The sequence below is a fragment of the Ptychodera flava genome, chromosome 4, assembly GCF_041260155.1.
Source record: "Ptychodera flava strain L36383 chromosome 4, AS_Pfla_20210202, whole genome shotgun sequence".
NCBI classification, from domain to species: Eukaryota; Metazoa; Hemichordata; class Enteropneusta; family Ptychoderidae; genus Ptychodera; species Ptychodera flava.
Genome location: NC_091931.1, coordinates 16,444,896 through 16,516,984, shown reverse-complemented (window position 1 = coordinate 16,516,984; position 72,089 = coordinate 16,444,896). Strand labels below are relative to the sequence as shown.

The following is a 72,089-nucleotide window of genomic DNA, read 5'->3' as shown; positions in this document are numbered from 1 at the left end:
TTTTTCCAGTAAAACACATCATACAACAATCATTATGTACAAACTTTTGGGAAATTTATAGCTTACACACAGTCTATTAAAATGACAATTACACAGTGAATTTCTGTGCAATTTCCATTGCTAAGTTACACTGGCATATATAGTGCTTTGTTGAAAATATCCAATACTGTGTAAGATGTTGACACATGTACACATGTGAAAAGTTGAAATAGTGATATGTGAAAAGTGTTTCTCGACGGCAGTAATCTTTGTTGCTATTGTTGAAAAGTGAATTCTGGTCTGGAGTAGAATTCGAATGTAGACAATAGGAGTGCATTCACATATAGATGCTAATGGTATGTTTATAAGTTAAATAGTGGGTGTTTCAACAATCTCTTGGGAGTCGAATAAGAACTTGCAATAGACATACAATATAAAAATAATGAAAAATTACCAAAAGTAGCATTATTTGCCCTTTAGCATTCACAATGAACCCATCAGTGATATGCAATGTACGTATCAGTGTGTGCATATTATTAGTAAATATTTTTTCAAATTACACTGTTAGATGCTATGATAAAACTTCTACAATATTTGGAAAAGGCAAGCAATAAGACTGACTACAGCAGAATGCTGATGCCATGATGGCAACTGACATACTCCACTCCGTTTATGCTTTCTGTGGGATGGCCACTTGCTCGCCATGGGCGCTGTAACCCACGCCTTGTCCGGCTGGGGTATATCCCTGAGGAGGATAAGCTGGCGGCTGCTGTTGGACGGGATAAGCTGGGGGTGCCTGGGATGGGTATGCTCCTTGCACCGGTGGGTAAGCCCCCTGAGGTGGTGGAGGTTGGTAGCCGCCCATGGGTTGCTGGTATTGACCTGCCGGTGGAGGGGCGTACATTTGAGCCGGAGCCATACCAGTGTTAGTCACGGTCGTTGTGGTGCGCGTGGTTGATCTGCGCGACCCGTAGTAGCAACAGCAGATGCAAGCGATGACACCAATGATGATGATGACGATAACCACCACGACAATAATAATGATGATTGTGATGCTGAACTTGAAAGCATCTTCAATAAAATCCAGCACATCTGTGGGGGAAAAAAACCAAGACAAACATCAGTGTCTGTACAAAAAAGTAACATTTAGCACACTTCAGTATACCTCCTCTTTACCAATGTACACTACGGACCTAGATCTCAAGGTCAAATATATTATTCAAATTATTCAATTTTACACACATACATCATGCCAAGATTCCCCGGCACAAACGCTGTACGTTCGAAATCATTTCCATATGAAAAGATACCTTACTTGAGGTGTGAACTGACTGTCAATAGGTGATTGCTCTACAAATATCAAGGGCGATGTCATATTCATAAACATCGTGATCTTTTGTTCTACTTGATCGGTAGTTTATTTACTCTCTGGGGAGTCATAAGCCGTTAATTCAGTAATGCGGAATTTTTCCGCTCTCAGGGGATTAGTCTACCTACATGGTATGTGTTGGCTAATCCCCTCATGCATGGTGAAATATCGCTACAAGAATGTTTCATAGAAATCAGAAACCACTGGATTGCTCAAAAATTATAAAGCACGACCAAGTCACATCACAAACCCTTTGGTACCGTTGACAACATTTTATCATTCTCTTGTGTTTTCAAAATCACGAAACACATAAACAACATGGCAATAAGTAAAGATCTGTTTTTCATTCAAATTAATGATAAAATTTGAAATGTACAAAATTGACAGAAAGTTATGATGGACAAAATAGTTAACCAAAAAACTGTGTAGCTGAGATCTTACAGATATGTAGTTCAGGAAGTAGATGTTGTATCATATCTACGGAATCTCTATTCAGTGAATACTCTGTGAAAATATCATTTGAGAAAGACTGCCAAGGACACTGACATTTGGTCATTTAAAATATTTCCTACTGATTTTTCAGATCTTTGATAATATCTTCCAATTCTTTGCAAAGGGACCGTTCAGTTTTTACGGCCCGGGGGGGGGGGGGTCATCTTAATTTTGGATCCGCGAAGGGGGGGTCATCGCTTTTTCACTGGTAGGAAAGGGGCGTCACCACATTTTCAAAAACATAATACCTACAATAAAGTTCACTTTATGCCATGGCCATGATCGACCCTCTTTACCGGTGGGCCGCCTTTGGCGGCCCACAACAATAAATTGATTTATGTATTACCCATGACCCTCTTAACGGGCAGAGGCCTTTGGCAGCCCACTCCAATTAGTTTTACTTTGTGCAATGGCCATGATCGACCCTCTTTACCGGCGGGCCGCCTTCGGCGGCCAACTACAATAAAATTGACTATATGTAATAGCCCATGACCATCTTAACGGCCAGACGCCTTCAGCGGCCCTGTCCAGTACAGTTTACTTTATGCAATGGCCATGATCGACCCTCTTTACCGGTGGGCCACCTTTGGTTGCCCACTAGAATAAAGTTGACTTTGCGTAATGGCGGGCCATGACCCTCTTAACTGGATGGCTGCCTTTGGCAAACCACTCCAATAAAGTTTACTTCATACAATGTCCATGGATATAATTTGTCTATGGAAATGAAGTTAAATATTGTCTTACAGTCGTCCCAATTAACAGACGTTTGCATGGATGTGGCTGAGAAGTTTGTGCACTAGCATCTCTGCTACACGAATAAAGTGCGCCGCGTACCGGAGTTCAAATCCAAACCGTGCGGGTAAATTTGACATTATGGGTTTTAGGTTATTTTTCGGGGGGGGGGGGGGGGGGGGGGGGGGGTTATCAATTTTTTCCATCTGACAAAGGGGGGGGGCATCTTTTTTTCACAAAAAATGCAGGGGGGGGGTCTATATTTTTTTTGAACACCGGCGACAAGATTTTGCCGGCCCCCCCCCCCCCCCCCCCCCCCCCCAGGCCGTAAAAAGTGAACGGTCCCTAATTTACACAGTTTGCAGTGATTCATGTTGAAAACTGTTACTAAATTAAGATATCATTGTGTTATATGTTTGCGGGAACTGAAAATTTCCAGTGGCTCTGGATGAAGTTAACATAGAAAATGCTGGTACTTTGGAATTTAGCCAATTGGCAAATGTAGGTAATTTTTCTTCTCCTTGCTAAAAATTTGCAGCGGTTCTTTGATTTTTCATTTTCCGTTATGAAAGACAGCAGCCTGAAACTTCCTTCAGCAAAGTACCAGACAGCGTGTGGGACTTTCATTTCTGGGTTACACACTACATTTACCAGTTCACCCAAAACTTCCTGCAAAAAGATATTACCATCACCATTACCAGTAATTGCTACCACCTTACACTGATGTGGTTGGGTGTAATGCTAAGAGAACATTGTGCACTTCACCTGTAATAGGTTAAACCCAGAATTCAAACGGACCACAGTGCAAACAAAACCACCTGAACAAACGCACACAGAAATATGTGTATTTCTATATGCTTTTGTACATGTACACTCAGGTTTGTTTTGTATCATTATCACATGATCATTTGTGGAACACAACACTTTTTATTGCGGAGTGGAACCGTTTACAAATAGCATTTTTTGCACCCACTATATCAGATCATAACACTGACATAATAATAATAATAAAATTTATTTCTTATAGAGCGCATTACATTTTTAAAATCTCAATGCGCTTTACACAACACTAAAAAAGAGGTTAATTATAAATAACAAGCGACCTAGCTGCCGATATAGCTCCGCTGTGTTATGTAGAGAATAACTATTTTTGACACATGTTGATGAAGAAGGGTGGAAATCTTTGATAGCTCGATGCAGTGGCCAGAAAAAAGTGGCTAAAATAAGCTGCAAAAATACGCAATTGAAGATTTCATCATACTTTGAATGTATCACATAGGATCATCCCTAAGAACATGTCAACCAAAGCTATCTGATGAGTAGTTTTTGAGAATAAATTTTTTGACCAAAAATGGCAACAATTGCCCCCAAAAGTAAAAATTGCAGATTTCATCATAATTTCAAAAGATCAAATTTAGTTCATCTATAGAAACCTGTATACCAAATTTCAAAGCAGTTGAAAGTGTTAGACAAGTACTTTTTGAGAAACGCATTTTTTGACCAAAAACAGGAAAAATTGCCCCAAAAATTCAAAATTGCAGATTTCATCATTATTTCAATAAATATCATTTAGTTCATCTATGGAAACCTGTATACCAAATTTCAAAGCTATCAGATGAGTAGTTTTGAATATACACATTTTTTGACCAAAAATGGCAAAAATTGCCCCAAAAATACAAAATTACAGATTTCATCAGAAATTCAATATATATTACTTAGCTCATCTGTAGAAACCTGTATACCAAATTTCAAAGCTATCAGACCTGTACTTTTTGAGAAACACATGTTTTGACCAAAAATGGCAAAAATTGCCCCAAAATTACAAAATTGCAGATTTCATCATAATTTCAATAATTATCATTTAGTTCATCTGTAGGAACCTGTACACCAAATTTCAAAGCTATCGGATGAGTAGTTTTGGAAATACACATTTTTTGACCAAAAATGGCAAAAATTACCCCAAAATTACAAAATTGTAGATTTCATCATAATTTCAATAACTATCATTTAGTTAATCTGTAGGAACCTGTATACCAAATTTCAAAGCTATCGGATGAGTAGTTTTGGAAATACACATTTTTTGACCAAAAATGGCAAAAATTGCCCCAAAATACAAAATTACAGATTTCATCAAAAATTCAACACATATTACTAAATCATCGATAGAAACCTGTATTCCAAATTTCAAAACTGTCAGACCAGTACTTTTTGAGAAATAAATTTTTTGACCAAAAATGGCAAAAATTGCCTTAAAAATGCAAATTTGCATATTTCTGCACAATTTGTACAAATCTGAAATAGATCATCCCTAGGGACCTATGTACCAAATATCAAAGCTATCTGACTGGCAGTTATGAAGAAGAAGATTTTTAAAGATTTTTTTACCAGAAATGACAAAAATTGCCTTAAAAATACAAATATGCAAATTTCGCCACGATTTGAACAAATCTGACTGAAGTCACCCTAAGCAAACTGCATATCAAATTTCAAAGCAATCGGACAAGCGTTTTCAGAGAAGAAGATTTTTTTACCAAAAACACCAAAAAATGCCCCAAAAATACAAATATGCAAATTTCACCACGATTTGAACAAACTGAAGTGAGGTCACCCCAAGTGAACTGCATATAAAATTTCAAAGCAATTGGACTTGCGGTTTCAGAGGAGAAGGCAATTGTTGACGGACGACGACGGACGACGGCGGAAAATCAACCAATTTGATAAGCTCCGCGTCGCTGACAGCGGAGCTAAAAATGGCGAGAATACACCAAAAAAACGCAAAGAGATAAAATTAAAAAATGTCTAGGAATAAAATGATCTAAAAAGATAAGTTTTTAACTGACTTCTAAAATTGTTATAAGAATTAGCAAGCCCTATCTCAAATGGTAAAGCATTCCACAAATGGGGAGCACATACAGAAAAGGCTCTGTTGCCATAAAAAGCCGTGTTGCAAACAGGCTGATGCAAAATGATCGCACCACTAGACTGGGACCTAAGTGTACGACCAGTATGACGTACTGTAAGCATTTCTGCTAGATAGTCGGGGGCTTGGCCTGTAATGATTTTGTATGTGAAACAAAGAATTTTAAAATCAATTCGTTTCTGGACTGGAAGCCAATGTAAATTTTGTAGTACTGGTGTTATGTGGTCCCTTTTCTTCTATCTGCTAACAAGCCGAGCGGCTGAATTTTGAATAGCCTGGAGTTTACGTATTTCAAAGTTCGGAAGACCAAAAAGAAGACTGTTGCAATAATCTAAACGCGATGTAATGAAGGCATGAACAAGTTTCTCCGTGGCAGTACATTGGACAAGAAGATCACGAATCTTTCCTAATCTCCAAATCGCATGTGATGCTGATCTACAAATATTTGTAACATGGTCTTACAAGGTGCAAAACATGACCTCGTTTTCCCCATTTCTCTGAGTTGACATCCAAATTTACCATAGAAAACAATGGAATTGGGTTGAACCAAGTGGGTGAAAAGGGTAAATAAGTGTCTACCTGCACATCCACCTCTATCTTCTCCTGATTCATCAAATCCATTGGGACATTCCTCATAGAAGTTGCACTTCACGTCACTGACAGCGCACAAAGCGGTGCCATTAGGGTTACAGTCAAAGCAGGTATCATCTATTAAAAAACAACAACAACAGTGTTTAAAGGTAGTCTGTCACCTGTTCCAATTTTGCCACAGTTGCCATGGAAAGAGAAAATCTAACCAATCACAGATTTTAAGCGGGTGGCCCCTTTTTAAAAACAGTGCCCTCACATTAGCATTTTGAATACCAAGGAACGCCCCTTTGACCATATATGGGCATATTTAGATTACAGGTGACTGTATACCTTTAATTTGCACATGTCTAAGTACAGATCTCTAATCTCACTTTAATAAGGGGTCATTTAAATACGGGAAAACATAATTTGATGTCTTGCAGAAGTCCTTCCCAAAATTCTGGATTTGACAGTGTCTAGAAATTTACAATTCACACACACACCATTGAAATTGTGTGCTTATCACCGCAGGGACTAGTTTGTTTGCCTTGACATTCTGAGATCTTTTTTTTACCACTGAAATTAACGCTTCAATGAATGAATTGAAATCAAACATTTGAAGTTGCTAAAGTATGTGAAGTAAACTCATTCTGATCAGTGTGGTACAGAGCCACATGCACAATTTTGCTGCCATCTCCAGGCAGCCCACTGCGTGTGAGCTATAAAATAAATTATCAAATCCTTACGGATAGAATCAGAACTATATAGTGTCCTACCATCATCACTGAGTGCTACGAATCTCATCCTGAAGTTCGTTGTCACTGATGGACTCTTCCGGTACAAGCTCACAGTGAAGCTTGTGCCGGTGGTGTAGATTGGTGCCGGCTTTGACACGTCTCCATTCACCTGGCAGAAGCGTCCAAGTCGGGGAAATATCGTGGATATTCCATCATAGATTTCCAGTTTGTGGTCTGAGCAGTCGGAGTTGTTGGCCGGCAGTTCAAACGAATCAAAGAAGATGTAGTATCGCTCACTTTTGTAGGTGTACGTAGTCACTTCAATCTCACAGGAGAACTCCTCTGTTGTTTGGTAGGTTGTTGCATATGACTTGAAGGCACCACTTTCATCGTAAATTGTATCAGAGCAGTCATTAAATATACTCTCAATCATCGATGCTGAGATTAAAAAAGAAAGCAAGATATCATCATTCAGGAATCATGTAGGCAAATTTGGTTACAGGTTGCAAAAATAAATGTATAGGCAGTTACAAGTACATGTAGTGTGTGAGCACATAAGTTTCCGCAAAACGTCCTGATTTTATACTTTGCAAAAATAATTTTCATAGCCAGCATATTTTTAGCTAGCAGTTGGTTTCTGGCTATTTTCTACATCCCTGATCATGTCCCTTAAATCTTAAAGTTTGAACAGCTGTATGGAATCTGTGATTAAAAAGTGAAATTTTTCAACATGAGTGCCTCAATTTCAGGGGGAGGGGGCATAATTCTTGCTTTTGATCTGGGAGTGCTTCGATCGCTCTGTTTGCCTTTTTTGCAAGCTGACTGAAGAATGCAGACCTTCAGATCATTAATGGGTATGGCAGCTTATTCTCCAAATGCCTATGTGCAGTATATGCAGGATTATCACATACATAATGCGGCTATCAAAGACAGGTTACTGTCTGACTTTGGGTAGAAGACCAGACACCATGACAGTAGCTTTGCCTGGGTAATTTCTCCAGGAATTTAAGCTTATCAATTAACCTGTGCAATGCTTATAAAGACATGATCCCCAAGAATGTGTTAATCTTCAATTGACACTAATAAAATTAATCTTCCTACCAACGTTGTGTTAATTCCTACAGTACTATTGATACAAAAATTGAGGTTTTGTACCCAAACTATGTATTCCCTTCATCCTTCGAGTAAGCTATTGCTATCACACAAAACTTCAGATTCTCTGCTTTTTGAAAGTATATGGTACAAGCATAGACAGTACCTCTAATGTCTACGGTACAAGGGGGGTTTTCATGTCATCTTTGATAAGAAATTTTGCTTTGATAAGAAATGTGTTGGTTAGTTTAACGCAATCTTAAGTGAACACAGTGTACCACAAGGAATTGATAAGAAACATGGTGTATAAGCAAAAAATAATCAAAATACAGTTGTTCATAAAAATTTGTATCAACTATACACCAGGTTGATGCTCATCTTATATGCTCACAATGTTTAAAATGAACACAGGTGATCATGGATGTTGCATGCATCTGTTCAAATTCAGTGGCTTCATCGACTGTGATATTTGGCCTTATTCAAGAAAGTCATTCATAAATATGTAAATGAGCTAATTATGATATGTCACACTCATTAAATTTCCAGCATCACTAAAGGTAAGTACAACCAATGTTAAAGATCTGATACCTGTATCTTTTAGCATTATTTTTTGTGATTTTACTTCCAAACTAAAACAAGTTCATGGGAATGTACTCATTGAGGGGTGTTTATACAGGTAGAATAAACTGTCCACTGGGACTACATGCAATTTTGAGCAAGACAAATAATAAATATTTGCCCAAAAATAAAATGGCGCCCTCATGCAGATAAATCAAAAACACAGTACGCAGTGCATATAAGCATTGGATTCTTCACAGAAACAACCGAGTAGTCCAATATAGTGCTGAATGTTTTCCACTGGAACACCATATGCTATGTTTTCTTTGTAATATTACCAGATTGTAAAAATAGTGACAATATCACTGTTCGCTCCCATATAGTTATCAAAACAAGTCAACAATTGTATGAAACATGGACATACATATACAGACAGACTGACATACACAGACTGGCACAGAGTGATGACATTGACCCCAAGTGTGCCTTGGCCCATGGAGAGTGATAAAGATATAACAAACAGCTGAATGCAATGATAAAATAGTTAAGTATAGGCCTACAGGCACTGAGAGTGAATATGTTACAGCAATTTGATTAGTTTCTTTTCCTTTTCTACTTCTGTGATAATATTTAAGACAATCAATCTGCAAGGCAGTTTATGTATTGACAAATATGTTATCTTTTACAAGCACACAGTAAACTGTTCTTGATTTTTCATTTACAATATTTGACATAGACTGAAATACATAACATGCAACCAATGTTTACACTTTGCCCATACACCAGATACATGGAGAAATTTCAACATACAATCATCAACTCAGAAACCCTACAGGAAAAAGTAAACATTGTTTTCTCCAGAACAGCTGGTATATCCACATCTGGAGCAACTTACAAACTTAACCAATTACACAAGGATGATGACACAAGAGATAAAGTTAACCTGTGGTGAACTTGACTATTCCTTTCAAATCCCTACCTAACTTGACATTTTAAACTAAAATACACTGCATGGTTAATTGCAATTGCAACAAAAATACATCGGGGTGGACCATTGATAAGGGATGGTGTCTGGAAGATCGATGAGGTACATTATCTTTTTTATCCGATCCATTGTACATTCTTTTTTCCCCACTCTCCCACCTTTTCTTTTTGTCAAACCTTCTCTGGCTGAATTTTTTATTGGCATTTGTTTGGAATTTTTTCAAAATCTGCCAGGATTTTTTTACCGCATTTCAACACCAAATACAGTTTACCATATCAAATGCTTACTAAATCACCACATTATATACTCTTAGTTCCAGTAGGTATAAAATTACCAAAACAATCTTAAAAGTACAAAATGAAAGATATCCCAGTAAAACTGAAAGTTTCGCAAAGTTGCCCCAAAAATTCAAAATTCTGGATTTCAACTTAATTTCAATATATCTTATTAACAAAAACCCTAAGGACCGGTTTACTAAATATCAAAGCAATCAGACTGGTAAATTTTGAGAAACAAATTTTTGACCAAAAATGAGAAAAATTGCCCCCCAAAATACAAAATTGCAGATTTCATCCTAATTTTAAATATATCTAATTAACATAAACCCTAGGAACCTGTACACTAGATATCAAAGCTACCAGATCAGAAGTTTTAGGAGAAAAAATTTTTGACCAAAAAAGGCAAAAATTGCCCCCAAAATAAAAAAAAAATGCCAGTTTCAACATACCTGCAATACATTATATTGAGATTAATCTTAGATACCTGTATACCAAATACATGTATCAAAGCTATCAAATCAGCAGTTTTTGGATTAAAAAATTTTTTATCAAAATTTGGGAAAATTGCCCCAAAATTACAAATATGACAATATCAATACAATTTGTACAAGCATGACTGAGGTCATTCTGAGGAACATGAATATTAAGTTCATAGCAATCAGACGAGCTATTTCAGAGAACAAGATTTTTTGACTAAAAACGGAAAAAATACCCTAAAAATACAAACATGCAAATTTCATCCCAATTTTTGCACACATAATTTAGAATACCTAAAGAAATCTGCATACCAAGTTTCAACCAAATCTGACCAATGCTTACTGAGTATTAGCCATTTGCAGGATTTTTCCTTTTTCCCCTCATTTGCATATTTTTGGCACTGACAAGTTCATTTGAACAAATTCACATCTCCACCCCTAGGTGCACCTGTACACCAAATACTAAGACAGTAGGTGCTACGGTTTAGGAGTTTTTGATGTGGACGGACTAACAGACATACATACATACATACATACACACAGACGCCATTTTGCCACCTTATACGAATACCTCCCATTTGCATATATACATATGCATATATGGGAGCGTAAAAATGGCGGGAAATCAAAAATAACAGTTAAAATTTAAATTTACTTGTCCAATTTTTCAGTGGTAAAAGACTATACCCTTTAAATATGTTGAAAGAAAACCAGAGACAATTGAAAGCCTTGTTCAAGAGTTTCAGCTGCAGGGGCTTTAAGATTATGGGAAGTCTCATCAAATTCAGGTGCATTAATAGGGCCGTTCACAGTTTACGTCACTGTTCTCTCATTAATATGCAAAAATAAATATTTGTCCGCATTTTTAGATTACACTTTTGAAAATTACGCATGCAAGAACGACGAAAATACATCTCAGTGGGCGACTGCTAGTGTAACAATGAATACTAAAAAACATACTCACGACTCAGAGTACAAGCTGCAAAAACAGCCACGCATGCAACATTGATAAAATTTGTCCGCATTTCAAACTGCGTGCCCGATGTCGCGCGCGTACAGCTATATTTAGTAACAAACCTGTAACCGTGAACAGCGCTATTCACTTTTGACATATGGCTGAATCACAGAATTGCATTAACCCTTTATAGTGCTGTAATTTTTCCCATCAAAATTTTAGTGCAACATTTTACCATATTTTATGAATTTTCCCGTAATTTTTTTGATAATTTTGAACAAAATGGACATCACATTTCATTGGCTACAGCTTTTTTATCAAAATTTTGACAAAAATCTAAAAAAAATTGACAGGGGTATATTTTGTAAAGGTGACAAAAATTGACTTTGGTGTTTAAAGGGTTAATAATAATTATTAAGATTGGTTTCCCACACTGAAACAATACATATCACTACACTAGTTATGAATTAAATACTGACATTGCTACGGAAACCAGAATTCAGAATTACAACTACAGTGGCATGGTAATACTGTAGAAGCAATATGTGACAGCCTGCTTTTTTCCCCCACCATTGTCATTTTGTTGACTCTTACTCAGATCAGATGGTTAAATCACAAAGGTTGTACAAAATTCAACAATTACGAAGCGACCACATGGTATGTTACATACGCAATACCACATATACCAGCAATTTCACAACAGCAGGTGATACTGATACCTGACTGGTAATGCCTTTGATGTAATCAGGCCAAAGTAATTAACTTTTTCTGTTGCGTAACCTGTGCATAGGTTTTTGCAGGTTTTCAATGTCATAAAAAACAATCTCTTTTCCGCCTAGTTTTTCTGCCTACAAATATAACCTTTGTTTAAAAAATTTGCAAGATGTATGTAAAACGTCTGTATGCTTGCAGAATGTCACATTATGGTATAAATTATAGAGATGACACACATGTAGAAGCTGCTGTTTTAATTCTTAAATGGACGTTCATGTTGCAAGGAAACTAATAAGCAAAATTCAAAACTTGTATAAAATTTTCTATGTTTGTCTTTGAATTGCTATTCGCTTTGAATGGAAACAAAGCAAAGAATTGAATTACTCTGGCCTACTACCAAAACAATAAATAAATCTTTTAGTGCATTTGCTACTGCCATAGAGGTAAACATGATCCTTGCTACTGTTGAGCCACATAGGGGCTGCTGATGCAGCACAACTGCACCAACTCTTATGTTTGGTCTCACAGTATGGAATGTGCCACTCTGAAACTTTAAATCCCCTAGATGCTTGACTTGAATTCTCAGTATTTTTCGATTTTTTTCCCAGAAAGTCATGGTTATGGTAAACATAACAACAGGAAATGAATGCTGTTATCACTAGATTTGCAGGACAACCACTTAGTGATCATTTACATGTACAACATACATAAATCATGATGTATTTTTATTATTTTTGATGATATTAATGTAGTGAGTTTACATTCACAAGGGCATGGACAGTTTCCTCTTCCCCTAACCGGATACAGAAGTTGAGTTGAAAAACAAATTCTATCCTGCCAAGCATGATGTATGGTGAACTATTTGTAATGTCATCATGGACGAATGAATTGAGGTGTGGACTAAAGTTAATTCTTAATAACAAATTAAAACATACATGTAGGACATAAAGCATACAGGCTATGTTGAATCACGAATGCACCTAAAAATTTAAATACTTAAACTTTCGCTCACACTTTCCATCATGAAACTCTCAACCATTCTCTGATTAAACCATGAGTAAAAATCAGGGATCACTGTGCCACAAAGTGTAGTACATGTATTAGAAAAACAAATTACCTAACAATTACCGATATTTGAAATTCAAAATGGCCATCATTCCTCTGGTAACCCCAAGGGGAAAAATAAAAATTTTTGATTTCGAAAAACTGAGATGATATAAAAATTTCTTACTTCATGAGCTGTAATCAAAATGAGCCCCTACAAGTGTTAGATCTAAAAAGAATTGTACAAATTTGTCTGAGGTGTATTCTGAGGCTGCTACATGTATGGGTATCACATTGCAACATGATTTGAGAAGCAGAACAAGAATTGTGGTTAACCCTTTGAGTGCTGTAATTTTTCCCACCATTATTTTAATATAACATTTTATCAATTTTTATGAATTTTTCTGTAATTTTTGCGATAATTTTGGACCAAATGGACATCACACTTCATAGTCTACAGTTTCTTATCAAAATTTTGGCAAAAATCTGAAAAGAATTCACTGGGGTACATTTCATATAGGCAGCAAAAATTGACTTTGGCGCTCAGACGGTTACCAGGGACTGTGTACAAATATAGCTAAAAGCAGGAAAACACATAAACCGTGTACAGCTTTTTTGAACTTTAAGCAGTACAATGCTGGTATGGAAGCTGTCTTTCCCTGTTTTATTCAATTCAAGCAGGCCTTTCCTACACAGAGTGACACTGTAGACCAACAACTGTATAATTTACAGGTATTTCAGATCCGTGCGGTCATTGCATTTTGGTACATGTAAATTATTGCTACTATGCAAAATGTCCTCTTAATATTGAACAGATGGTTGAAGAATGATTCAAAAGCGCTCGTCAGTGCAAGCCTTTGGGTAGAAAATGATGAGTACAAATCCTGTTCTCGCTTGAGCCAGATCATCATATAAACCTTGCTGTCTTGAGACACGCTAGAATATATATTGAATTCACGGTCAAATTAACAGCATGACACAAAGTAACTTTCAAACTTGGCACAAGGATAATAATCCACAACATATGCACATATAGGCACCTAATACACCCTCTGACAGCCAGTCATTTCTTGGTTTCTTTTGGTGATAATTGTGAATTCATATATGATTCTGAATCCGAAGTGATGCAAGTCATATGCCTGCACCATTGCTTAACATAAATGCAGTCTATGTTTCCTGTTACCGTGTTCAATAAATTATTTCAACTTGTTGGCTGACCAAAGTCCCACAAAACTCAAGAAAAAATAGAAAACTGCCCTCATCTTCAGAAACGCATAAAAAAGAAAAGGGTCAACGACATTCCCATGTTGAATCAGCCCATTGGAAACATATTTTATATTTGGCCCCAGCAAACCATACTGGAATTTTGAAAACAGCATGTGCTTTATACTTTTTCAAAATGTCCTAATGTCTTAATTCTCTTTAGAGAGCATATCTTTGCAAAACAACATTTTTCAAACCAATAGTTTTACCACATTGACACAATACCACTATTATCTTCCTGCATGGGGACTATGTCATCAACAATGATTTGTTATGAGCAGGGTGTGGTATGTCAACCTGTTTGCACCCCTTCACGTTCCTCCTAAATGGTTTATAGTTAAAATGGGAGCATTAGTATGAGGAACTGAATCACAATGTGATCAGTTGAGCTTTCAACGCAAGAGTGAACAGCTAACAATATGAGAGCTGTCACGAACTGATTAATCATGCAGGTAGATGGAAGTACCTTCATGCATGGACTGTCATGCTATTAAGTATCATTCTAGTCCTGCAGTGCGAAGCAAGGCACAAAGTATAGTGTGTATTATTAGGCTCCTAATAGCTAGCTGTAATAATTGTTGCCCTTGCAGCCAGTTACAGGTCTACTGCTCACAAACAAAAATATCCTGGCAAGCCTAAGAAATCATAATTTGGTGACACTTTGTTGAATTAGGCTGTAAGCTTACAACCTCCTAATTTGTGGTTAAATGTTCAAACTCCCCCCTCCCCCCCCCCCTCATTAGTATAATAGTATAGTAGTTAGATCATAAGGGGTGGATCATTTGATATTTTGGGGGCTTAGAAGATTGACTTTGGAGTACTGTATTTCTCTTTAATTAAACTGTTACTTTGAGATGGTTAGGAGGGGTGTCCCCCTCCTGATACAGAGAATTTTGATTTTTATGTATTAAAATGGAGTTACAGGTGGCCATTTTAAATGTTTTTAACAGTGTTTATGACTCGAAATATATTAGATACAAAATAAATTTCCATTATTACCTGTCAACAGAGACAAGTGAACATCCTCATACTGAAAATTCTATGTTTGTCACTGTCATGACAAAGCCTGGGTACTAAAAAATTAAAGATTTTATGAAATGGGGCACCAAATGCTGAAAGTGTTTCGTATTTAGACTAAGTTATAGTAACTGTTCATGCATTATTTTTAATTCATATCTGCTGGCAATTTTTTTGTTTATTTTTTTCTCTCATCCTTGGCTGGATTTTGCCCCCGAAATCTTCCAACACCCCCCCCCCCTTCCCCGGATATAAAATTGTCAACCCATTAATTAAACAGGAAATCCGGGACCCGATTACATTGATTGATCCACGATGTGAAATCAAGGAGTTTCCAGGCTTGCACCCCCATGCCAGGTTTCGTCTAGGTCAGCATGACAAACCAGACTAGAGCATAAACGCGATGTAGAAGCATCGTTCCATAACTTTGCTTTAGCTTGTTCGAATCTACTCTCTCTTTTTATCTCGGACATCGCACGAATCGATGGTTGTCTCAGAGCTCAAGAGCTATGTTGCGAAACGACAAATTTTACATCTTGCTGTCTGATAATCGCATAGGCGTGCTGTTTTGTGGGTAGTTTGTAAAAGTGTAGTTTCTGCTACGTTCCGACGTTCTCTTCCGTAGGTGATAAGGCTACGGAAGAGAACGTCGGAACGTAGCAGAAACTACACTTTCACAAACTACCCACAAAACAGAACGCCTGTGGATAAGCTTATTATAATTTATAATCGCGCAAGTGTGACGAAATGGCGAAAGTGAAAACTAAGGGCAAATTAGTCTAAACCGAGAGTCATTAGTGGTACAAAAACATGATGTAACGGCCGTCACCACTTACCTTCAGTGTACGCTGCTGTTAAATCGGCCTGAAGGAGAAGAAGGACCGCAACACTGACAACCATAGGAAACACCCAAGTTGCTTTCATTTTCGACGCCATGTTTATTTTGCGGCGCTGTAATCAATACTGCGCAAAGCACATGCGTACAACACCAGACCAAATGATCGAGAACCCCAACCCCACCCCCACCCCCCGTCTCTCTCTCTCTCTGCCCATATGTTGCAAGAGTAACAAAATAGAAGGTGAAATACACTTTTTACTCTTATGCCCATTATATAACAAAGAAAGAATACAAATCCTGCGTTTAAAAGACAAGAAACAAAGTTTAAGGATGTACGATCGGAAAAAGTAAAAGTAATGTCAATTTTTTAAATGGGGATTTTTGAATACCTACATATGTGAATAGTCCAAAACTGGGAAAAAAACATGGGGTCACCGCGCTTGTTTTTTTACAAAATGACATTAAAAATTCACGGTTTTTCACAAAATCACTAAATATCAATAAAACAGGTCATCATTTTCATATTTATATCATGATTGCATTTCCACGTTTACACTGTAAAAGAATAAATAAATTATAAACCTAAGCTACTTTGAAGATTTTACTTACATTAAAATTGAGTTAAAAAGTCATCATATTTATTTTTTAACCAAAATTGCAACAAATATGCTCCAAATTTTAGGAATGGGAGAGGGTAATTTATTAATTATTGAAAGTTTCTACTAATGTCAATTTTCTCAAACTTTGCCAAATAATAGCACTTTTTGTGAATTTTCCAAAAACCACATTTTGTTTAGCAGGTCACCGAGCTCAATTTTTCACAATTTTGCAAAAACTAACTAGGATTTACAGGTTCCTGCGATAAACAATGCTCTCCCGGGTTCGTCGCACGAGGGCGCTCTTCAAATGCCGCTGACCTGCCGTGGCTACCTGCAGTGGCCCTGTCCAGGCATGGTCATGATTTAAGCCTACCATTAAACTTTAATGAGAGGGAAATGACAGAACAAAGCAAAGACTTTTAGGTTCTTCTACTTTTAGAGTCTATATATTAATACAGCATACAAAAAATCACGTAATATTTATTGCCGTAACGCTTATCGGTGGGGATTAGGTTGACTTCGCTGCAGGCTAAGTAAGTTGTCACACACTACGTGGCCGTGGAGCCAGGAGCCGAGGCCGTGAACTGGCGTTCCTAACACGTGACTATTCGTCAATGCAACCCACGATGAATCGAAACGTAAAGGCAAGCCCGCAACTGACACAAGTGTCAAGATTTTCGGCTAGTTCACTCAAATCGACTATGCGACGGCCATTCTTCCATTCTCCGGTAGGTCTACTAGCGACACTATCATTGGAATTAGTCACACTTCTGATTTACGCTGTACAGGCTACGGTCATGTTGCATTTTTTTTATCTCTTTGCTGAATTCTCGTACCTTCCAGCGTGTTTTGAGGGCACGCTGAACATTTTCTCGGCGCGATTTTCCTTTACCTGCAGACGACATTTTGTACAACGCAAAAACGTTCGGCACGTCACTATGCGCGCGTGGTTACTATGGATACATTTCTGCGCGGAAATCGGCGCAGTACGCTTATATTTTTCCGATCGTACATCCTTAACTGAAACATTTATTGACATAATGACAAACAATCACACAGCTGTTTCTTTGGCAAAATTTAATTATTGTTGTTTTGAAAAGAGAAAATTTTATATTATTTCTGAGTGAATTTGGAAGTGTTTCTCTTTCTTTCTGACTTGTTCAACTTGAAGTTGAATATCTTTATTGTATGTGCTAATATATGCCAGAGTGGCATACAGTTCAATAAAGATCAATTCTATTCTATTCTATTCTATTCTCTCTCTCTCTCTCTCTCTCTCTCTCTCTCTCTCTCTCTCTCTCTCTCTCTCTCTCTCTCTCTCTTTTAGAATAGAAGGGAAGAGAAGATAAAAATTTGCCTATTAGCTGATGTAATAAAGACATTTCAGAACTAAAAATTCTGGAAACTACAAAGGAGACTTGGAAGTATTCTCCTTAATAAGCTTATTGTTATGCAACATATTCTTTTCTATAAGCAGTATACTAATAAAATGCACTTAAAAAAGAAGTAAATATGTTATTGCTTTTTTCTTTATTTCACAAGGTGTTTCTATCAAATAACATTATTTATGTAAGACAAAAAACTTGTTATCTTTCTGACGACATGCTGTACCTTTGAGTATAAAATGCACTTCATCTTCTATTTCATTATTCAGGTAACATTTACAAACACGTTTTTCCGTTCCTAGTTTACAATGTCTTCCAATTTCTATGGTAAGCTGATGTGCTCTAAGATGGAACTATGTTACAGAAGTCATTATGTATGTAATTTTTGACAATATCTTAGAAGAATCCGTAATTTTTTTAGATGTTTAAGCTTAAGTTTATTTTTTATGTTGCCCGATCGATCATCATTTAACGCCTAAACCGATCTTCTACTTTGAGACAGCTTTTTCCATTTCGTGATTCTCCCAGATTTCTTCATAACCAACATTTAATAGTATTTTACGCATATTCTCGACGATAGGCCATGCGGATACTTTCGGGTTTTTACGTCATTTTGAATCACAGCGCGATGAAAACAAATAATTGAAGTTCGAATTTTTCAACCACTCAACCAATGCAAAATAAATATACATCTATGACCAAGCTTTTAGTTCTGCTTTTTTCACACAATTGTCTGTATCATTCGCTCTGCTGTGTCATCTGATCTCTCATTCACCTCGCTCACGACTGAATTGCAGTCAGGATCAGAACTTATTCGTCATGAACATTAACGCTATAAACTGTAAAGTACACCTTTTGTGTTGTGTTGTGTTGTGGTGTGTTGTGTTGTGCTGAGCCATATTGTCTTGTCTTGTCTTGTCTTGTCTTGTCTTGTCTTGTCTTGTCTTGTCTTGTCGTGTGTTGTGGTGTGGTGTGTTGTGGTGTGGTGTGTTGTGTTGACAAAGGCAATAATTTGCGTGAATAAAATGTAGGAAGATAAATAAAAACAAAGCAGTTTTACGGGTACGAAAATGATTGAAACATTTCTGCCTGTAACAGCTGTAGTCTTTTTGACATATTAAGTAAAACATGCCAGCAGACTGGCGGTTCTCGCCAAATTTCATACTCATGCAAAGTGAAAATTTATTCCTTTCACCTGAATTTCCGCAGAGGCACCTGTCAAAATTTACAGTTTCCAGAGTTGCCAGAAGTGGGAGTAGCCAAAGTCAGTCTCTTCAATCGGAAAATAAGGGAAAAATGGTCGAGGTGCATACCACCTCAATTTAAAATAGCACCATATCTCGGAAAGTCCACGTACGGGATGCGTTCTTCCACATATTGATTTCTGCTGATGTATCCGTTCTCCGCAGACGGCAGGTATGAAAAAATATCACACATTCGAAACGGACGCCGGACACGGGTCGTTTTTTGTTCATATGAGGGCCAGCAGTTGTAGATTTTGATTGTATTTTAGTTATTTTTGTTCCAGAAAAGAGAAAATGTTCTTCCTCCCTATGATGGGAGGGAATGTGAAGTACCAGCCTTTCAAGCACCACGTACTGTGTATAACCATAATGTCATATTATTATTGAAATTCAAATTTCAGTCTCAAAAATGACATGAAAGCCAAATTGGGTGCATCTTTTTGCATACAAAAGATACCATCCAATCTTTGGAGACATGTTATTAATTCCTATTATGACGTCACATTGTCTTGCAAATGTCACTCTTCCAATCCTTGATGATGGATTTGTTCGATTGCAATTCAGGAGCTTGCACGTACCACATTTGCAGCGTTTGTCTCGATGTTTGAGTCGCCACTCGATTTTTTTTGGGGGGTGTCAAAATTTAAGTCGTGCGTTTGGCGACAATGTTTGAAATTAATTTCTATGGTCACTCTTCCTTACGCGTTTTCACATAAGTTGCATTTAATTTCAAACCATCTTATGGAGAGGAAATATGCATAAAAGATACAGCTATTGGCTGCACACATACTGCAGGTTTTGATAAGAGGCTGCAGATTGGGCGTATCGATAAGATTTTGAGAGTAATTGAAAAAGTAAATCGCAAACAAAAAGAAATATTTTGAAAACCCACCTCACCCGTTTTGAAAATCCATGAAAAAGATTACAGCTTGTCGTCTCATGTTTTAATTTTCTTAACAGCGGGGAAAAACGTAAAGTATGAAGCGTTGCTACATGGGAATCCATAAAAGCCTGTGTAGATGCAATAGAAAAGAAAATAGCATCGAAAAACAGGAAGAGGCGGCTTTTCCACGGAAAGAAATCCAAAGCCAATAGGAAACCCTCGACGCCCTGTCCGAGACACCAGAGAGATGCAGTGGGCAGCGATATGAAGAAGAACCGCTTGGTGGCGTATTACAGAAAACAAAACCAGGAGAAGAGGGAGCAGATAGAACGCGAAAGAAAACTATAAGCATGATAAGATGACGCACAAGAAAGTCTGAAGGAGAAAATTGAGAAAATTAAAAAGAGAGAAGCGGCTGAGAAATGCAAGGAATGGATAATGGAAAGAAAGGCTTGCCAGGGCGAGGATGAGGTCATCGAACGTGAGATGACCGCTCGGAGGGAGAAGATCACTCAGATTAGGATGCGCAGTGCACAGAAAAGAGAAGGCAGAGCTGCCCTCCAAAAGGATCAATCATTTGGAGATAGTTTCGCTAAAAATGAAAACCATGGCCAAGATCGTGTAAGGGGAGTCCTTGTAGCAGGTCTTGAACCGGATCTTGCACTTCCTCTCCCCAGCCCTCCTCTTCAAAACTCACCTCCGTCGAGTCTTGGTGTTACGACCCCCATGTGTGGTATCTCCAGCAATAGCTATACCTAACTCTGATTTCCTAAATAGGCATGGAAACTGACAAAAAACAACTGTCTCCTTGTGATACGCATATTTGGTAGTGCAGTACCTAACGCTTTGTTAATACCTGTCGAGGAAGTTGCCGAAACTTTTGGAAAAGACCGCCATACCTAGTTTTCATCTCAGGAGACAAAATTGGAAAATTTTGGAAATGGACGAAAAAAAGAAGTGAATTTGTCATTGTACAATAAAATAATCACACCACTTTAAGATGCAAAGGTAATTAATGTTGGAAAATTACAAGTCTATACCTAAAAAGTCTTTAGCTAAACGACAAAACATACAAGACAAGAAAATATCTTATTCAGATATGATCATTTCCCGCTCATTTTTGTAGTCAATTTTTAGAGTAAGACGATGTTTATTTCTTGTAATAATATTTGTTTGTTTGTTTGTTTGTTTGTTTGTTTGTTTGTTTGAATAATGTTTTATGCTTCATTTCCTATATGGTCACAAAGATCATAAATGTACGTGTGTTTTTAGAGCGTCTTTGAGGTGGAGCTCATGTTCGGAATCTCATTTTCACAGTACTTTTTTGGTGTAGTGCTTGTGTGCACTCATTTAAAGTTGATGGAATAAATGGAGTTTTCATTTTCTTGTTTTTTCCCCCAAAAATTGAAAATTTCGTACTCTAACTGGTAGTTGATTTTTTCTTGTACCAAATACAGAGCAAATGATGGTTTCCTATTATTAATTTTCATTGCATAAATAAATCACAATTTACTGTACGACGAAACTCCATAGGTTACAGACTCAGGTGTATAATAACATATGTTAATTAATTGTACTTGACGATATATATATATTATATATATATATATATATATATATATATATATATAGTATATATATATTATATATATATCTAATATATAAACATATATATAAACACACACACACACATACAGACACACGCACACGTACATACATACATACATACATACATACATACATACATACATACATACATACATACATACATACATACTAATGGAAACAGATATACGTAAATATACTGTTCATTGATTTAATCATTTTATTACGTCAAGAAATAAGTATAACCACGTTAACGTGTAATAGAAGTAATGTCAACTTGTTTCTGTCTTGTTCTAAAAAATCTTTTAGATAATTTACAAAAAACTGTAAACGTTTCAATGGTAACAAAATAAATACAGTGATCGGAGATATTATTTCTTACTTTAGAAAAGGAATGAGAGGATGACTAGTGTGAGTCAGACTTCTAAACGGCTGTACATTGTGGAAAATGAAGTCATGAAATATTTCTGGAATTGAGCGAATTTTCTTTTGTTACATTAAATATCCAACTAATGAAAGACTCGGAGTTCTGCGCTTCCCACAATCCGTAGCAAACTTATTTTGCACTTTAAAAAAATCAATGTGTATGCGGCTATTGTACAGGATTTAAAGCGTTCAGCGTCTGTGATCTTACTGGTTTGCTCCAATAGCTTACGTATAAGCTTATTGTATTCATTTTAGGAAAGTAGGTTAATGAGCACTGAGTATGCATATTAACCGATAATACGTCATTATAAATGGTGTATATTCATTGGTCTAAAATCGTGCATTATGTAAATGAAAACACCTCCTGACAGTGGTATGACAAGGGAACCAACATGGAACTACGATCACCGAACATGAAGTTTTTCATTCATCGGGCTAGGGGTAGGGCTAGGGTCTAGGGTTAGGGCAATAGGGTTAGGGCTTGGGATAGGGCCAGCGCAAGTGTCCAATGAGTAAATGTTCAGAGAGTGTGTGGTGCAGACACCTGACATTCTACGGTATGGAGATGAGAGTAATTCACATTGCATGCTCGTCGTTAGCTAAACGAAAATCATGGAGGTACCACAGGAAAATCGACTGAGGAAATTTGGAACCTCGCTACACCATGCCAATGTTGGAAAAGAATGATGTGCACGCAGCTAAAAAGAGCTTGAAAATTCAATCAAACAATCAGATATTAAAAAAATGTCCGTGTTTAAAATTTCAAAAAGAAAAAAATCGCAGCCAACATAAGACTGTCGTTGTACATATGTCTATGTCAGTTTCACAGTTCTGTATCACTGAAAGGATTTCCTAGACGTAAAAAAAGCAACCGTTGTGAAATGTTTTAGTCGCACGTCACTTGGTCTCTTTGGACTTCAAAAAGTTGTCTCCCCGAAAAAAAAAACTAACCAAAAAAACCGCTTGTTTGCCCTCTCTAAAGGAAAATCGGACAGGTTTGTAGATAACCTGAGGGAAAATGCTCAATAATTTGTGACACTACGCTTGGTAAATTCACGCTTTCCACGAAACGCGAACATTGAGACACTGAATAAAAGATAAGGCTACACTGGTGCTCAGTTCGCTTTTTGGGGAACGACGACTTCCTGCTGCCCTGCGTCGTACCCAACTTTTGAGTTGTCGTCTGGTCCGGACTGTAAGTTTCCTGGCTGGGCGGGTGGCGGCGAGTAGGCGGCGTTATCTGCAGTGGACTTGTAGCCCGTGGCGGTGGCTGCCTTCGGCCTCGTTCTCCGGCGACACAGGACCCAGAGGAAACAGATGCAACCGATGATGACCACCAAAACTATGACACCGATGACGACACCGAAGACGATGAGCCAGACAGTGAGAAACCCTAGGCTGGTATCTGTGAACACAGGTGACAAATTCATGTATCACACATAAACATACAGAGATGTGATGTTGCGGTTTGCCATGTATAACACGTAAACACTCTGTCGAACATAAACGGTATGGTATACAGTTTAGTGAGTATGCGCCTCGAAAGTGAAAGACTTAAACTTTTGCTCAAACTTTCCTAAGTGAATCTTTCGACCATCCTCTTTAAAAATCAAGAATACAAATCGGGGGTCACTTTGCAAATTTTGGTAGAGAAACAAGTTACTCAAGATTTACCGATATTTGAAATTCAAATAATGACCGCCATCCCGGGAGAAAAATAAACTTTTCGATTTTCCAAAACAAACTAAGACAATTAAAGTTTTCCTTTCTCAAAGGGCTTCAAAATGAGCCCCACAAGTGGTAGATCAGAAAAGAATTGGACAAGTTTGTGAGTCCAACTATCTGTCCCCAAGGAGCATCCTACCGTTAAGTGTTAATGTGGGGCGCAAATGCGATTAACGTGTAATTTTAGTGGATTATGGCATATATGTTTTGCTGTAACCCATCCACAGTCGCTTGTGATTCGATACACGGCGAGGGCCTTTGTAAGGCATTAGCTTTCTAATGCGGCGACTGTGTACCCATCGATACGTCCCGTATCAATGACTGTGACCTCTGATGACACTACCATAACTGTTTCTATACGTAGAGAAAGTACTTGAAATGAAACGGGATATGTCTCAAGTCAGAGTAGAAGTGTATTTGCGAATTCAGACAATGTCTATGCTGATATGAGCACCAAGCAATACCCATGGTAAGTCAAACTCAAATTCAAAGTCAATGATGCGGATGTCCATTGAGTTATTCACGGGGCTTTGACCCACCTTCGCATCCCCCTCCTTTCGACAAGGATTCGTCTGACGACAAGGGGCAGTTACCGAGGCCATCGCACTTGAGACTTGCGTCTATGCAAAGGTCTGTGGCATTCCGGCATTCGAAACACTCTCCATCTGTGTGTGGAGAGAGAGAGAGAGAGAGAGAGAGAGAGAGAGAGAGAGAGAGAGAGAGAGAGAGAGAGAGAGAGAGAGAGAGAGAGAGAATTTTATTCTATACTTTTCTACAGACCGGTGCTTTCCCCGTAAAAATTAGGCTAGATGTTGACAGAAACAAATCACATCACATGTATATTGTTTCGAAGAGATGTATTCTCCACATACTGAGAACAATACGTGTCAGAACACTCTCTAGTCTGTGCAGAGAATACTGATGGTGAAGTATCTGTCGATGATTTCGTGACATCTAATAACAAATCACTCCTACATCACGTTATGAGAGAAACTACTTCCTCAATTTCTTCTACTTGGCCTTTGTCAAAGATTTTTGTCACGAGATAGTTTTCCCTAATCGTATTTAGCAAACCTTACACTCAAACTTCCGTATTCTTTCATTCTTTCGATAATTGTGTGAAACCAGTGGGGGAAATGCTGTGAGTCTCGGATATTTTTTAACCATCACAATGCAGTCAGTACGGATCACGCTGAAGGATGCTTATATGCCATTCACTTTGACATTTCAAAAATATACTTAAACTTAAAACAACTGAGCATCATGTAGTAATTTTGGGCACTTTCTCGAAATAACGCTTTGGGTAGGTTAAAACATCGAACGTCCAAAAAATACTATACTGGTTTTAGCGTGGCATGTAGCTCCCAGTTATGTTCATTTCTTTCGCTGTCTGTCTGTCTGTCTGTATGTCTGTCTGTCTGTATGTCTGTCCGTCCGTCCGGTTGTTTGGTTGCTCATTCGAAATATCAGAATATTTACCGCTGCTACTTTTATATGCCGCATAAATTATCCGAAAGTCAGCTGGATCTGGGGCATTATCGTCGAATAAGTAGAAAGTGATGCTGTTGCCGCTCGATCGTATGGGCTCAGGTAGCGGTGGATCGTCCGCTCCTGCCTGCTGGCACAAGCCGTCTTCTCCGGTGAGCTTCGCAGCGCTCATGCTGTCTCCGTCGTACACCTCGAACTTGTGGTTGCTGCAGTCGGCCGAACTGGCCTCCAATTCAAAGTATTCGAATCGCACGTAGAAGCGTTGGTCCGCCTTTGACGATGTGATCGTGAGCTCACACTGAAAAGGCGCCATCGTGCCTCCGTGATCGTACGCACTGATACGCCCGCCCTCAGAGGTGAAATTCTTAGAACAGGCCGAGATCTTGCTATCAGCCATTTTGTCTGGAAAAGAAATTGAAGAAGATAAGCAGAGAATATGATACTGATAGTTTATCGTTTGTTGAAGCTCGTTCGTTGCCATTTTACCAAGGTCCGGTGTGCGCGGCTGGGCTAGGTCGGACGGTCTCCTTGAAAGTTGTTGAGTGAGGGTCACTGTACGCCGGTAAGTCATATATATATATATATATATATATATATATATATATATATATATATATATATAATATATATATATATATATATATATATCTATATATATATATCTATCTTCAAATACAAAGTAATTACACGACATCTGCACATTCTCGCAATCTTCATACATCCATCCAAACATCCATACAAACATACATATACACATACACACACTCACACACATATACACACATACATACACAAACACACACACGTGAGAAGATGGCAACAACATGCAAAGCCGGCTGAGAAGGCTAAACGTCAGTGTACATCTATAGGTACAAGCTTGGTACATGTATCTCGTTGAAGCATATTCTCACAGGATATCCTCACTCATACACATCGACAAGTACCAGTTAAACTTGTAAACGAAAACTGAGAGCAAATTCATTGCCGTCAACTTTTTTTACAAAAACAATCAATCATGTGATCATCACGTTACCAAGTGAATATGATGCAATCATGGGCCAGGCAATATAGTGAGCTTCATGATCTCTGACTAATTGCGCGGCCGCGATGAGACAAACTTATTATCATCGATTGCGATAAAGTGGTTTCTGTATATTTGATCGAGGGACATGGCAGGTGAAATGGATGCATTTTAAATTTTCCGAAACATCGATTCATCACGCTCTCCCACAGAATATTAAGAATATAGAGACCAAAGTTGATGAATGGAACAACTTTAACGCTGAAAATGTCAGTTGTTCCTTACAAATAATTTCATGGACACCCTATTATACAGAAGCTTATGCATATAGTAGGAAGATCAAATGCAGTACGGAAGTAAACGTATTTCTGATGATGCAAACATCATCATTACTTGCAAAATGTCTCATCGATCAGACCAATTTGCAATTTTTGTTGTTATCCGTTTTTGTCGTCGTGATTGTTATCGTGCCTACAGGATTACATCGACATTTCAAACACATCATCGAAATTAAGTTAAAAAAAACGAAGAACTAATACATTTAATATGTCCCTCAAGTGTTTTCAGAGAACCGATATTGGAAGCCGGTATATTTAAACCAAACACAACGGACATTTATGTAACAGTGCGGAATATTCAATTCATTCATTCATTCATTGCTTCTTTGTTTGATTGTTTGTTTGTTTATTGAGAAGATATGAATAGAAGATTTGTTAAGTTAGGGAAGTAAAACATCTTCAAGGCCGGCGTTGAAAACATTAATGAAAATATAATTTTTATCCGGGATATCTTACAGGAGGTCGCTGCGAACAAGACCTCCACACGGGCGCAGCTTTTCTTACACATTCGACCTATTTAAAAGTAGGTGACCATAAATGTATTTGAGAATTATCATTCGTCGGTATCTGCATAGGCTTCACAATAGATATTAACGCATAACACGGTATTGTTTGCTGAGTTTATTTTTATCAGTGCAGACTGACTCTTGTTATTCTCGATATTTATTGACATGTAACCAGAAAATAACACGCCGTCCTGTAGGTTTAAGATTAATTTTGCAACACTCATGCTTCTGTTCAGTTTTTCCCCAGACCAGACAAAATTGTACAAACTCATTGCACTTGGACTGAAATTGACATTGGGTTTCCTTGCCTCGCGTCATCAACATAATTATTATTATTATAATTTCTTTATTTCAGGCCATATGCCCATACCATAAAATATACATACACACACACAAAACGTTCAATGCAAAAAAATACGATAAAATATAATAAGCTTTGCCTCAGCAATATTAGCGTTCTCGGCATAGTCACAAACGCCAAGATCTTTTTTTGCCTATGTTTTCTACAAGGTAGAAAGTTTCACTGTTTTCCCCCTCAATAAGTAGTCGAAACCCAAGACGTCTTGCCTGTAAAATTCCGACTTCACGATATACTGTATGCTTCATGATATATTCATGATCTGTGTGTTATTACTCGCCCGTGACATTTATTCCTGCAATTTACGAGTCCTCGTGGGTGGTAGAAAAGTGTCACAAAGAGAAATGATATGACGCGACGATGACGAATGACAAAAATATTAATACATGTATAACACAAACATGGCTGACAGGGCTCATCGATCACGATCCATGGTCGCTTAATTATCGCCGAACACGAACCGAGGGAGGAACGGCAATACAAGCCATAGGGCAGATAATAGGCGTCCTACAGTCCGTCTCGCTCCAGGGTCTTCGGTTACTACAAAGTTCAGGGACAATAGGGGTAATACGGAAGGACAAGCTGTCAGACGTCATTCATAGAAGAAAGTAAAAAGCCCCGAAAACAGTTAACAAACATAAAACGGTTACTATGTAACAGTTTTGCCTCCACTATCAGTTTCAGTGATCACATACGCTCCCTATTAAAAATTGTATCTTGACTGCGCGCGGTATATAGGTCTAGGCAATATATCTACCTTTAGGCTAATGCGCACATAGGGCCTGTATGAATAGGCCTCTCCAAAAATATGCTTTGAAAAGCAAGTGCGGAATCCATGCAGCAGACGCTACTGATCTCAGTAACTATATACAGTAAAACCTACTCATGTGTCTTATCATTGCAATAGCTATCATCGAAGATCGAACTTGCAGAAGTCAATGACTCTCTATCCGTACTGCATGCCCAACGTCAAGGCCGCAGGCCTCAGCAGGCTGAGGCCAACATCACACAGAGCCGGGGCTCACTGTACGGGAGAACAGCCATATAGCCACATCAAGCAGAACGTTCGATATTCAATTGTTTGTGATATTAATAAGCGACAACTTTTCTTGAAAAACGTGAGTGTAAATAACAAAGTTATCAAAACGATAACCTAAAATTGGAAGAAAAAAAACAATCTTAGAGAGTGGTAGCCACAGCCGATCACGTAGTCTAGCACACTCGGTATATAACCTTGTGAGTTTGTACTGGGCGTTGTCTCTCAGTGTTATTTGAACTGTTCAACAGTGTTCAATGCACTAGCTTGCACTGCTCATAGACATATCAAACGAAAACGAAGATATCGACAACAAGAAATACTGAGCTTGCAACTTACAATCATCGTAGGACATCCCGACATTACACATCGCAAGCAAAAGAACTGTAAATAACAGCAGCTCCTTAGCGAGCGTATCAGCGACAGTTCTCGCGTCCGACGCCATCTTGGTGTGTGTTGATGTATACAAGGTCACACGCAGTGCGTACGGGGTCACCAGCCATTGTGTTGCTTTGTTCACCTTCGTTCATTCGCTTTTATGTGCCTCCTGGGTAGGGTGCATCAACATGAGACGAATTCTATTATAATTTTTATAAACAATATGCTCTCCTGATTATATTAATCGAAGTCTTATAATTGTCCACAATTTAGGCTGGACAAAGTTGTGCCATACTTTGTATGAAGTTCCCTCATGTGTTTCAACAATTTTGTTCTGGTGTGGTACTAAAAATATTGCTAAATGTCTAGAGTTCAACTTATCGACAGAGCCCCATGTGTAACGTCTATTGTTATCACTGACGGCTGATCATCTGTCCAGACTAGATTTTCCTTGAGACAATTCACATAACATTGTGCAAAATGCGTTGTGGTGTAATCGGCAATCCAGAACACTTTCATTTCAACACTTTGAGGAGAAGAATGAGAAAAATGTATCGGGTTATAGATTGAACAAAATTAATTAAGGCAGAATGCGCCTCGAGTAAGAAATATAGACTCTCAAACTTTTACAATATTCTTTTAGCCTACTACTTGTGGGGCTCATTTTGAAGCTTTGGAGTAAATAAAGTTTTCATCGGTTCCGTTTTGTTATGATAAGGAATTTATTCCCCCTCCCTTCCATAGGCTTAACACAGGGATGGCGGCCATTTTGAATTTCAAATATCAATAAATATGGCTTATCTGTTTCTTTAGTACGGGGACCCCTGATTTTTCAAATATTGACTTCGAAATAGTAAAGTTAAAAGTTTACTGTAGGAAAGTTTGAGCAAAATTTATAATCTTTCATTTTCGAGGAGCGAAAATTACTACAAAAATGTTCTTGTCAACAGAAGGGGCTATGAACTGGAAATTTTGCCTAACGTTGTTGGGGATGCGAAAAAAATGACAAAATATTTCCCTTCAGCCCCTACCGTTAACTGTGCTCGTTCCCAAATACATATAAGGCCTGCCGCAGACGACAGAGATAAATTAGCTTTGCAAAATTTCATTTAATGCTTTTTTTCTCGGCCATTTTACTCTCATGTACGTTTGCAGCCGATTTTTCCTTCTCTGTCTGTCTATTCTACATGTTTGATATTTTTCCCCTCGAGGAAGATTCCTCACCGTGTGCGCCGGAAAAAGTTATGTTCCTCATGACTGTTTTACTCAAGCACGTGCGTGGATATCAAAGGATCGGACATGATGACCACCCATAGCATCAAAACGATGATTTCAGCGTCGATCTTCATGCGCGTGTGTTCACAAGCAAACCAGTTGTATCAAGATACATGGCAGACAAGATAACCGGCATTAAACACCATGGGTTTTTGACGGACTTCGATGTTCACTTATTTTTCCAAGTTCAGTCTAGTCCCGATTTCTCTACGTGCATAATCTTTTTTGTCCCCGTTTGGAAACCTTTAAATCTCAGATAGCAGGATACCTGGGCGAAATTTCAGAAATTTTGATTTATCCACAAAGAGTACATCATTTATATACCAACTGTGATTGTCATGAGCGTGTTCTAGTATAAAAACACGAGGAAAATCACTTTCTATGGCGTTACGATATCTTCTATTGTAAGCTGACGTAGTGAGTGCACTTTTTCTTTTTGCGTGACCAGGTGAACATAGTTTTGTACAATTTATGCGTGACCAGGTATGTTCATGAATAATTTATTTTGTGGTTCTATAAAAGCATACGTGTCGCCATGTCGCTTGTCTTCTGTGAGCAGCGTGATGTCCAGAAGTTCCATGGTTCGATTGCTTCCCAGTTGCTATCTTTGCCGGCGAAATTTGGACTGTTTGGTGACGAAGTAATTACGTCAAGTTGTTTGCTAGCCGGACTGTTCTTCTCGAAAAAAAAACGCTCAAGATTCTGGGTGTGTGTGTGTGTGTGTGTGTGTGTGTGTGTGTGGTGCGTGTGTGTGTGTGTGTGTGTGTCAGAGACTTCGAAAACGTCCTAGTCGTAAGAGTTGCACGCTGCACGCTGTGATATCTACATGTACGTCTGTGAAGACCTCAAAGTGGTCCCCGTAAAATTGGGATGATTATACGCTCTCTCTCTACTGTTTTCAACATCGTTTATGTTATAGAAAGAATGTCTTGACTTGAAAAATGTAACAAGCGACCTGTGAAGTATCAGGTAGTAATGGGACTATAGTACACTTCCTTGGATTTTTGGCAACTTTTAGTATTGAATAAAGAAAATCAGTTTGACTCCAAAAGTGTCCTTTTGACCTCAAAGTGGTCCCCGGGAAATTCGAATTATTTACACTCTGTCTGCTTTATTCAACATCATTTATGTTATAGAAAGAATGTGTTGATTTTAAAATTGAATGTTCGACTGGTGAAGTATCAGGTATTAATAAGACAAGAAAATTTGGATAATTTTACGCTCCGTCTGCTGTATTCAACTTCTTTTAGGTAATGTATTACTTCAATCGCGTCACTTTCTATGGTAGGTATCGGATTTTTTTGTAAGAAAATATAAAGAAAATTTGCCTCGAGCCCTATTCATGTGTATTTCATATCTTCATTCGTAGCACAATGCTGAGGCGTATAGATCGCATTCGTGTCAAGGGATATCGCTTTAGAACCGCTTTAATCTGTCCATGGACCTTTTTCGTAGTTTACTACGTATACGACACCAATCAGTTTTTTTTAATTAACCTCGCAAAAATAATGAAATAGCTTAGTCTTTGAATAAATGAACATGTACCTACTTTATCTCTGACTATCTATGACTCATCTCCTACTTCCGTTAATTATGTCGAATGTGGTAAGCATCTAATTTCAAGCGTTTTTTAAGAGCTGTCTACTGTTTCTGCTCGGTTCTGAACTTTTGACAGATCCAACGTATTCAATACATTTTACGCGAGAGGGCAAACGTTGCAGAGTTCGTGGACGTCGGCTCACGGGAAAATGGTTGAAAATACATTTTTATATTATCGAGGTAGCTAGCAGAAGTAGACAATGGGTCGTGAACCGACCAGTGTTATAGTCCCGGTCGAAGTAAACTACCAAAAATGTCTATGGGCTGGCTTGTGGCGATGAATTTTGGCCCGCAAGCGCGATTGATACGCCACAGCACTGCTGCAAATTGTATTTCATATCCGTTTATGTATTTAAGAGCAGCGATTAGAATGACTTCCAAATGTCGATATGACTTCAAATGAGTCATTTTATAGATAAGTCATGATTGATATAGACACTAGCCCTCCCCATTGTTAATTCTGTGCTCAGCCCTTATTTTGTACATTTTTCCCAACTTTAGGTATTAAATAGCAGCTGATATTACATCAGAAACGTCCATGTGACAACAAAAGCGTCCATTATGCGGTAGGTGTCGTCAGACTTGAGTTTAACCCCCTATTTATTTATTTATTTATTTATTTATTTATTTATTTATTTATTTATTTATTTATTTATTTATTTATTAAACCTTGTTTAACGAGGGTAGCCTGGTAAGCTTCAGTAAAGATGCTTATCTTCCCCAGGGCCCTCAGATGAACATACAAACTGATACAAAGCAGAACAACATGAAACATGACTAACAAAGCTAGAACAATACAATGCACAGAAAAAAGTGGCCAGGAGTGAACCTGCACACAGGGAAAAAAATGCACAATCACACTAGATAACAAAAACAAATTTGACAAGAAAACTAAAACTCACAAACACAAAAACTATACCCAATAAGCTTTCAGGTAATTTTAAAACTGCTCAATGAGTTACTAGATCTTATACTTAAATCGACATTATTCCACTGATTGGCACTATTACAGTAAACCCTTTTCGATAAAAATCCTTATTTGTTGCAGGAACCACTAACAATTTTTGCATCTTAGATCTTGTAACTCTTTTATGATCAATTTCGGTAAAAAGACTTGTGATATTGCGGTGCAAGATTATTTAAACATTTAAAAACCATACAAACATTCTTATAAACTATTCTATCTGGTAATGGCATTATATGCATTGTTTTAATAAATGCTCGTCGAAGCATTATACCTTGCATCACATATCACTCTAATAGCACGTTTCTGAATCTTATGCAACCTTTTCATAAACGGTGATGCTCCCCATAAATGACAAGAGTAATCCAAGTGTGGTAAAATATAGCTATTATAAAAAAGTTTTCTTATATTCATAGGTAAAAACTGTCTTATTCTCTTGAGCAAAGCAATATTACTATTTACTTTTTGAAAAATCTTGTCACAGTGCTGCTTCCATGACAGATTTTCATTGACAAGCGTATCAAGAATTTTTTCACAGTGTACTGCTTGCAATTCCGTTTCACCAAGATTAAAGTCATTAAAGTCTAAAGTTTGTTTATTCAAATGTCTACGTTTTTGTTGCGTTGTTACAATCATTGTCTTTGTCTTGTCACAATTAATGGCCATTCTATTATTCTTACACCAATTATGAACATTATTTAAGTCAGAGTTCAAAGTTGTCTCAATTTCTTGATTACATTTTGCACTGGTAGTTATGGTTGAATCATCTGCGTACATGTCAATGTTATTATCAATATAAAGTGGCAAATCATTTATGTAAATGATGAAAAATAAAGGCCCAAGTATACTACCTTGGGGAACGCCAGTCAAAATATGTTGCTTTGTAGAGTAAAAATTTCTAAATTGAACCAATTGCATGCGATTTTGCAGGTAAGATTTAAACCACCGAAGAGATGTACCATCGCACCTGTAAATTGATAATTTTTCTAACAATACACGATGATCAACCAGATCAAAAGCCTTCTTAAGATCCAAAACACTACTCCATTAATATTTCCATTATCCATAGCTTTTAGCCACAAGTTGCTAAGTTTAATCAAGGCTGTTTCGCACGAATGATGCTCTCTAAATCCAGATTGAGAATTGTTCAATAGCGGCTTGATATGCTTGTACAACTGAATGTGCACATGCTTTTCAATAATTTTGGAGACAATTGGTAGTATCGAAACTGGTCTGTAATTACAAAGGTCTTGTTTTGAACCAGCCTTGAACAAGGGAACAACTCGGGCTACTTTCCATTGATCAGGAAATATACCAGATTTTATACTAAGATTGAAAATTTTGCATAGTGAGGGGGCAATGATAGTAGCAGATAATTTAAGCATTTTAGCACTCAGATTGTCTAATCCAGTCGCCTTGTTATTGCACAATTCCTTCAAACACCTAGTTACAAATTCTGGTTTCATATATGTTATTTCAAAATTATTTACTTGATGAAAGTGTTGATGTACATGATGTTTTAACTTCATATGTTTATCATCCATACTTTGATTATTTATATTATCAGAAGAGACATTCTCTTTGAAATATTTACAAAAAAGTCATTAAATGCATTTGCAATGGCCTCAGGGTCAGTAAGTTCTGTGTTGTTTACTTTTAATATAGTTGACTGCGAAGAACTTTTTACACCTGTTAACTCTCTTAAATACTATCTTACCGGACATTTAGGGTGGGGACCACTTTGAAGTCAGGGACAACTTTGAGGTCTTCACATACGTCGGTCGACTCAAGAACTGTGTTGCCGCTGTCAGAGACGTCGCAGTCCTTCCTCAAGTGTCGCACAAGAAATATTTACTGTGTACAGACATTCGTTACTGTGTCGAATCTGTTCGACTTGTAAATAACGGACTCTGTTGCTAGATAGCAGAATTTCGACGCCGTTCAAGACCGGAGCAAACATCTGACTGGTCTGTACTCTATTTGTATAGAAACAATAATTATCGTTTTTGTTCTTTTACTTACCTGGTCACGCTTAGTTTTAAAGTCATTGCGGTAACTTGCTTTTAATTTTTAATGCATTAGTTAATTTTTATTAAATACATGTTTTGCATAACATTTAGTGTTTGGAGTGATCTTTGTTTGACCGACATCAGAAATTTTGGTTTACTTGGGTGGTAACAAAGGCGCACACGCGAGGAATTTTTCTCGCGAGGGAAAAATATCAAACATGTTGAACATTTTGCTTCAACGGCAAAAATGGGAAAACAGTCACAAAAAGTCGCCTGCACAGAAATAAAATGGCTGAGTAAAAAGCATCGAATGAACTTTTGCTCAGCTAAATTCTCTAGTGTGCGACAGGCTAACTGCAGTGTAACTGCGCCAGATCACAGGACTTTAGCCAGACGAACAATTTGAATAGGACGCACACTGCCACTGGCAGCTTTCGAACACTACACTTTTTTCACAATGCTGGGGAGCCTTTCTTTGCTCGAACGTGTATCAACAGGCTAGAACCGGTGTGCAGGTATGGCAAGCAAGGAAGAGTCAGTTTTCCTCGAAAACATCAACGATAATTTTCTGAGTTGCAGCGTCTGTTCAGAGCGATACAAAACGCTAAAATTCTACCGTGCGTACACACGTTCTGTGAGGAATGCCTGATAAAGATCGTGGAGAAGAGAGGCGAACTGACGTGTCCAATATGTCGTCGTTCGCACGAACTTCCTGCTGGAGGTGTGGCTGAGTTGTCTGCCAATGTGTTTGTCGATCAACTGGTTGAGGAGTTCAACAAGCAAGATGAAAAGAAAGCAGCATTGAGGAAATGTGAAGCTTGCCAGAAGGGTGAAATTAAAGAAAGGTGCGTAGCTTGTGCAGTAAACATCTGTGGCAATTGTTCAGAGGCCCATGGGATCTTTCCCACCACACGATCTCATCGCATCGTTGCTATCGATGAATACGAAAGGGCAAAGTTTAAAGATCCTGCCTCGGTACGACCCCCGGCCTACTGTAGTAAACACCATGATAACCAGGTCAAATTCTACTGCGATACGTGCGAGGTGACAATCTGTCTCGAATGCACAGCTATAGATCACCCTCGTCCAGAACACAAATTCAGATATCTGGACGATGCAGCGGCCGAGTACAATCAGCAGCTCACAAAGATGACACAGGAACTGCAAATCAAGGAAAACGAAGCTGGTGAAAGCAAGGCAGCCGTACAAGAGATGACAGAGTCAGTGGACAGTCGTTTCCAGGAAGAGATAATGAAAGTGAAAGTTCATATTGAGAAGACAATTGAAGAAATCACTCACAAAATACGAAAGAATGGCGATAGCCTACTTCAACAACTGAAAAATGAGCACGAAGAAAGAAAAACAAATCTGCAAGCACAACTGAAGGATCTAGAATGCACGGAAAATGACATCGCAGCAACCAGAGACTACGCTGACAAGTTAATGCAGTACGGAAACGCTTCACAGTTGATGTCTGCAAAGAAGAGTATGACGTCACAGATCCGGGAATTACTGAAAGTGACAACAAAATGTGAACCGGTAGACGGCGATTACGTAGAGTTCCAGTCTACAGACAACTTCTGTGAAACGAAAACTCTAGGCACGATAAAGATCACCGAGGAGAGGTATGAACTGTGCGGCGTGTCAGAATACTCCCGAGTTGATGAACAGATAACGCTAACACTACAGGTTACGGGTTCTCGGACAGGTGGAACCAAGGTTACACGGGAGAGAATCACCGCTTTGATGAAGACACCGGATGACAAATCTGAACACGTGACAGTAACCGATAACTACGATAGAACATTTTCTCTGACGTACTGTGCGAAGGCTGAAGGAAAACATGAATTGTCAGTGTCGGTAGACGGACAAGCCGTGCAGGGTTCGCCGGTAACAGTTGTGGTAGGTCCAAAGAAAGGTACAGTGAGAACATTCGGAGGGAACGGTTCTGGGATTGGACAACTGAGTAGCCCTTTGGGAGTAACGATGACAAAGAGTGGTCACGTGATAGTAGATGATCAAAACAACGACAGGCTACAATCATTTACCTTACAAGGAAAGCATCAAGCAATTTACAAATTTACAGAGATTGCAAACGTTACACCGTTTTACTCTGCAGTCTCTGAAGATGGAAAGATCTTTACAACAGACTCTGGTAATAAACAGGTAGTGGTCTGTGATGAGAATGGTAAGCTGATGAAATGTTTTGGTAAATATCAGCTGAAGAATGTCTACGGTATAGCAATAAGTCCGTACAATGGCAATGTTTATGTCGTTGATACAACTGCATGTTGTATTCGAATATACAGTCAAAGTGGAGACTATATAAAATGCTTTGGAAGTCAAGGTAACAGAGCTGGTCAGTTTGGTGATCCATTGTGCATCAGTGTGGAGAGTAGCGAGGGTAAAGTCTTTGGTAGCCACTCTGTCAAGGTATTCGATGCAGACGGTGGATTCCTCTTCTCCTTTGGATCCAATGGTAGTGCTGATGGTCTGTTTAAATGGCCTGAAGGGATATGCAATGATCAACACGGCAATGTCTACGTCTGTGATTACAGCAACAACCGAGTACAGAAATTCAGTTCATCAGGTACATTCATCCGTCAGGTTGACTGCGGTACAGAGGCACTGCAGGGTCCTGTCGCGGTATGTGTCACAGGGGAAGACCCCTTCCAAACAATTATCATTGTTGAGCAAAGTGCTCATAGAATCAGAGTGGTGGCACTGTAAGTTTTATCAAGTCGAACACCAAATTAATAAACATAATCGCCATCTTAGGCAAGTGGTATGGGTACTTCAAACAGAAGTGCCGATGGGAACAAGACAATTGTGATGTGTTGTGTTAGAAGGCGCCTCGCGAACAGATTTTCAGACTCAAGTTTAGCAATTTGTTTGCAGTCTGCCGCTCGCGAGGCTCATTTTAAGCGTTATTTTTACCGTCTTAGTTTTCTGAAATTTAAACATTTTATTTTTCGCCATACAGTTGGGCGTGGCCATTTTCAATTTCAAATTTCGGTAAATGTAAAGGACTTTGTTTCTCCAGTGCTAAAATTTGCACGGTGACCGCGATTTCTATTTTTGCTTTGTTAAGAGAATCGTTGAAACTATCGTTTTGAAACGTTTGAGCAAAAGTCTCACTAGTGAGAGGCGACAGCAAGAGAATGCCGCGTAAGTATAGATGTCGCCGTACACAACATCTGATTTTAATCAGATTGAGCAAAATTTTGTTAATTTCGAAGCACGTACTTTACCCGACAAGATTTGGTGTGAAAAATGACCAAAATAGGACCTTGGGAACGACTGAAGATTGGATGATACATCATTGGTTGCGAACTGAAAGGGATTTCCTTAGGGGCTCTGCATAAAAGTGATTGTACGACATGGATTCCCTAGGTTACCAACAATTCAAATAAAATTTCTTTGTCTCCACTCTGATCTTCAATCTTGTCGGACCGTGATAGAGCTTTGTTAATTGAACATGACGTCTGCTCTGCCAACAGACCTAACCGTATTTGAATGACATTTATCGACTGCAATAGTGAAACAATGCAGTGCCGATCCCTATGGTCCGTCTTACAATTCCAAAGGACTCAGAAGGCTAAGGATCAACTCTCGGTGTACACAGCAACAAGTAGAGCACAGTAAATCAGTTCTTAAGACGCCAGCATCGAAGACTGACTACTGACAGAGTCCCTACTTGGTCCGTTTTTGATGTTTGTCGTAGGGATGGATACAGGGAATTAAGGAAGTGACAGAAAGAGTTTGTTAGCTTTTGTACTGTTTTTAATTTTTACTTGCGAGTGTGTATGAAAGCGCAAAAGTAGATCATAGAGAGGTTAAATGCAGACACACCTTTTTGTGTCTTTATATTGAGCCAAAGTTATAATAGGGTAATAATATGTGATAATACGTGGAAGTTATGATGAGCATATTCCTGCCAACGAATATGTAAATTCGTTTACAGGGCAAGGAAATAATATCGTAAAGCAGTTGTTTATTTGTACCAGAGAACCACTTTATTCGTATAAAATGAAGCTGCAGGATAAGAAATCGAAAATTTGTAAAAACGGTGATTTATAACGTTTCCGCAAGTGGCAACATCACAGAATGTACTGGCTAATCTCAGACAATGGGATAGGGTTCCCGAAGATAACCAATCAGATCAAAGAAAACTACACAGACTTGAAAAAAAAATCTTTCATAATGGCAGATTGTAATAAAGACTGTCAAGTTCTATTAATTTCATCAGTTATATATTGGGAAATTTAGGATGTGTGATAAAGAACAATTGAAACCACTTATGCTTTGTCTTGAATAATTTAAAAGTGTGAAGTTGTGACTGTCATACACGTGTATGATGTGTTTGTGTGTGTGTGTGAATGTGTGTGTGAATGAGAACGACCTACACACGTCCATCACATACATACATACATACATACATACATACATACATACCATACATACATACATACATACATACATACATGCATGCATGCATGCATGCATGCATGCATGCATACATACATACATATATACATACATACATACGTACACACGTACACACGTACATACATACGTACACACGTACGTACGTACGTACGTACATACATACGTACGTATACGTACGTATACGTATACGTACATACGTACATACATACATACATACATACATGCATGCATGCATGCATGCATGCATGCATACATGCATGCATGCATGCATGCATGCATGCATACATACATACATACGTACACACGTACATACATACATACGTAACACGTACGTACGTACGTACGTACACATACATACGTACGTATACGTACGTATACGTATATACCTACCTACCTACCTACCTACCTACCTACCTACCTACCTACCTACCTACATACATACATACATACATACATACATACATACATACATACATACATACATACATACTTCACTGAGTTGGCTAGGCTAAGATATATATTAACGTAGGAAGACAAGTTAAAACACTAATTTGTTTCCACTGATTGAACAAAAATTATGAAAACATGTTATCGATACAGCCCCGTTAGAATGCAGTTAAGGAAATTCAAGGTCATGTTGTATACTATGAATTCCACCACGGTAAAAAATGATCCTCCTTAAATGTACTTGATACGTAATGTAACACATCGACAGTCAAGATCACCATTTAGTGCAATGGTTTTGTTTCTTTTTTGAGGGGGTGTGGGCAGAACGGGAGCAGCATGAAACTTTGTTGTTGTATTCCCTTTCAAATTATTGTGAAAGTCAATGATGATATGTAATACAATACAAAGACAAATCTAATCCATACAGGTATTTAATGATTCACAGAAGACATCTCTCCAAACAAAAAGTCGTCGAACGCGTTAGAAAATTTATCTCAGTCATCTTAATCGGACCATTCGGCGATAAAATAATCATAAAAATTATAAAATCGACGATTATGTCATAATCTGAATGACATCCTCATGGGCCTGCGACCAAAGTACAAAAACATTTCACATGAGATTTTTAGTTGAGAAATTGAAAACCTCCATGATAATATGCTTTTCTAATCGTTATTACTCATCTGATTGAGCTCATCTCTTCCAACCTTGGCACGTAATGTCAAAGCGTAAGTTTCATAATAACCTTACATGTATGATGATGATGTATGATGCTCCTTACATCCGTAACTTTGACGCTAACTGCGCTGTGTCATGGCAACGTTCATCCAAGGTCACCACAATTTTGTTCCTGATTTAAAAATCGATAGTGGAGAGGCAGGTCAGTGACACGCGTCTGACGGCCTGTGATTCTACAATACTGATTCTGAAAGAACTTGAAACTGTTTAAGTTACGGACAGAATGTTTGTAATTCGTATAAGGTGTTTTCTCTAGCGGTTGTAGATCTCCATAGTTTTCGCCGATAGAATGAATATTAATTTTGAATATGATATATTCTTCGTTTATGACTTACCAATAGAAAAATGAAAACTTTGGTAAAAGAGCAATACGTCATTTATGATCAATTTTCCGATCTGATTTTTTATTTATTTTATTTATGAAAATTGGGACATACGATAACAGCAGGATTAATCAAAAGAAGAGCGCTAAAACACAATGAAAAAAGAAATAAAGCAGGTTTTTATTTGGGAAATATTTAAACATCAAAATTAGGGTAAACATAAATCACGAAATTTCTGGGAAAATATTACAAAAACCTCGTTCCGAGGCTGGAGAACGTCAATGAACAAAGTTGGACATTGACAACATTCTGAGTAAAATAAAGATCAGCACAGCGCTGACTTCTCCATAAAATGCCCCTATTTCTCATACAGTGCAAGTCTACCTGTGATTTCAACATTTTTTTCTGAAGCAAAGTGCAAATTTACACAGGTATGATAGAACGTGTCAAACGGTGTCTACTTCAACAGTATGTCCAAGTTTTACAAATTGAAGTAGCAAAACGTATCCGTACATGCTATGATCTCTTTGAGCTGTATGCTGACCTTGGAAACTCCTTCGTATATAATCATGCCCCTTTGTACTTTTCGGTTGATGGGTTAGAATTATCTGTATCGACGTCCTTCGCTTTCACCTAGAGTAATATTGCTGAGATTTTGAAGATACCGTATAACACAAAAGTCCAGGCACACACAATACAACCTGTCTGCAATCGTCACTTGACCATGGACAACATATAGAAAGGAGACCGGATCTACTGACCATAGCTTGACCATTGCTCCGATGTTTCCAACCCTTGAGGAATTTAATTTGGAAACGCTGACGCCTGATGGCGCTGTCGTTCGAACAGCATCAACGTTTGTACGGCGCTTATCTGACAAAAATAACTAATATTACTGCTTGTAGCCTTACTCATTTGTGGAAAGTAATCCCTCACACAATACTTCGTCAGTTAAAACACACAGACGAAATCTTAATTAGAGCAGCCAAAAATCATGAAATAGCCATATAATGGTTAAAAAATACAGTAAATTTCACTGATTGCGTAAAATCGAGCACCTTAATTAATCACTGTGTATATATCGATCAACACACAGAGACTAGAGGAGATGGCACGAGGTCACACGAGGTCGTCCGCTCTCACGGTGGCGGGCGTATCAAAATCACCACAATGCCAAGCAGCTAGCAGAGCACTTGTGTTGTTGTTTTTGTCACCTTCCTCGATCGCTAATTTTGCCATTTAAGTACATAAATTATACTCAATAAACATGCAAGTGGATGAGAAGAGAAGCACCTACATGTAAAAATACCGTGGGGCTATCTCCATGGTCTCTACTACAGTAGGCCTACAGTGAGCGAGCCCGAGCCCGGCCGATGGAAGAACAACCACAACAAAAAAAGAATTTATTAGGCCTACATGTCAACAATTTGAGAGCAGTTTACAGAAACAAAATCCTTCGTATAGAAGACTTCATACTAACGTTAAATTAGCACACTCCGTGTACACAACATCGTACGAAGCACAGGCTCTTGGCACATTGCTGGGATAATAATCGTATTTAATATGTAGAATGTCTATATTAAACCTGATTATTCAATAAAAGAATCACCCTACGCGATATTAGTGTAGGCCTATAGGCCTACATGTTGACTGGCATTGTACCTAAGCTTATGGCTGCCTGGCTCGGGCCCGCCGAACGCACTGCATAATCATCAATGTGTAGAATGTCTACATGACTTCATTATTTATTGAAGAATAACGGTGCGTGATATTACTGTACATGTCAGCGAGCTTAACCGAGGGGCTGTAGAGCTCTGCATGGCTTGGGCCCGGCTTTGGTCCGTTGTCCACTGCTGCACAGACATAAACTCAAGGCGTGAAACTAAATCACAGTCCGATTTCATAAATCAGCGAAATCTACGAACTCTGAGCGTTTCCGGTGATAAAAACTGGTCAATGGTCAGGTGGTTGCATAAACAATCGATCGACTGGCTTCTTTTGCCTAAAATCATACCTTACCCTATGCTACTGGCGAGAAATCGTCCTGAAATGGGCTGGGCACACCAACCCAGCGCCGGCCATTTTGAATGAGCTGCATTCAATATACGCGTCCAATGAGAGAAGAGCAATGACGTCATCTGCCAAGGGTTGTATGCACAGGCGCATACATTGCATGCAGCTCATTCAAAATGGCCGGCGCTGGGTTGGTGTGCCCAGCCAATTTCAGGACGATTTCTCGCCAGTAGCATAGGGTAAGGTATGATTTTAGGCAAAAGAAGCCAGTCGATCGATTGTTTATGCAACCACCTGACCATTGACCAGTTTTTATCACCGGAAACGCTCAGAGTTCGTAGATTTCGCTGATTTATGAAATCGGACTGTGATTTAGTTTCACGCCTTGAGTTTATGTCTGTGCAGCAGTGGACAACGGACCAAAGCCGGGCCCAAGCCATGCAGAGCTCTACAGCCCCTCGGTTAAGCTCGCTGACATGTACAGTAATATCACGCACCGTTATTCTTCAATAAATAATGAAGTCATGTAGACATTCTACACATTGATGATTATGCAGTGCGTTCGGCGGGCCCGAGCCAGGCAGCCATAAGCTTAGGTACAATGCCAGTCAACATGTAGGCCTATAGGCCTACACTAATATCGCGTAGGGTGATTCTTTTATTGAATAATCAGGTTTAATATAGACATTCTACATATTAAATACGATTATTATCCCAGCAATGTGTCAAGCGCCTGTGGTACGAAGCGCGAGGGTACTGCACTGCGCGCATGAAGTGCGCTGGCTAAAATGACTCCCCAGGGTATTGCTAAAAAGAGTTTTGTCAGATAAGCACGTTTTGTCAGATAAGCGCCGTACAAACGTTCGCATTAGTTGCGTCAGGGCTGCAACAGTTTCGATCGTAAACCGAGAGCTTATTGAAGCAAGCACAGTTTACGATCACAATAATTCGACTTACGACAAAAAGCAATACGTCTCGTCAAATTTCTTATCGCATCAAATAAAGGTGCAATAATTAAACGATTTTGTATAACGGGTGGAGTTTATTAAGATGAATCTTCAGTAATGTTATTATAGGCACATGCGCTTGGCACATTGCTGGGATAATAATCGTATTTAATATGTAGAATGTCTATATACGATTTGATTATTCAATAAACGAATCACCGCACGTGATATTAGTGAGGCCTATAGGCCTACATGTTGACTGGCATTATACACGAATGGCTATGGCTGCCTGGCTCGGGCCCGGCGAACGCACTGCATTAGAACCCTACTTAACACAGTTACAAGGTGAGAAAAGAAAATTACTCACCAAACTTCGCATTAGTAGGAAGGGTCTGTGCAGCAGTGGACAACGGGCCCAAGCCGGGGGCCCAAGCCGGGCCCAAGCCCTGCAGAACTCTACAGCCGCTTGGTTAAGCTAGCCGACATGTACAGTAATATCACGTACCGTTAATCTTTATTAAATAATCAAGTCATGTAGACATTCTACACATTGATGATTATGCAGTGCGTTCGCCGGGCCCGAGCCAGGCAGCCATAGCCATTCGTATATAATGCCAGTCAACATGTAGACCTATAGGCCTTATATCACGTACGGTGATTCTTTATCGAATAATCAAGTCGCGTTTATGCGAATAGATACTTGTAGAATTTTGAATATTAAACAAATGAAAACATAACGTCTCCCCTTTAATTTTAAAGTGAATAGTCGCGTCAGATTGACTTTCTTTTTTAAGATTGATCAAATGGAAACACTAACGTCACGTGGTCGGATTACCTCAGGTATTAAACTCAGTCAGTTCAGTGGTTCAGAGGTGCGCCATGAATATATCTGTAACCTCGGAATGTAAGTGTTGTAGCAAACAAACAGCAAACAACTGAGTCCCATAAAGAAGGAAGTGCCCGTTGATATGGTTACGAGTCGAGCACCCGAGGTGTGCTGTACTTTGATCGCCATTATCGCAGAATTACAACGGTGAAGATACTTTATACAAAAAGATATTATCCACTGCGTGACTACAGGAGCATTCGACAAACATTTTAGTACTGGCACTGGGGTATGGCAAGCCATGGATTTATAACTACGGTCAGTGTTGACGATGATTTTCTGTTTTGCGCGATCTGTTCGGAACTGTTCAAGAACGCTAAACTGTTGTCCTGTCTTCACAGTTTCTGCGAATGCTGTCTGTGTACCCTCGTCGAAAAAACTGGCGCGTTGACATGTCCAATATGTCGACGCACGTTCCAACTTCCTCATTTAGGCGTGACGGGGCTCAGGGCAAACGTTTTCGTCAACGAACTGGTGAAAAAGAAGTGTCAAAGTTCTGACTCTGCCAAATGTGAAGCCTGTAAGCTCGGTGAAGTGACCGACAGGTGTCTGGACTGTGCGGTGAGTCTGTGCATGACTTGCTCCGCGGCTCATAAGTTCATCCCAGCGACTCGTACGCACAGGCTTCTGTCTTTCGAAGAGTACCAGAAGACCAAGTCTGAAGACCCTGCTTTTGTTCAGCCACCGGTCTACTGTGACAGACATCTCAATCACCCGGAAACGTTCTACTGTGATTCCTGTGAGACCCCGATCTGCCTAGAATGCACGGTCCTTGATCACCCAAAGCCCGAGCACAGGTACAGATACTTGAAGGAAGCCGCATCAGAATTCACCGAGTATTTGTCGGAGGTGACGCAAGAATTGAAAGCCCGAGAGAGTGAAGCAATCGAAAGTAAGACGGCCCCATTCAGCAAAAAATAGAGTCCCTGAATGGATCCTATCAGAACACCAAGAAAAAACTCAGTGATCATGTGACCAGAACGGTAGAAGACATGGCCAAGAGAATTCGAGAAGACGGTGAAAACTTGCCAGAGTACTGAACGATGAATACGAAGACAGAAGAATGAATCTACGCGCAGAACTCAAGCAAGTTGAATGTATGCAAGACAGCTTGATCCATGTGCGGGACTTTGCCGAGAGACTTGTTCGCCAGGGTAACGATTCATACCTGATGTCGGCCAGAAATGAAGTTATGTCACAGACTCAAGAGCTGCGGAAAGTGAACGCAAAATGCCAGCCGACGCAAGATGACTACTTGGACTTCTCGCCTTCGAGTGATTTCTGTGAAGCAAAGACGGTAGGTAGATTACAGATGGAGCGACCAGAGAACTACAGCACTCAAAGCAATGACCAAGATGGTATGGAACGCGGTGATATTAATTGGGAATCAACGGTAGTCCTTGGTCAGAAAATGAGTGGGGACGACAACAACGATGCTGATGGACGCGATAAACAAGAAGCCACTACAGACGACGCTGCCCATTTCAATGCGGATGCACAACGGGAAGTAACGTTACTATCAGACCAGGATTCTGTGTCTGGCAACGCAGCCGAGACGAATGAACGCACGGAAGAACGGGCGGCGAGTGATGAAGCAGCCGAGGGCAAGACGTTCTTGTGCCCTGTGAAGCATCGCAAAATTACAATGCTTCAACTGAGGGCAAAATTACACCACAAAGAATGATGCACACAAACCGAGTGAAGTCGAATGTGGACATAGAAATGGTTCTGAAGAGGGAGAAGCAAAACCAGAGGGCGATTTGGCCACGATCGAAACTACAGCAGGTGCAACTTCAGACCAGACAGCATCGCCCAGTGAGGTTCGACGATACGCTGACAACATCAGCAATATTCCGAGTACAGGAACATCTCTTACAACGCAGTTAAAGCCAGAAAACAAAGCGTTAACGACGACAGAGATGTTTGAAAATAAAGAAAAAACGAAAGAGCTTGCCGACAGTGGAGATGGTATATCTAATACGGACACATTGTCCTCCGGAAGTCAACAGAATACGCATCAAGAAGAAGTGATGCAGTCAGACTCAAGTGACATGTTAGTCGATGAGATATGTTCTCGTCAAAGGATGGAGAATAGTTTGAAACAAGGGGCATCGAAGTCTAAGAACAAAACACAAAGAGACACCTCCGTTGAGTACCAGACCATCGGACCGAAAGGTTTGATCAGGAAATTCGGAGGGATTGGCTCTGGTATCGGACAGCTGAAAGGGCCATGGGGCGTGACGATGAGCAAAAGTGGAGATCTAATTGTGGGCGATACTGGTAACAAAAGATTACAGAGGTCCACTATGACGGGCGAATTTCGGAAAACAATCGAGTTTCCAGACTTTCAAAGGAGCTTCAAACCCGAATTCTCTGCAGTGTCCGCAGACGGTAACATTTTCACAACTGATGCAGGGAACAAACAAGTCGTGGTGTGCGACGAAGACGGCAAACTCGTCAAATGCTTCGGAAAGGGAGAGTTAAGACACCCGCGAGGTATAGCCGTCAGCCCTATCAACGGCAATGTTTACGTTGTTGATACTGATGCGGATTCCGTATTCATCTATCGACCAGACGGCGACCATATCAAGACCTTTGGAAGACAGGAAAATGCAGATGCCCGATTGTCAAGTCCGTGGTGCGTCGCCATTGATTACAACGGTAATGTGTTCGTGTCCAACTGCGGCAACCACACTATCAAAGTGTACAGCGCCAATGGCGACTTTCTCTTCTCTTTCGGCTCGCTCGGGAGCGACAACGGCCAGTTTTATCACCCGGAGGGTATCGCCACCGATATGTACGGTACGTGTATGTTTGCGACTGTTGGAATAATCGAGTACAGAAGTTCGACCTGTACGGCTCATTTGTATGCCGGGTAGACAGCCCCGCACACCATCTGAGAAGCCCCGTTGGAATTTGCGTCAACAACGACGAAGCTGGCGACGACCCCTTCGGACAGGTGATAGTGGTCGAGCAGAACAGTGGTCTGGTGAAAGTGTTCCATCAGAAAATCGAGCAAGTTGAATACATATGAATAATATATCTACCGCAGGAAGTGTGCGCTGTTCGACATGTACAGCACTCTTCTGTCCTCCAGCAGTCAATTTTAGTTTCATCTCACACATTGAAACAAAGATTTCATTAATGCACACAACAAACTGTGATAAGAATAATGTAAGCGTAAGGGATCGATATATCTAAAATGGAGAGTAACTGCAAAAGCAATATATTCACATATTAGAATATTACTCTCTTTATGACACTTTCATATTCGTGTCTGTATATATTAAAAACGAAGATATGGTAAGCTGACCACCTGTTGATTGCGTACCTGCCGGCGGTGAACTCTCTGCAAAATGGCAGATCAAGAATGTTAAACTATAATACTCGTAGGATAGGCCAGGGTGTACTCCGCAAACACATTTGATGCAACTTTCATTTTGAAAATTTTGTACTCATTGCTGATTTTCGAAGTGTTGGGCGACAAAAGTGTCATTTAAAAATTCACAAAAGTTAAATATGCTTTACTAATTGGTCATGATTGCCAAACTCTACATATCAAGCAGACAGAATTATTAAAAAAGAATATTTCTGGCTAGGATAAGGAGGTATTCTCTTACCAAAATTAATTCTTATATCAAGCTGGTCAAATGTAAACTAGGAAATTCATCGCAGAATGTTTAAAGTATTACAATCTCGAGGACTTGTCCTTTGGATATACACTTTCCTCACGAACAACACAAGGGGGCGCTGTAGGAGAGAGAATTTTGTGAGCGACAAGTTCCGAGTCGGGGGATGTTCACGATATAAGCTGACAGAGCAAGAGCGTATACCTGTATGAGACAGACCAGTGGGTCTTGGGAAGGGTTGGTCAGACTATAGACTAGAGGTATGAAAATCATTTTCCTCTTGCCAAGATTTAGTTGGGTTTTTTGCACTTGATACATTTTATTGGGTTTTCTTATAAGTATACAACACATTCAGGTAAAGAAATGTCTTTTGTCCATAAAATACATGGTCTATTTTTAAGTTCCACCGGCTGCAACACTCAGCCGGTTACACAGCAAAAAGTCACAGCCAATGTGCCCTTATTTATATTGTAACAGGTAAAAGGGTCTCAGATTCAAGTACACAAAGTGTTACATGTAAAAAGTTGTTCAGTTACAATCTTCAAAAACTGTCCCAAATTTCTGATATGTGAATTCAGTTTACTTTTTCTTGCAGCTATGTGAAATTCTATTTTTTGAATATTTCAGATTTCATTTTTCGTTTCTGTTATTTAGGAGTAAGTAGACCATCTTGAATTTTTCCTAATGTACGTTTTGCCGACACGTCACGTAATTTTTGCAAAAGCTGCATGCTTTACTATTTTAACGAATTTTTCACTTCTCGTTTTTTTTCCGTTTGTGACTGTCTATAATACCGCTTTTTCTAAATTTTATTATCATATGCAAGGAGAAAATTATTTGACAAATTATATTAGCTGTGTTGTTCAGACGAATAATGGATTATTTCTTGTTCCAGTTGAGGTATCTATCAGTTGCCTTGTACATTGTGGATGACACGACCAAGGAGGGATTGACCGACTCCGCCAACTTTGGAGAAATTATACGGTACCATTCATGAAATTCAAATACGTTTTGGGGGATTTCATTCAAGATGTACCGTGTTATGCATACTCACAACTAGCGTAAGGCGTAAGAAATCATTTGTGTTTCCTGTAACAAGCCCCAAGGAAGTAGGGTAGATCTTTCGGGAACTTTTTTATTTTTTATTTTTATTTCAGTGTAACCTATTATAAAAAGTAAAATTCGGCAAAATCATGAACACGAGGAAAAAAGTATGGGTCGAGTTTTAAATAGGGATGTCGGTTAGCCGGAAACATTGTGGCATAATGAAAAGACAGTTCAAAACCAAAGGACAACCAAAATTTTTCGACGAGAAGCTATCATTGAGTTGTCACTGAAAAGAATATTTTACAGGTTGATGGGCAAACACTTTTGCAAATGAAAAATTGTGCAAAAGAATATATTGCGATAAAATTCCATACTTTGTGGTTTGTTCTACAATATTATGTTAACACACTTACTGAATTAAATCGAGTGAACTGATGAAAAATTTCTAACCGATCGAAAGCAGCTGTCTTGTTTTTGCGTCTTTTTGTCTTCTTGGATCTACACTCTCATGGAATGTAATCAGTGTGTGGCATTGAACAAAGTCTATGCGGCAAGAACCAAAATTTGACGGTATTAGAAAGTCAGTGTCTATGACGTAGCTAAAACGACGTGTATTATTCTAGTTTTAATTCGATCTGATTGAATCCCAGCCCAGGTTTTAGACCGAAACGGACCAAGTTCATCTACCCATAGCCGGTGTATAGGCACCACTTCTCAAGACAAAGGTATTGCTATCTGAAGCGAAACAAAATCCCATATAGTTTATCAATCAGTTCATTGACAATCATCTGCGGCGTGAAACAATCGTCTTAACCAACTCAATGATTTTAACCATGAATTGATATATTTGCACTACAAAATACGTGCGACCGCAGACAATAATGGTGAAAAAAATTCTTGCATAATTGCAGAGTTGGCATTACATGTATAATCTCAGTGATCCCTTCAGAAATATACAGTCAGCATTGTCCTATCACATTATCCCCTATTCGACAACGCAAATGAGTGAACGAACCGTATAATTTCATAATCATCTTTGCTCTTTGCCAGGCTGTAGAATGCAAACAATGTAGTGTATGGAACACCGGGATAGCTGGTCGAATATTTAACACCAAGTACTGAAAATGCGAATAATTTACTATATTCTCAGTGTATTTTATTTGAAACTTTAATTCCTTTACAAAAAAGTTTTAAACTAATATCAGCGCAGCCCCCTTGAACCACGTCATAAATAACGTTTTTACGCCTGGCTCTACAGTCGTAATTTTTGGTCAGTCCTTATACTGTTTTGATACAATTCTAAAAATTGACAGACATTCTGTACGAAATCTCCGAACAATTTAGAAATTGACCGAAATTTTGCGAAAGTTCCCCAACACGTGACCAAATTTCTTATTTTGATCGCAAATCATCAATTGGTATAGTGATATTGCAGTCAGTTCAATCACATGGTCATTTTCTCGTGAACTTCGAATTAATTGTCATTTCTGTTAGATTTTATTCGCAGAATTGGATAAAAAGTCGCTTAAATTTTCATTGCAAGAAAAACGAAACATTTCTCCTCGAGTTCATTGATGTTTCAAAGTATCAAGACATCTCGGAATTAATTTAGTGTATCGCCACTTAGCAACGTTAATCAAGTCTAGGACCTCAGTAGGAATATTTTAAAAGTGTTGAAAATAATACATAGTATACCAGTACGCATGTCGGCTTTGAATCTGCAAGCTATTTTGAAAACTGTCACAAATTCAACATTGATTGCACGATTCTGAACTCTAAATGCAGCTGTCCCTCAGACAACTAACAAGATGGTAGTTGTTTTAGTTTGTACGGCTGCCTCCCTATGAAATGAGTAATAGCATTCTGAACTGAATGAAGAACAGCAAACTGTGCGATGTAACAAACAAAATATTTAAGTGTACAATAGACTTGGTTCAAGTCGGTGCATTTTCAAAAATAAAATCATTTTTAATAGTTGCTCTTGTATCTCTCCTATTTCATACAAACCTTATTTGGAATTGGTAGCCCAGGCCAGGGGTTTCCTTAGCGATTACACGCGTTACCTTTGAGTCTGCGCAGTAGTAGTGAGTTAGCTTCTGCCGGATCAAGGAGAAATTCCCTGTATAGCGTTCACTCCACTCATTGCGTTCACTCCACTCACGCGTTTCACATGAAAATAGCAGGCAAATCATCACGTTCACCCCACTCAAACATTCACAAGTCACAGACTTGAACCATGTCTAGTGTACAGAGAAATTTGCAGAAAAAAGTTTCAAAGTCTTGTTTCTCAAATAATACTTGTGAAATACTAAATGCATGATTATCTTATTAAGATGTCCCGTTTTAAGTCCTAAATATACACCTTGCTATCAGGAGATGAAAATATAGGCAAAGTTTCATGCATTCGTGAAGAAATGTTACAAAAAACGGAAAGAAAAAGCGTTCAAAGTCTGTGACCGCTCATAGACATATGCTAATAGACATATCAAACGAAAACACAGATATCGACAAAATACAGTGAGCTTGTAATTACAATCATCGTAGGACATCCCGACACTGCATATCGCAAGCAAGAGAACTGTAAATAACAGCAGCTCCTTAGCGAGTGTATCAGCGACAGCTCTCGCGTCCGACATCATCTTGGTCTGTGTTGAGGTCACACGCAGTGCGTACGGGGTCATAAGCTATTGTGTTGCTTTGTTCACATTCGTTCATTCGCTTTTATGTGCCCCCTGGGTACGTGTATCAAAATGAGACGAATTCCATTACAATTTTTATAAACAATACGCGCTCCTGCTTTTATCAGTCGAAGTCTTATAATTGTCTACAATTTAGGATGGGCAAAGTTATGCAATCTTTGTAAGAACTTCCCTCATGTGAATGCTTTTGTGGTACTGTAAAAATATCATGTTGAAATGCCTAGCCAGAGTTCAACTTATCAATAGAGTCTCATGTTGTAACGTCTATTGTTATCACTGACGGCTGATCATCTGTCCAGACTAGATTTTCCTTGAGACAATTCACATAACATTGTGCAAAATGCGTTGTGGTGTAATCGGCAATCCAGAACACTTTCATTTCAACACTTTGAGGAGAAGAATGAGAAAAATGTATCGGGTTATAGATTGAACAAAATTAATTAAGGTAACATGCGCCTGGAATAAGATATTCGGACTCTCAAACTTTTATTCTTTTGACCTACCACTTGTGGGTCTCATTTTCAAGCTTATAGAGTAAATAAAGGTTTCAACGGCTTAGTTTTGTGAAAATCGGGAATTTCATTTTCCCCAATAGAGATAACACAGGGATGGCGACCATTTTGAATTTCGAATATCGATAAATACGACTGATAACTAAACTTTGCACGGGACGTCTAATTTTTATTCTTGATTTTGAAATAGGAAAGTTACAAAATTAACTTTAGGAAAGTTTGAGAAAAAGTTATAATTTTAACTTAAGGCGCGAAAATTACTATAAAAATTTTCTTGTCAACAGAAGGGGCTATGAACTGGAAATTTTGCCTAACGTTGTTGGGGATGCGAAAAAAATGACAAAATATTTCCCTTCAGCCCCTACCGTTAACTGTGCTCGTTCCCAAATACATATAAGGCCTGCCGCAGACGACAGAGATAAATTAGCTTTGCAAAATTTCATTTAATGCTTTTTTTCTCGGCCATTTTACTCTCATGTACGTTTGCAGCCGATTTTTCCTTCTCTGTCTGTCTATTCTACATGTTTGATATTTTTCCCCTCGAGGAAGATTCCTCACCGTGTGCGCCGGAAAAAGTTATGTTCCTCATGACTGTTTTACTCAAGCACGTGCGTGGATATCAAAGGATCGGACATGATGACCACCCATAGCATCAAAACGATGATTTCAGCGTCGATCTTCATGCGCGTGTGTTCACAAGCAAACCAGTTGTATCAAGATACATGGCAGACAAGATAACCGGCATTAAACACCATGGGTTTTTGACGGACTTCGATGTTCACTTATTTTTCCAAGTTCAGTCTAGTCCCGATTTCTCTACGTGCATAATCTTTTTTGTTCTTTAAATCCAGCGATGGATACCGGGACGAAATTTCCATTGATTTATCCACAAAGAGTGCGTCATTTATATACCAACTGTGATTGTCATGAACGTGCTCAAGTGAACGCGAGAAAAATCACTTTTTACGGTGCACTTATCGTACACACGCGAGGAATTTTCCTCCTGAGGAAAAAATTAAGATGTTGAACATTTTGCTTCAACGGCACAAAAGAAAAACACTAACGAAAATCGCCGGAACAAGAGATAAAAATGGCTGAGTAAAGAGTCACGAATGAACTTTTGCTCAGTTAATTTCTCTAGTGTGCGACAGGCTAACTGCAATGTAACTGCGCCAGACCACAGGAATTAGCCAGACGAACAATTTGAATCGGCGCACACTGGCAGCCTTCCAACACTACTTTTTTCACAATGCTGGGGAGCCTTTCTTTGCTCGAACGTGTATTCAACAGGCTACAGACATAGGCGGCCCATACATATTGATAAGCTTATTATTGAGTTTTTCTCAGTTTTCTCTGTCACTGTCAGCCCCTCTCCTTTTCTTCATGCTCTGACTGATTGTAGTAAATAAAATAAATGACTATATAGCCTAACCTATAGCCTCTTGACTCTTTATTTATTTTACACTCCATTACAAGGACGTATATTTCTCACATTCCTGGCCGCTGGGAGTGCGGGATCGAGAGTGTGGGAAAAATCGATCCCACACTCTCAGAAACCGTCCCACACTCTGCAGTAAATATTACACGAGCTCTGATTGGATGATAGACAGTCTGTTTTGTTCCACGCGCAAAATATTATCCAATGGCACGACGAGTAACACACAGACCAGAACTACAAAGTAAGCAGGTCAAAGTACAGTGGCAGACGACAGACTTGTCACGATTTTGGATAACGTTGTACATGTCCAATGTGAATTTAACGCATTTTGTGGTCATGTGAGAAAAAGAATCTCACACACCAAGGACCTGGGATCAGATTTCTCACACTCGTTGGGGATATTTTGTCTCACACTCGCCTGCGGCTCGTGTGAGACAAAATATCCCCAACTCGTGTGAGAAATCTGATCCCAGGTCCTTGGGGGTGTGAGATTCTATTAATCTCATACACACATGCTGTAATTGATTAGTCAACACAACTAAGTATGCTAATCCGTGGACTTATCAGAGGTTGGTCAACATCGGAAAGATAGTGATGTTAATGAAAAAGGAGTACCATTCCTATCTTTCGCGATGTTGACCAACCCGTAAAATCCCTGATAAGTTCACGGATTAGCATAATTAGTTGTGTTGACTAATTAATTACAGCATGTGTGTATGAGAGATATACGTCCTTGTATGGAGTGTAAAATAAATAAAGAGTCACAGAGGCTAGGTTAGGTTATATAAACCTTTTATTTTATTTATTCCGATCATTCACAGCATGAAGAAAGAAGAGAAAATGATAGAGAAAACACTGAAAAAACTCAGTAGTACTTATAGGGTCGCCTGTGCTACAGAGGAGGACCAGTGTGCTATCGTCGTAAACCATGTGCCTCTTTACGGCAACAGCTCAGCGCTACCCGCCCTTGATTTTTGCATAGGTCAGCGGAGCGGAAATCATGCTCTGGCAAGCGAGAATGCAGTGTGCAGGTATGGCAAACAAGGAAGGGTCTGTTTTCCTCGAAAACATCAACGATAATTTTCTGAGTTGCAGCGTCTGTTCAGCGCGATACAAAAACGCTAAAATTCTACCGTGCGTACACACGTTCTGTGAGCAATGCCTGAGAAAGATCGTGGAGAAGAGCGGCGAACTGACGTGTCCAATATGTCGTCGTTCGCACGAACTTCCTGCTGGAGGTGTGGCTGAGTTGTCGGCCAACTGTTTGTCAATCAGCTGGTTGAGGAGTTCAACAAGCAAGACGAAAAGAAAGCAGCATTGAGGAAATGTGAAGCTTGCAAGAAAGGCGAAATTAAAGAAAGGTGCGTTGATTGTGCAGTAAACATCTGTGGCAATTGTTCAGAGGTCCATGCGTTCTTTCCCACCACACGATCTCATCGCATCGTTGCTATCGATGAATACGAAAGGGCAAAGTTTAAAGATCCTGCTTCGGTACGACCCCCGGCCTACTGTAGTAAACACCATGATAACCAGGTCAAATTCTACTGCGATACGTGCGAGGTGACAATCTGTCTTGAATGCACAGCTACAGATCACCCTCGTCCAGAGCACAAATTCAGATATCTGGACGATGCAGCGGCAGAGTACAAACAGCTGCTCACAAAGATGACACAGAAACTGCAAATCAAGGAAAACGAAGTTGGTGAAAGCAAGGCAGCTGTACAAGAGATGACAGAGTCGGTGGACAGTCGTTTCCAGGAAGAGATAATGAAAGTCAAAGTTCATATGGAGAAGGCAATTGAAGAAATCACTCGCAAAATACGAGAGAGACGGCGATAGCCTACTTCAACAACTGAAAACTGAGCACGAAGAGAGAAAAACAAATCTGCAAGCACAACTGAAGGATCTGGAATGCACGGAAAATGACATCGCAGCAACCAGAGACTACGCTGACAAGTTAATGCAGTACGGAAACGCTTCACAGTTGATGTCTGCAAAGAATAGTATGACGTCACAGATCCGGGAATTACTGAAAGTGACAACAAAATGTGAACCGGTAGACGACGATTACGTAGAGTTCCAGTCTACAGACAACTTCTGTGAAACGAAAACTCTAGGCACGATAAAGATCACCGAGGAGAAGAGGTATGAACTGTGCGGCGTGTCAGAATACTCTCGAGTTGATGAACAGATAACGCTAACACTACAGGTTACGGGTTCTCGGACAGGTGGAACCAAGGTTACACGGGAGAGAATCACCGCTTTGATGAAGACACCGGATGACAAATCTGAACACGTGACAGTAACCGATAACTACGATAGAACATTTTCTCTGACGTACTGTGCGAAGGCTGAAGGAAAACATGAATTGTCAGTGTCGGTAGACGGACAAGCCGTGCAGGGTTCGCCGGTAACAGTTGTGGTAGGTCCAAAGAAAGGTACAGTGAGAACATTCGGAGGGAGGGTTCTGGGATTGGACAACTGAGTAACCCGTGGGGAGTAACGATGACAAAGAGTGGTCACGTGATAGTAGATGATCGAAGCAACCACAGGCTACAATCATTTGCCTTACAAGGAAAACATCAAGCAATTTACAAATTTACAGAGATTGCAAACTTTACACCTGTTTACTCTGCAGTCTCTGAAGATGGAAAGATCTTTACAACAGACAATGGTAATAAACAGGTAGTGGTCTGTGATGAGAATGGTCAGCTGATAAAATGCTTTGGTAAAGATCAGCTGAAGTATGTCTTCGGTATCGCGATTAGTCCGTACAATGGCAATGTTTATGTCGTCGATTATTCTGCACATTGTATTCGAATATACAGTCAAAGTGGAGACTATATAAAATGCTTTGGAAGTCAAGGTAACAGAGCTGGTCAGTTTAGTAATCCATGGGACATCACTGTGGAGAGTAGCGAGGGTAAAGTCTTTGTGTCAGATCCTGGTAGCCACTCTGTCAAGGTATTCGATGCAGACGGTGGATTCCTCTTCTCCTTTGGATCCTGTGGTAGTGCTGATGGTAAGTTCAACAACCCATGGGGAATATGCAATGATCTACACGGCAATGTCTACGTCTGTGATTACAGCAACAACCGAGTACAGAAATTCAGTTCATCAGGTGCATTCATTTGTCAGGTTGATTGCGGTACAGAGGCACTGCGGGGTCCTACCGGGGTATGTGTCACAGGGAAGATCCCTTCCAGATAATTATAGTCGTTGAACGAAGTGTTCATAGAATCAGAGTAGTGGCACTGTAAGTTTTTATCGATAAAGTCGAACAACAAATTATTAAAAATGAAAAAAAAATGAAAATAACATAATCGCTATATCTCGGTCAGTGGTATGACAAGAAACGAGTGCCGATGTGAACAAGACCATTGTGATGTTATGGTTAATTGTACCTCGGGTACAGAGTTTTGGATTCAAATTTTTACTATTCTTTTGCAGTCTGGCGCACTAAGAATAGTTTTCACCATCTTAGTTTTGTGAATTTCAAAAGACAATTCAATTCAATTCACTAGGACTTATACATGGCTATGTGAATTGAACATGACGAATATTTGGCCAACAGACCTAGCCATGTTAGAATGAGATTTATCCACTGAAGTAGTGAAACCATGCAGTATTAGAGAGTCCTTTTTGTGGTATAAATGACAGTGCAGTGAAAAAGAAAATTTGTACAACAGTAATTTGTAGCGTTTCCGCAAGTAGTATGATCACAGAAACTACAAGCCTGTCTATTGGTTTATCACAGACAGGGTTTATCACAGACAGGGTTTATCACAGACAGGTTTCTCGAAGTTAGCCAATCAGGATCAAAGAAAGCGATACAAACTTCGAAAACAATCGTTCATCAGACTTTCAAATTCTATTCATTTCGTCTGTTTGTATTGTGGAATTTTAGGATATATGATAAATAAATATAATACTGAGAACATTTCTGTTTTGTCTCGAAGAAATAATTCAAAAGTGTTGTGTTTTGCGAACATACATACATACATACATACATACATACATACATACATACATACATACATACATACACACACACACACACACACACACACACACACATACATACATACATACATACATACATACATACATACATACATACATACATACATACATACATACATACATACATACTTCACTGAGTTGGCTAGGCTAAGATATATATTAACGTAGGAAGACAAGTTAAAACACTAATTTGTTTCCACTGATTGAACAAAAATTATGTGCAATTTAGTGCAATGTTTTGGTTTTTTTAGGGGTTAGGGGTGAGGTCAGAACGGGAGCTACTAAGCAGTCAATGAAACTTTGATGTTGTATTCCCTTTCAAACAATTATGAAAGTCAACATGATATCTAATACAAATACAAATCTGATCCATGCAGGTATTTAATGATTCACAGACGACATATCTACCAACAAAAAGTCATCGAACGCGTTAGAAAATTTATCTGACATTCTCATCTTAATCGTGTCATTCGGCAATAAAATAATCATAAAATTACAAAATCAACGGATTATGTCATGATCTAAATGATATCCTTATGGGTCTGCGACCAGAATACAAAACATTTCACATAAGATTTTTAGTTGAGAAATTGAAAACCTTCATAATAATATGCTTCTCTAACAGTTATAACACATCTGATTTAGCTCATCTCTTGCGACCTTGGCACGTAAGTCAAAGGGTAAATTTCATAATAACCTTATTACATGTATTATGTTCCTTACATCCGTAACTTTGACGCTAACTGGGCTGTGTCATGGCCATGTTCTGTTCATCCAGGGTCACCACAATTTTCTCCTGATTTAAAAATCGATAGTGGAGAGGCAGGTCAGGGACACGCTTCTGACGGCCTGTGATACTACAATACTGATTCGGAAAGAGCTTGAAACTGTTTAAGTTACGGTGTTTGTAATTCGTATAAGTGTTTTCTCTAGCGGTTGTAGATCTCCATAGTTTTCGCCGATAGAATGAATATTAATTTTGAATATGATATATTCTTCGTTTATGACTTACCAATAGAAAAATGAAAACTTTGGTAAAAGAGCAATACGTCATTTATGATCAATTTTCCGATCTGATCATTTTATTTATGAAAATTGGGACATACGATAACAGCAGGGATTAATCGAAAGAAGAGCGCTAAAACACAATGAAAAAAGAAATAAAGCAGGTTTTTATTTGGGAAATATTAAACATCAAATTTCTGGGAAAATATTACAAAAACCTCGTTCCGAGGCTGGAGAACGTCAATGAACAAAGTTGGACATTGACAACATTCTGAGTAAAATAAAGATCAGCACAGCGCTGACTTCTCCATAAAATGCCCCTATTTCTCATACAGTGCAAGTCTACCTGTGATTTCAACATTTTTTCTGAAGCAAAGTGCAAATTTACACAGGTATGATAGAACGTGTCAAACGGTGTCTACTTCAACAGTATGTCCAACTTTTACAAATTGAAGTAGCAAAACGTATCCGTACATGATATGATCTCTTTTAGCTGTATGCTGACCTTGGAAACTCCTTCGTATATAATCATGCCCCTTTGTACTTTTCGGTTGATGGGTTAGAATTATCTGTATCGACGTCCTTCGCTTTCACCCAGAGTGATATTGCTGAGATTTTGAAGATACCGTATAACACAAAAGTCCAGGCACATACAATACAACCTCAGTCTGCAATCGCCACTTGACCATGGACAACATATAGAAGCAAGACCGGATCTACGACCATAGCTTGACCATAGCTCAAATGTTTCCAACCCTTGAGGAATTTAATTTGGAAACGCTGACGCCTGATGGCGCTGTCGTTGAACAGCATCAACGTTCGCATCAGTTGCGTCAGGGCTGCCACAGTTTCGATCGTAAACCGAGAGTTTGTTGAAGCAAGCACAGTTTACGATCACAATATTTTCGACTTACGACAAAAGTGATACGTCTCGTCAAGTGTCTTATCGCATCAAATAAAGGTGCAATAATTAAACGACTTTGTATTACGGGGTGGAGTTTATTAAGATGAATCTTCAGTAATGTTATTATAGGCACAGGCGCTTGGCACATTGTTGGGATAATAAACGTATTTAATATGTAGAATGTCTATATACGACTTGATTATTCAATAAAAGAATCACCGTTCGTGATATTATAGTGTTCGCCTATAGGCCTACATGTTGACTGGCATTATATTACGAATGGCTATGGCTGCCTGGCTCGGGCCCGGCGAACGGACTGCATAATCATCAATGAGTAGAATGTCTACATGACTTGATTATTAATAAAGAATAACGGTACGTGATATTACTGTACATGTCGGCTAGCTTAACCGAGCGGCTGTAGAGCTCTGCATGGCTTGGGCCCGTTGTCCACTGCTGCAAAGACAGGAAGGGTCTGTGCAGCAGCGGACAACGGGCCCAAGCCGGGCCAAAGCCCTGCAGTCAACATGGTAGGCAGTCAACATGTAGGCCTATGGGCCTACACTAATATCACGTACGGTGATTTTTTATCGAATAATCAAGTCGCGTTTATGCGAATAGATACAAGTATTGAAGAATTTGGAATATTAAACAAATGAAAATATAACGTCTCCCCTTTTAATTTTCTGTTGAAGTGTAAAAGTGAATAGTCGCGTCAGATTGACTTTCTTTTTCATGATTGATCAAATGAAAACACTAACGTCACGTGGTCGGATTGGCTCTGGTAAACTCAGTCAGTTCAGTGGTTCATAGGTGCGCTTTGAATATATCTGTAACCTCGGAATGTAAGTGTTGTAGTAAACAAACAGCAAACAACTGAGTCCCAAAAAGAAGGAAGTGCCCGTTGACACGGTTACGAGTCGAGCACCCGAGGTGTGCTGTACTTCGACCGCCATAATCGCAGAATTACGACGGTGTAGATTCTTTACACAAAAAGAAATTATCCACTGCGTGACTACAGGACCATTCGACAAACATTTCATTACTGGCACTGAGCTATGGCAAGCCACGGATTAATAACTACGGTCAGTGTTGACGATGATTTTCTGTTTTGCGCGATCTGTTCGGAACTGTTCAAGAACGCTAAACTGTTGTCCTGTCTTCATAGTTTCTGCGAATGCTGTCTGTGTACCCTCGTCGAAAAAACTGGCGCGTTGACATGTCCAATATGTCGACGCACGTTCCAACTTCCTCATTCGGGCGTGACGGGGCTCAGGCAAACGTTTTCGTCAACGAACTGGTGAAAAAGAAGTGTCAAAGTTCTGACTCTGCCAAATGTGAAGCTGTAAGCTCGGTGAAGTGACCGACAGGTGTCTGGACTGCGCGGTGAGTCTGTGCATGACTTGCTCCGCGGCTCATAAGTTCATCCCAGCGACTCGTACGCACAGGCTTCTGTCTTTCGAGGAGTACCAGAAGACCAAGTCTGAAGACCCTGCTTTTGTTCAGCCACCGGTCTACTGTGACAGACATCTCAATCACCCGGAAACGTTCTACTGTGATTCCTGTGAGACCCCGATCTGCCTAGAATGCACGGTCCTTGATCACCCAAAGCCCGAGCACAGGTACAGATACTTGAAGGAAGCCGCATCAGAATTCACCGAGTATTTGTCGGAGGTGACGCAAGAATTGAAAGCCCGAGAGAGTGAAGCAATCGAAAGTAAGACGGCCATTCAGCAAAAAATAGAGTCCCTAAATGGATCCTATCAGAACACCAAGAAAAAACTCAGTGATCATGTGACCAGAACGGTAGAAGACATGGCCAAGAGAATTCGAGAAGACGGTGAAAATCTTGCCAGAGTACTGAACGATGAATACGAAGACAGAAGAATGAATCTTCGCGCAGAACTCAAGCAAGTTGAATGTATAGAAGACAGCTTGGTCCATGTGCGGGACTTTGCCGAGAGACTTGTTCGCCAGGGTAACGATTCATACCTGATGTCGGCCAGAAATGAAGTTATGTCACAGACTCAAGAGCTGCGGAAAGTGAACGCAAAATGCCAGCCGACGCAAGATGACTACTTGGACTTCTCGCCTTCGAGTGATTTCTGTGAAGCAAAGACGGTACTAGGTACAGGTGTAGGTAGATTACAGATGGAGCGACCAGAGAACTACAGCACTCAAAGCAATGACCAAGATGGTATGGAACGCGGTGATATTAATTGGGAATCAACGGTAGTCCTGGTCAGAAAATGAGTGGGGACGACAACAACGATGCTGATGGACGCGATAAACAAGAAGCCACTACAGACGACGCTGCCGATATCAATGCGGATGCACCACGGGAAGTAACGATACTATCAAACCAAGATTCTGTGTCTGACAACGCAGCCGAGACGAATGAACGCACGGAAGAACGGGCGGCAAGTGATGAAGCAGCTGAGGGCAAAGACGTTCTTGTGCCTTGGGAAGCATCGCAAAATTACAATGCTTCAACTGAGGGGCAAAATTACACCACAAAGAATGATGCACACAAACCGAGTGAAGTCGAATGTGGACATAGAAATGGTTCTGAAGAGGGAGAAGCAAAACCAGAGGGCGATTTGGCCACGATCGAAACTACAGCAGGTGCAACTTCAGACCAGACAGCATCGCCCAGTGAGGTTCGACGATACGCTGACAACATCAGCAATATTCCGAGTACAGGAACATCTCTTACAACGCAGTTAAAGCCAGAAAACAAAGCGTTAACGACGACAGAGATGTTTGAAAACAAAGAGAAAACGAAAGACCTTACCGGCAGTGGAGATGGCAGATCTAATACGGGCACATTGTCCTCGGCAGTCAACAGACTACAGAAGAAGTAGTAATGCAGTCAGACTCGAGTGACATATTAGTCGATGACATATGTTCTCGTCAAAGGATGGAGAATAGTTTGAAACAAGGGGCATCGAAGTCTAAGAACAAAACACAAAGAGACACCTCCGTTGAGTACCAGACCATCGGACCGAAAGGTTTGATCAGGAAATTCGGAGGGATTGGCTCTGGTATCGGACAGCTGAAAGGGCCATGGGGCGTGACGATGAGCAAAAGTGGAGATCTAATTGTGGGCGATACTGGTAACAAAAGATTACAGAGGTCCACTATGACGGGCGAATTTCGGAAAACAATCGAGTTTCCAGACTTTCAAAGGAGCTTCAAACCCGAATTCTCTGCAGTGTCCGCAGACGGTAACATTTTCACAACTGATGCAGGGAACAAACAAGTCGTGGTGTGCGACGAAGACGGCAAACTCGTCAAATGCTTCGGAAAGGGAGAGTTAAGACACCCGCGAGGTATAGCCGTGTCCCCTATCAACGGCAATGTTTACGTTGTTGATACTGATGCCGATTCCGTGTTCATCTATCGACCAGACGGCGACCATATCAAGACCTTTGGAAGACAGGAAAATGCAGATGCCCGATTGTCAAGTCCGTGGTGCGTCGCCATTGATTACAACGGTAATGTGTTCGTGTCCAACTGTGGCAACCACACTATCAAAGTGTACAGCGCCAATGGCGACTATCTTTTCTCTTTCGGCTCGCTCGGGAGCGACAACGGCCAGTTTTATCACCCGGAGGGTATCGCCACCGATATGTACGGCTACGTGTATGTTTGCGACTGCTGGAATAACCGAGTACAGAAGTTCGACCTGTACGGCTCATTTGTATGCCGGGTAGACAGCCCCGCACACCATCTGAGAAGCCCCGTTGGAATTTGCGTCAACAACGACGAAGCTGGCGACGACCCCTTCGGACAGGTGATAGTGGTCGAGCAGAACAGTGGTCTGGTGAAAGTGTTCCATCAGAAAATCGAGCAAGTTGAATACATATGAATAATATATCTACCGCAGGAAGTGTGCGCTGTTCGACATGTACAGCACTCTTCTGTCCTCCAGCAGTCAATTTTAGTTTCATCTCACACATTGATACAAAGATTTCATTCATGCACACAACAAACTGTGACAAGAATAACGTACGTGTAAGGGATCGATAAATCTAAAATGGAGAGTAACTGCAGAAGCAATATATTCACATATTAGAATATTACTCTTTGTGACACTTTCATATTCGTTCCTGTATGAAACTATGCTGTGGCAAGCTGGCCGCCGGTTGATTGCGTACCTGCCGGTGAACTCTCTGCAAAATGGCACATCAAGAATGTTAACTATAAGACTCGTAGGATAGGCCACGGTGCATTCCGCAAACACATTTGATGCAACTTTCATTTTAAACATTGTTTACTCATTGCTAATTTCCAAGAGTTGGGCGACAAAAGTGTTATTAAAAATTCACAAAAAGTTACATATGCTTTATTAAATGGCCATGATTACGAAAGTTTACATATCAAACAGACAGAATTTAAAAAAAAGAATATTTCTGGCTGGGATAAAGAGCGACTCTCTTACCAAAATTAACTCTTATATCAAGCTGGTCAAACTCGGAAATTCATCGCAGAATATTTAAAAGTTTTACAGTCTCGAGGACTTGTCCTTTGGATATACACTTTCCTCACGAACGCCACTAGGGGCGCTGTAGGGGAGGGAATTTGGAAAGCGACAAGTTCCGAGTCATGGGATGTTCACGATGTATGCTGACAGAGCAAGAGCGGATACCTGTAGGGCACAGACCAGTAGGTCTTGGGAACGGTCGGTCAGACTAGACTAGAGGTATGCAAGTTATTTTTCTCTTGCCAAGATTTCGTTTTTCATTTCTGTTATTTAGGAGTCGGTAGACCATCTCGAATTTTTCCTAATTTAAATTTACACGTTTTTCCCATGTGTAATTTTTGCAAAAGCAGCAAGCCTCACGTTTTTTTCACTTCTTACTGTTTTCCCTTTGTGACTTTCTATTATATCGCTTTTTCTAAATGTTTTATCATGTGCAAGAGAAAAGGGTTTGATAAACTGTATAAGCTGTGTCGTTCAAACGAAGACTTGAATATTTCTTGCTCCAGTTGAGTGTCTATTAGGGACTGGTCAGTTCTTCGGCCGGGGGGGGACGGTGGATTATTTTTGCCGACGTCAAAAAGTGGCTGACCCCCCCCCCCCCCATTCCAAATTTCAAAAACAGGGTGACCCCCCGGCGGCGACATAGGTAAAACAAAGGTGGACATTAATATATATATATTATATTTTACATTTACATATATTTATATTTTAAATAGTCATTCTATGTTTTAATGAAATTGTTGACATGTCAGTTGTAAGATAGGAATTTCAAAGTGTCAATCTTAAAGTTTGAATACAGTACATTTTGAATGAGCTGTATTTTGAATGAGCTGTGAATGTATTTCACACTTTCTAAGCTTAACCAGATGTCCTGAACTGTTGTACAGAAATGGATGTCAAAAACTTGATGGGTGTTTAGACTTGCCAACCATCCAATTAAATCTCCTGAGGAGCCATAGAGAGCTTTTTTAGCCAAATCTGATGTGTACAGTGTCTGAGAGGACCTTCTCTTGTAACATTGAAACCATAAAAGCACAGCTAATAATGACAAAAACTGCCTTTTTAAACTGTTATTTTGTTCATAAAAAGCATCTTTCTACAGAAACCTGTGACACAAAGGAAAATAATTGCATCAATGAGAAGGAAAGATATCTTGTCATTTTTTTATCTCTAAATAAGTCACTGTATCAATATATATTGTGAAATATTTGTGCATGTTGCTTTCTCATACTGATTTCTCATAGAGAAACATAAAAGTATCAGGAATTTGTCATCCTTTTCATATGAAATGCAGATTTCATAAGGTACACTTTCACTTAGCAAACATCAAGATATCTCTGATTATTAAAGTATGGCGCCTGAAGGGCGCACCGAAAAATATGAAACAATCTGATATCTCTGATATATATGCCTTGTATATTAAAGTCATGCACCTGAAGGGCATGCTGAAAAATGTCTGATATATTAAAGTAATGAGCTTGAAGAGCACGCTGAAAAATATTGAACATACAGATATCTCTGATGTATATATGCTTGATATGTTAAAGTTGGGCGTGCTGAAAAATATGACTGATTATTAAAGTTACGCGCCCGAAGGGCGCGCCGAAAAATACAACTGAATGATGAAATTTGTGGCTGACACAAGCATTTTAGGCAATGATGAGCCTGTTTCAAAATTCAAAAACACACTGACCCCCCCCCCCCCATTGGGCATTTCAAAAACATGGTGACCCCCCATCACCAAAGTCAAAAACAGGGTGACCCCCCATGAATCCACCGCGCCCCCAGGCTGAAGAAACTGACCAGTCCCTTAGTTGCCTTGTACTTTCTAGATGACACGATCCAGGAGTGATTGACCGACTGCGCCAACTTTGGAGAAATTCTGTTCATGAAATTCAAATACGTTTTGGGAATTTAATCAAGATATACCGTGTTATGCATACTCACAACTAGCGTAAGGCATAAGAAAAAGATGTGTGACAGTGTTTCCGGGGACAAGCCCCAAGGAAATAAAGTAGATCGGTCGGGAACTTTTTATTTTTTATTTTTATTTCAGTGTAACCCATTAAAAATAGTGACAATATCACTGTTCGCTCCCATATAGTTATCAAAACAAGTCAACAATTGTATGAAACATGGACATACATATACAGACAGACTGACATACACAACTGGCACAGAGTGATGACATTGATCCAAGTGTGTCTTGGCCCATGGAAGTGATAAAGATATAACAAACAGCTGAATTGTAATGATAAAACAGTTAAGTATAGGCCTATACAGGCACTGAGAGTGAATATGTTACAGCAATTTGATTAGTTTCTTTTCCTTTTCTACTTCTGTGATAATATTTAAGACAATCAATCTGCAAGGCAGTTTATGTATTGACAAATATGTTATCTTTTACAAGCACACAGTAAACTGTTCTTGATTTTCATTTACAATATTTGACATAGACTGAAATACATAACATGCAAAAAATGTTTACACTTTGCCCACACACCACAGGGGAGCCAGGTTGAACAAACAAACAAGCAAACAAATAAACAACAAAATAATAATAAACAAAAATATACAAACAAACAATATAATGAATAAATAAACATACAAACAGATAAACATCTATTCATATTTATATTCTATCTATCTATCTATCTCTATCTATCTATCTATCTATCTAGCTAGCTAGCTATATATAATACATATATATATATATATATATATATATATATATATATATATATATATATATATATATATATATATATATATATATGAGTGTGTGTGTGTGTGTGTGTGTGTGTGTAAGAGACAACAGCATATCGAAAAAAAGACTGAAATAATTGACTGAACCGCTCATGCCACATATTCTACCACGGCGGTATCACTCTCCCTATACTCACACAGGGAAGAGTGATACCGCCGTGGTAGAATATGTGGCATGAGCGGTTCAGTCAATTATTTCAGTCTTTTTTTCGATATGCTGTTGTCTCTTACACACACACACACACACACACACACACACACACACACACACACACACACACACACGGACAGACAGACAGACATCGCTATGACAATAGCCCACGTGTTTACACACGTGAGCTAAAAATGAGTGGCAAATGTTCAAGCTAACGATACGATTTTTTATGTCCAATGTCAATACATTACACATCAAATTCAAGAGGAAAAGTTTTTTTGTCAAAGAAAGTCTAAAACTGCAGTTATACCAAATTCAGAAGGACAAATGCGAATCAATCATTTACTTGTATCACTTAAAGAATCGCTTCATTGATTCCCGGCAATATAGAGGCCACAAAAAGGAAGTGATATATACGATGCAAATCTCTCCCAGGAGCGAGTGAAAGGAATTACACGCAGTCGATACTTCCCTTGTGACCTACAGTATGACAGAATAGGAGCCATATTACTCGATTGATAGGTGATTTGAATGACAGATGGTATATCAGAGAAGCTGAAAGAGTAATTGAGTTGCGGATATGCTATAAAAGACAATTCATAAGTTAAAAGTATGTTCTGTGAGGAACCATGTTTCATTTTGTAATATTACACTCGCATCCGACAGTATGTATGTATGTATAGTTTATGTCGTGTCTCACCGTGTTTTTTCTCTGCATCACGACACAAGCCATAGTACCGTCCGTCTTCTTTCATCTTGCGCAATGCATCATTGAACCACAGTACGAGATTGTCCTTCCGGGTTATTCCGTGAAGTTCACCACCCTTGCTGCACTTAAAAGGTTTCCCAAGCCGGTCGAATTCATGAGAAAACGGTACGTCGCCAAATGATACTGGCAGCACAAACGCGGCATCGAGCTGAAAATAAATAAAGACATGGTTATCAGGAAAAGCTATCAAGAAACTGCGATAGGCTTTGACGAGAAACCAATCACACAGCAAAAACGGCTGGAATAGTCAATTACTCTCACATCATAAATTACAAAATAATCACTTTCCATAATACACAGCGGTAGATGCACACTACATTTAATTAAAACAACTGAAAATTTAATCATGGATGTACTGAAGATATTGACATTTTTTTCAAATTATTATTATTATTATGCCAGCATTGACTATCAGTTTGCCACTTCAATTATTATTTTGGTATACCTACGACGTAGGCCCATGTATTATTATCATTACCTGACCATTCTTCATGAGCGTATACAACTCCTCTTTTCCGACATAATGACCTTTGATGCCTAGACGTTCAGCATCAACAGCCGTCATATTATTTGCTCTTAATAAACACGGAAAGTCACTTGCTATGCCATCAACGAAACCTGACGTAAAAGTTAAAGAAAAGGAAAAAATCTGAGCGGAAGGGAAAAAGTGGTGTCTTTACTAGTTTGTTCTTTATCAAGTAAAGACTCATAACAACTACGACATTTTTACGCTGCAATACCAAAGAAAACACTTGAAATGAGCATGATAAATGTTGGGAAACAAAAACGACAAAAACCATAGATACAAAGATAGCCAAATAGATACAAAGATACATACACAGAAGCATACATAGATAGATACAAAGATACATAGATACATATATAGATAGATACATAGATACATAGATACATACATAGATACATACATACATACATACATACATACATACATACATACATACATACATACATACATACATACATACAGACAGACAGACAGACAGACAGACAGATAGACAGACAGACAGACTGGTGTGAAGCATTACCTATTGCCTTGCCGTCTATTTTTTCAGGATCGAAGTTGCCTGGGTTACCTCTTCTTACGTAGAATTGCGCCGAATTATCAAGTATCCAGTAGGGGTCTGTATATGACACAGACAGTTGCCGTTCAGGAGTTTTGAACCAGGATACACAGACGTCTAAACCCCTCCCTAGAAGTCCTGTCAACAAATTGAGTCATATTTTCACATTATAGTTAATAAAAGTTAGTGTTAATGCTGCAGGAAAGAATCGTCGACATATTGGGGGCATTTTAAATGTAGTGTTAATGAGTACACATCAGTATTTAACATGATCGTCCATCATCATCAACGTCATCATCATCATCATCATCATCAACATCATCACCGTCATCAATTATGGGGACAACCCAGTGGCTGTCCCTTTTATTTCAACATAAAAGGCTTACCGACTCCTGCCGCTGTACGCTCGCCACGTTTGTGTGATAAACATTCGCCGTGAGTTGCATATTGGTATGTGCATTTCTTCCCAGCTTCTTCACAGACTGAAATAGAAGTCGATCCCGGGAAAATAAAAGCGGAACAAAAGTGACCTTGTTCTTGGATACAATTTTAACAATCTGTCTTTTCAAAGATACAATACTAAACATTTAGCCTACACAGTGGCCAAGCGAGAGAATCCTTAACGGCACGGATGCCAGAAACGATACAAATACCACAAATTCATGCAAAACTAGGCACGGTCGAAATGCTACTTTGTCAATCACTATCTTAGTATGTGTGAAGTATCACATCAAGAAGAAAAATTGCAAAGCATTTTCAAGACACGGTTTGTTTTGTTTGTTTTATCTAAATTGACTGAAATTATATAGTTCAGTAGTGGACATTATTCAGCCTGGTTCAGTCAAAACACGCTTCACTGAACTGCCACAGAGTTCCAATGTATAACAACACAATTTCTTTCGATGAAGATTCCAAGGCTCCCGGCTCCGTAGAGTGAAGGGTCGTTTGATAGAAAAGGTAGTTTGGCCACATTGTAACGTAAACTAATCTAGAGATTAACGCCAATTTACTGAAGAAAGAAGCGACAAACATTTGCCCACAATTCCATGAAAAAAGATGGTGAAAATGTCAACTAAAACTACTGATATTAGTCAAATTAGCATTTTCAATTACCTGCGTGTAGTAAATCTGGCATAAAGCCCAGCATTGCAGCATTCTCTCCTCTGTGAAGAAATCACATCTTGAACAATATAACTTTCAAAGTGCGACTACTTTTATCACGCTGATACTTAGATGAAAAGATTCCGGCAAATCTGTATTTATAAAATCTATGCGTAAGCTTTTACAGTATTTTCTTTGTCTTGGATACTTCCTGTCGCGCATAATCAAATTGGCATTCTTCCAAAGTCACGAGGATATAATGAATATAACTAGGCTCTCTGAGCTTCAGATTAATGCAGGTTAGGAAAGGCACTATCTTTCGTGTCCCGAGTGAAAATACGATAGCCACATATTATTACCACAGCTCACGGATACACGTTTAATTGTGGACGAAAGTGAGATAATAGCTTTAACGAATAATAGATTTCCACTCGATACTATAAACACCTTAAAATTTACTGTTTATGATTTTTCTTTTTTTTACGTTTCCTTTATTTTCTACTTGCACAATATTCTATTGATCGATGGTAAGATTGCCATCTTTGACAAATTGACATAAATACTGAAATTATCATTTTAGGCGTACTTACCTTCTATGGTATTGAGGAATTTGATAACAAATGTGGCAACTTTGCATACAAACGAATCGCGTACATCGCTGCGGTTTCAGACTATTCAACGATAATTTAAGTGTGGCTCTTTTATGCCTTTGTTAAGGAAACTCGTGCAGTAAATGCTTCAAGGGTGGTTTTATCTGATTTCTGCCTGGTTTACAAATGTAATTAAGTCAAAGAGGAATCACGTTTTAAAATAGCCTAACAATTAACTGTTACCCATGAACACCAACATGATGACGACAAACCCCCTGCAAATGCATAACATGTCGATAATGTTATTTGTATTCTGTTGCCCCATCGTTGCCGAAGATCGTTCTGACATGCACAGGGTATGACAGCCCATTCTTGTCACTTGGTTGAACCAAAGTGATTGAAATTCTCTGATTCTTGCACCGATGAACAGGGCATGACTCGATAATTTCGGGATGAAACTCTATCAATACTTCTAAACTTACAAGTACTCAAGAGCACAATCACAGTTGAAATATGTCCCGAAATTGTAAACTCTAGAGTCTTCCTTCATGGCGAGGGCTCCCTCTATGATTTTCTTCCCCATCTGTTCTCCAAGTAAACGAAACAGTACCAGATTACGCAACGTGTCATCGTTTTGCTGCTAAAAAGACAGAGTAAGAAGAAAGCGTTTTAAATTCCTCGTATACTGACATATTTTGCTATTTTGTTCGTGTCTATCAACCCCCCCCCTAGTCAACGACAAGCTGAGTCGTGCAAATATTGTCATGGAAAGAAGGTGTTACTATTACACCGATGTGCACAGATGTCTGATGAACAACATTCTTTTTATTACAGGGTTTTTTTTACAGAGACAAAAATGGTCAACAGGGATACCAACGATTAGTGAATTTCTTAACCATTAAAAAAGTAATGCAGACATTGTAGATACTTTATATGACTCAGAGTGTGACTGAACAGAATGTTCCGACGATCTGACATGCTTTTTGAATCGTGATTCTTCATGCATATTATGCAAGAAGGCAAATTAGGACAAAAATAAAGCTCTTTGGCTCGGCATGGGAAAAAAGGGAATAAAATCGCAGACACAGACTATCAAAATAACTTGAATATACATCACATAGACCCACCAACTTGACATTGCGCTTAACTTGACCAACCACTTAATTTCATTAGCACGCCACATGACAGGACAATTTGTTTGGGATATTTCAAAGGCTGCTGTC

At 39.2% G+C, this 72,089-nt stretch overlaps 6 protein-coding genes across 8 annotated transcripts in view; 3 read left to right on the top strand and 3 right to left on the bottom strand.

The window, feature by feature from the left end:
- Positions 1-16,156, bottom strand: part of LOC139131016 (uncharacterized) — a 16,409-nt gene extending 253 nt beyond the window's left edge. Inside the window, exons 1-4 of the mRNA XM_070696916.1 lie at positions 16,018-16,156; positions 6,839-7,237; positions 6,072-6,200; positions 1-1,071 (exon numbers count right to left, since the gene is read on the bottom strand). The exon at positions 1-1,071 is cut by the window's left edge and continues 253 nt beyond it. Coding sequence (XP_070553017.1) covers positions 650-1,071; positions 6,072-6,200; positions 6,839-7,237; positions 16,018-16,117 — 1,050 coding nt within the window. The 5' untranslated portion in view covers positions 16,118-16,156 and the 3' untranslated portion in view covers positions 1-649. The remainder of the gene's footprint in view (positions 1,072-6,071; positions 6,201-6,838; positions 7,238-16,017) is intronic.
- A 5,776-nt stretch (positions 16,157-21,932) lies between these two features.
- On the bottom strand, positions 21,933-51,941 carry LOC139131014 (neuropilin and tolloid-like protein 2). Of its 2 annotated transcripts, none has more exons than XM_070696914.1 (4): positions 51,871-51,941; positions 25,366-25,776; positions 24,426-24,551; positions 21,933-23,566 (listed from the first exon to the last, which is right to left on the bottom strand). In XM_070696914.1, the coding sequence occupies exons 1-4, from the start codon at positions 51,884-51,886 to the stop codon at positions 23,277-23,279; spliced, it is 843 nt and encodes a 280-aa protein (XP_070553015.1). In that variant the 5' UTR covers positions 51,887-51,941; the 3' UTR covers positions 21,933-23,276. The 2 variants fall into 2 exon arrangements, with proteins under 2 accessions (XP_070553015.1, XP_070553014.1); XM_070696913.1 differs by lacking the exon at positions 51,871-51,941 and adding an exon at positions 28,973-29,136.
- Positions 51,942-56,491: 4,550 nt separating this feature from the next.
- LOC139132098 (tripartite motif-containing protein 2-like) lies at positions 56,492-57,196 on the top strand. Its single transcript, XM_070698490.1, has one exon. The coding sequence runs from the start codon at positions 56,492-56,494 to the stop codon at positions 57,194-57,196; it is 705 nt and encodes a 234-aa protein (XP_070554591.1).
- A 4,120-nt stretch (positions 57,197-61,316) lies between these two features.
- On the top strand, positions 61,317-62,171 carry LOC139132097 (E3 ubiquitin-protein ligase TRIM33-like). The gene has a single exon (XM_070698489.1). It carries the CDS (start codon positions 61,317-61,319, stop codon positions 62,169-62,171), a length of 855 nt encoding a protein of 284 aa, XP_070554590.1.
- Positions 62,172-62,838: 667 nt separating this feature from the next.
- LOC139132096 (tripartite motif-containing protein 2-like) lies at positions 62,839-63,789 on the top strand. The gene has a single exon (XM_070698488.1). The coding sequence runs from the start codon at positions 62,839-62,841 to the stop codon at positions 63,787-63,789; it is 951 nt and encodes a 316-aa protein (XP_070554589.1).
- A 3,550-nt stretch (positions 63,790-67,339) lies between these two features.
- LOC139130440 (uncharacterized) overlaps positions 67,340-72,089 on the bottom strand; it is a 5,858-nt gene continuing 1,108 nt past the window's right edge. Inside the window, exons 2-8 of one of the 2 annotated variants that reach the window (XM_070696233.1) lie at positions 71,349-71,503; positions 70,289-70,338; positions 69,562-69,657; positions 69,140-69,313; positions 68,572-68,711; positions 68,025-68,241; positions 67,340-67,804 (exon numbers count right to left, since the gene is read on the bottom strand). In XM_070696233.1, coding sequence (XP_070552334.1) covers positions 67,776-67,804; positions 68,025-68,241; positions 68,572-68,711; positions 69,140-69,313; positions 69,562-69,657; positions 70,289-70,338; positions 71,349-71,503 — 861 coding nt within the window. In that variant the 3' untranslated portion in view covers positions 67,340-67,775. Of the gene's footprint in view, positions 67,805-68,024; positions 68,242-68,571; positions 68,712-69,139; positions 69,314-69,561; positions 69,658-70,288; positions 70,339-71,348; positions 71,507-72,089 lie in introns of both variants that reach the window. The other variant, XM_070696234.1, reaches the window with a different exon arrangement.

Excerpts from the sequence above, each read along its gene's own strand:
- LOC139131014 (XM_070696913.1), bottom strand. The coding sequence starts at position 29,078 with ATGGCGTCGGACGCGAGAACTGTCGCTGATACGCTCGCTAAGGAGCTG. Across the intron at positions 25,777-28,972 it reads CGGGATGTCCTACGATGATT|ACAAAATGGCTGATAGCAAG; the intron begins GTAAGTTGCAAG and ends TTTCTTTTCCAG. Across the intron at positions 24,552-25,365 it reads GGCATATAAAAGTAGCAGCG|ATGGAGAGTGTTTCGAATGC; the intron begins GTAAATATTCTG and ends CTCCACACACAG.
- LOC139132098 (XM_070698490.1), top strand. The coding sequence starts at position 56,492 with ATGACAAAGAGTGGTCACGTGATAGTAGATGATCGAAGCAACCACAGG.
- LOC139132097 (XM_070698489.1), top strand. The coding sequence starts at position 61,317 with ATGACTTGCTCCGCGGCTCATAAGTTCATCCCAGCGACTCGTACGCAC.
- LOC139132096 (XM_070698488.1), top strand. The coding sequence starts at position 62,839 with ATGGAGAATAGTTTGAAACAAGGGGCATCGAAGTCTAAGAACAAAACA.